Source organism: Salvia splendens, chromosome 5 (genome assembly GCF_004379255.2).
Source record: "Salvia splendens isolate huo1 chromosome 5, SspV2, whole genome shotgun sequence".
Taxonomy (NCBI): Eukaryota; Viridiplantae; Streptophyta; class Magnoliopsida; order Lamiales; family Lamiaceae; genus Salvia; species Salvia splendens.
This window is the reverse complement of record NC_056036.1, coordinates 38,123,774-38,188,864: the sequence shown is the minus strand read 5'-3', so window position 1 is coordinate 38,188,864 and position 65,091 is coordinate 38,123,774. Positions and strand designations below refer to the sequence as shown.

Sequence of the window (65,091 nt, the reverse complement as noted above, 5' to 3'; positions counted from 1 at the left end):
TGCTCGTCAACTCGCTTCAATACACTGACTAGCTAGTCAATAATAATTTATCACATACGTACGTACATACGTACATACACACACCAATTAGAGAAGTTAATCTCTTATTAGCTAAGGACTACTTCCATACGACGAGACTCTTCTACGTTATTTTACTTGGACAAAACTTGGACGAGGGCTCGGAATGATGCCTCGTCACATGGAAGAGTGAGACCACTCGTGTGATCAAATCCATACTCCTCCGCGGCCTTATCAAGAAGCTGTTTAAACCGTGGATTTTTCAAGAAAGAGATGGGAAGAACGAATCTTGACATTTCTTTGCCCACATACACCACAAAATGCCCTTTTGGTGCAATTCTCTTACCTTCAATTTCTACTCTTGCTTGCATTTTATTGAAATTATTGGTTAGATATAGAAATTGGGTAAGAGAATTTTGGAGGGCCTTTTTCAAAGTGAATAAAAATGGATGGATGTTGTTGTTTATATAGGGCTTGAAAAGTGTGCCATATATCTAGGTTCATGCACATTGCATATTGTTATTTGATGCTTGATAATTTCATGGGATTTTTGTAGGCTTGAAATTTATTATATTTTCAATGATGTATTCAGCATAAAGCGTCATGAACTTTTTGATGATTCACTCTATGTTTGTCACAAATATTGTTGGTAATATAGAATGAGTTTATGTAGTAACTATTCCAATTTTGGTCTCATTTCAATAGAAGGAACATGCATAAAAATATTGTACTATAGTCATACTACTTTAATACTCATACATGAGAAATGTATACAAGAACTAACTATTTATGCAGATTGATGATGATAATTAGTTAAAATAATAAGAAAAGATTAATTATTTGAACCACCCTCTATCACAATATATATAGCATTGCAAATTGGGAAAAGGATAATATATAAGAAGGTAAATTTAATGTTATCCTAAATGGAGTTCGCCATTCCCAATACTAAAAAATGAAAATGTACAAATGACCTCCACTAATAAAAAAACATATATAATTGTCTCCCAACTCCAAGAAAGATATTCAATATCTTCATATAATCATATGATAAAAACCCAAAATTTCTAACATGAACTATTTAACCCTTAAATCATAAAAACCCAAATTTCTAACATGGAGTATTTGACCCTTAATTTGATCACCATATATCGTGAAGGAACTCTAAATTATCTGAGGATGGATAATCTCTTCGTTCGTTCAATCACGAAGATCTATAATTGATGCAACACCTCCTCGCTCCATGTGTGAATCATGGATTCAAATCTTATTAAAAAATTATAATTTTTACGATAATCAAGCTCTATATGTCTCGCCCGACTGATCAAGTCATCTTGATCTTGATAATTGTAGAATATATACATGTATGCATGAGGTCATAACATTTATCCAACTGCAAACCATCATGAATGGCACGTTCCACATCCTTCCAAAATCATTCATTAAAGAGAATCAAGTTAGAGGTCAATATATTATACTACACACGATCTCAACAATAACTGAAAAACCCACATTTTGGATTGGTGTGCATGAAATCTTGCAAGTGTTCGTGCAGCCCATGTCAAGGCAAGATAAGAAGATAATGCAAAAATGTAATGATTTGATCATATTGTGGTACATGTACCATGTATACATTGTGGTCGTACCATTGGAATTGGATTTTAGCATTTTAGGTATATAGGGTTTCAGCAGTTGGCACATGGAAATCACTCTGCACAATTGAGTTTGCTTCTTGCCATTCCTCACTCAGACAATCATAACTAACTACACATGGATACAATCATTGTACCATGTCTTGTCTTTTTATATATCACCTGCATGTATCTAGTTGTTCTCAATTTTCTCCTTCATTTTCTTAGGCTAGTGATCGAGGGCAAGGCAGGAGCTATCAAGTTGTATCAGGGGTGAAAAATATAAACATACAAATAAATGAATAAATATAAAATATAACAAAATATAATGTATAATGTATAATGTCGATACATGGAATAAAGTATATTGGACTGGAATTAGACCATTACAACTGTTCGGGACGAGTTCTAGTAACCCGATTCAAAATTCTTTCACCTTCAATCTAACAAAATACTCCATATCTTTCTTAATGTAGGCAACCAAACAACTCATCCAAGACTCTGATCACATCTTATTACGACTACGGCTTCTCACGTTTTCATAGCTGAAAAAAAATCTCTTCCTTGATGCAGTTGCAACTGATAATATACTAACACTAACTTCATGAGCAAATAAACCAATCGGTACATAATATATTTTTCTTGTAGCAACCCACCCTCTTAGAAAGAACTATGATACTTTCTAGATTTGAGCACTGTCCATGTGATCTTATATCACATATGTAAGTCTTGAGTTGTTTGTCAATTAAAATCAATCTCAAGGAACTTGTAAGGATAACAAAAAAATTCTATCAGTTTAGACTTATTAAAAGCAACAAAAGAATCATTTGAGCTTAAGCCAGTCTGACAGAAAAACAAATTTGTGTTAATCTCATCGAAGTGTTAGCTAGTCTGACGGAAAAACAAATTTGTGTTAATCTCATCGAAGTGTCTGATAAGTTCTGTAAGTTGTCAATCGATCACACCGTTAAAAAACTAAAATAAAAAATAACTCAAAATGTCAAAAATTCCCATTTCCTTGAAGGTTGTCCCGAATTTTTTCATTCATATTTATGATATCAATATCATTTTCCCTATAAAATATAGTTACTTCGCTTACCAGAGACTCCATTCCTTTATCATGCATATCTTGTAGATGTTGTTTTGTTACTTTAACAAAGGTTATGACATTAACAATGTTTCACCACTTTCACATACAATAGAACCATATTTCTTAATGGTATGTATAACTTCGATAACCGAAGAGAACATAATCAATCAATTTCTCAATGACCTATAGTAAGACCCTCAGAGCATCCACAACGGCGAGCTGCAGCTCGTCCGTCCGTCTGTGCCAGCGGCACGGAGACGCTGTCCGGCGCTGCTCGATGCATCGAGCACGTCCGTGCTAGCGAGCAGGCGACGTGGCAGGCGGTGATTGGCCAACGGCAATTTGATTTTTTTTTAAAAAAAATCAGTTTTTAATTAAAAAAACTGATTAAAAATAAAAATAAAAATTTCCCACTCCCCAAAAAAGTATATCCGTTTTCTACCCACTTTTAATTTATTTTTCAATTTTTTCCCCCAAAAATACATATTTTCATCTATAAATACTCCAACTTTCACACCCAAAAATTCACACCACACTACACAATTCTCATCTACATTCTCTCATTTCCATTCTCATCTACATTCTCTCATTTCCATTCTCAATCTTTCTTCCACTCCTACAACATAACAATGTCCGGCCACGGCGATCACCCCCCGGGCTCCCACGGTTGGAACCCCGATTGGTTCGGTTCACAACCGTTTCCTAGTCCGGAAACTGAATATTCGGCCCCTCCTCAAACCCAAAGTTCGGGAGTTCGGGGTGGCTACCGGCCTTACCCGATCGACGACCAAGATGCCTCCGAAGGGCAATACAGGTGGACACCCGAGCCTAGAGCGAGGTCGAGCGGCCCCTCCCAAACTCCGACTCCTCCTACTCGTGGTGTCCGCACATCGTACGCTCCGGCGGAGATGGAGCAATTGTTCAAGGCGTTCTTGTCAATCTCCGAAGATCCGGAGGTTAGCACGAACCAATCCGGCGATCATTATTGGTGGCGCATCTGTCGCCGGTACAATGAAAATCGGCCGGCGGGAACAATCGAGCGCAACAAGAGTATGGTGCGCAACGCCATATACAGAGCCAACGAAGAAATCTAAAAGTTCCAGGGGTATTACCTCCAGGAAGAGCGGTCGGCGGGGAGCGGCCGGAGCGAGGTCGACATCATCAGTTCCGCCTTGTCGACCTACCAATCCATGAACTACAAGCCGTTCAACCTCAACATTTGGTAGGAGACGCGGTCACATCTGAAGTATAGGGGAGGCGTAACATCCTCCTCTAGCGGCTCCTCCAAACGGTCAAGGTCAGTATCCCTATCCGACGCCGGTTCCGAAGACGTGGCTAGCCAACTTGCCGGAGCTAACTTGGGTAGCCCCGACGCCGGCCCGAGCTGTTCCCAACGCCGACCGCAAGGAAGGAAAAAGGCGGCGGCCAACCACCGTCGCGCCGCGACTCCATCCGGCGATGTTCCCGAACCAGCTCCCGTTCCCGTTCCCGTTCCCTATGCGCCACCTCCACCCCCACCAACTCGTTGTGGGGGATTTTGGCCGAACTCAATATGACCGATAGGTCCGCGCAACTTTGATCGCATGAGGCCATGATATTGGGCCTCCAAAAATAATTGGGGGCAGTGCCGCCGGATGAATAGTCTTCCACGTGGGTATTTTTAGCCTTTAATAATGTAATTTTTTATTTTTAGGAGTTTAATTATGTAATTTTTAATTTGTAGGAGTTTGATTATGTAATTTTTAATTTTTAGGATTTTAATTATGTAATTTATATTTTTTAAGATTTTAATTATGTAATTTTTAATTTTTAATGTATTTTGTAATATTATTACGGGTATTTTTAATGTATTTTAATATTGCGGAAATATTTTTATTTAAATTGAATAATGGAATGGTGGGACCCTTGTGCTCGTCCTTGCGGAAGAGCACGAATGTGAGTGTTGTGCTCCTGCCTAAGAGCAGGCAGAAAAAGTGGGGCTGGACCCACATCCGTGCTCGTTGGCAAGAGCACGGTTGTGGATGCTCTCAGTGTGTATCACCGGCTCTTTGGAAGCTCTATTGATTGGAACCTTTGCCCATTGAGAGTTCACCACTTTCAAATGCACTTAGAAGTCTGTCTAATTGTTCTCTTAAAATAGATCTATGTATTTACACGAAGCTCCAACAATGTCACAATATTTTGTGCATCCAAAGTAAACATATTTCTAAATAAATGGTAGCGCTCGTATGTTAGATAAAACAATACTAAAATACATTAAAGGATAAGCTAAAATAGATTTTATCTAAAGTAAATTAATCACATGGATGGAGATAGAATGAATCATAATGAGACAATGTAATCTTTGCACTATGAAAATGACCGAAATATATTATTATGGGCTAACTTCAGAAAAAAAAATGTAATCTACTAAAAGATAAAATAAATATGTTATCTAATTATTAGGAATAGTGGAAATTGAACAAGCCTATAGTAAATAGAAAAGACAAAATACAATAATTTGCTAAAATCCAATAACTGGTCGATCTCCACTTTCCACCATGTGGTGTGTTGTATTTGAATTCAATGTTACATATTTTAGAGTTTTTTTAAAAAAAATATCCAAGCTAGTATTCTTTACAAATAAGATTGCTTTTGTCAATGACTTGCTACTGTCATAAAAAATGACTACTAAAATAACATTATTTTATAATTTAGGAGTATATTACATTTATTAAAGGATTTACATAATCAATCGCTAAAAAAATTGAGATCTTAATTTAGGTCGTAATTCATGAGTTATTTGAACAATTCAAAAAATTTAGATTATTGTGATTAGAAATTTCTTATCCAATAAAATTTTAGTTCAGTTAGCATGCACTCGATTATCTCCAAATTAACCTAAGTAGGGTTTAACCGATGAGTTGCTCCTAAGTACAACTATTTACTACTAATATTTTGCACAATATTTGGCAACTTATTCAACACTTGAATGATGATTTTATTAAATTGAATAATTATAAAAATAAAATTAAATTAACTATCTAATTTATTTAATGTATATATATATATATATATATATATATTGATTTTTTTATAAATATAATAAATGATAAATGAATAAAAAATCAAGTCAGCTATAAGAACTATTTTAAATTTTGATGCATGTTTTTTTATCGTAATATATGTATGTTTCATTTCAATTTTTATATATATTTGATTAATTTCTTTAACATGTCAAGATCCGTCATATAATCTTTTCATTTAACAAATCAAAATTTATCAAATACTATAATTCTAAATAAATATAATATTTTTGTTGGAAACATGTGGAAAATGTAGGAGGCCTTTGATGTGTCCAAGGCCTATGGCCTTTCATCTTAGGTAACCCCCAAATATATAAAGAGATAACTTGATTGCATGGCCTTTCAAGTGCTTTCTCTAGCCTATAAATAGGCTTGATCTTAGAGTGGAAGGACACACCAACAAATCATTCTATCTTCTCTCTAGCTCAAGCATTCTAGTGTGCACATTAGGAGCATTGCATTGCTCGGTTCTCGCCTCCAATTCAAGTTCGCCGGTGCCTACGAGTTTGAGGTGCTTCAACTCGGTAGGAGGAAAGTCGTTTCATCTTTGGAGACGTTGCGCCAATCCGTTAGCACTAGCCAGGGCATATCTCGTCTTGCGGAGAGAGGGATACATCGACTCAACTTAAAGAAGACTATAGTTTGCATCTTGTTCCTTTTATTGTATTTACTTTGTTTTATTTACCTTCTAGTTTTTAGTTCTTTTGTAATAGCAAGAGTTTGCCCGTGTAAAAGGCTACAATATTTCCAACAATTTTTATGTACTTAATTGTGCATATGTGTTTGAGTTTATGTTGCCATATAGTTTATACAATATTTTTTTATATATGTTTATATTTTATAAACGTAAAATTCTTAAAATTAAAACATAAATTAATTTAATATTTAGCTTTTAGACGATTAATCCAATAGGCTAATCTGAATCTAATCATTTAGAATTATGATATGAAAATTTATAATATGATAAAATTACTTTAACAAAGGTCATGACATTCAAAATTCATCTACAATAGAACCATAAAGAAGAGAATGATAAAATTAATTAATTCTTCATTAGTACATCTGCTAAAATATTCCCACATATTTATAATACTCTTATGTTGGACACAAAAAGATATACTAAAATTAGGGGTGAGAAATTATATCGAAATATCGAAATACCGGACTTACCGTATCGGAAAAATACCGAAAATACCGATTTTTCGGTATACCGCAGTTTCCGGTACGGTATGATACCGTACCGCAGTGTTTCGGTACGGTAACAGTATCAATTTTTCTATACCGCGGTATACCGAATCCACGGTATACCGAATCTTCGGTATATATCGAAAATTCGGTATACCGATAGATTATATATATATATATATTAAATATGTTATAATATATATTATATTAAAAAAAATTAAAAAATAGAATTCTCTAAAATTTAAAAAAATTTAAATGTAATATTTTGGATATGTATTATATTAAATTTAAAAAAATGTATATTACATTTATATATATATTATATTAAATAAAATTTTAAAAAATTTAAATGTAAAATATATATTACATTTATATATATATATATATATATATATATATATTACATTTATAAATATTTTGGATACAATAGGTTTTTTTCGGTATACCGTTACCATACCGCATACCGTAATTCGGTATACCGTTACCATACCACATACCGTTATTACGGTATGGTAACGGTATCAAAAATTATCATACCGAATTTCCGGTATACCGGAAATTCGGTACGGTATCGGTATGGAATTTTGACATACCGTAATTTCTGGTACGGTATGCGGTATGGCACGGTCGGGTATACTGTACCGACCCACCCCTAGCTAAAACAAAAGAAATAATCAAATTTTAACAAACACCTAAATCAAATCAAATTTAATCTTTATTACTAAGGAAATAAATCATAAAGACACTAGTACTAATATATAAATAATTAACTTAATTTATACTTAAAATATATGAATATATCTGTATCATGATTTTAAAAAAAACCGTACTAAGAACAAGAGAAACTCTAGATAGTATTAGTATAGTAGTATTTCTCTTCTAACAATTTATGCACCTTCGAGTTTTTATGACAATGATGATTGGATGAGATTCAATTATGCACCATTGTTTCATGCATACTCTCTCCGTTCTCAAAAAATATGCACTCTTTCTTTTTTTAGTTTATCCAATAAAAATATATTTTTTAAATTTGAAAATTATTTTCTCTGAAGTGACTTATTTTCATCTAACAATATTTCATTTACCTTTTCATTCTATCTTTCTTACTTTACTAAATGTGCATAAATATTCATGCTCAACCAAGAATGCATACTCTCGTGGAATGGTGGGAGTACTATTCTTATTTTTACTTTATTACTTACTACATCCGTCCCACAATAAGTGTCACATTTTGTCATTTCGGTCCGTCTCACAATAAGAGTCTGAAGAGAGGGTTTTTGCACATGTGTCGTGTGCACGTTGTCCCTCCTTTCAACAAGATTTATAATTTTCCCACTAATGCAACAAATCTTACTAAGTATAAGCGGCAAGAGTGGGGTCGAACCATAGGGACTAGGGACCTACTCGAGATTGTTTCTACGACACAATTGGAAAAGAGGTCGGCTGCTGCCACGCATTCATTGAGTGGGTTAAGACTCTAATCTACTTGACCTGGGGAATTAAACTGGACTCTATCTAATTGACCTAGCGGATGGGAAAAGTACGGACACTTGCATGACTACCAAAATCAAGGCAACTTGTAAACTGGAGTTAAACTAACTAGAACACTTGTAACTGAAGGAACATGCTGAAACATTCACAAAATAGGCAGACAAAGATGGAAAAGCAAGTGGGGACCATTTTTCCTAAACTGGCTGGGGCTAGCAGAAAAGCTGTGAAAAGCAAAAAGTAAAAGCAAAAGCAAAAAACATATATGATTTTCTAACTAACTTCTACTTCATCTTCTCCAAACAACCAAGTAAAAATAGAACATGGAATGGAGCTTCAACACCATTGACAAAATAAAACAGAGCATGCGTCAAAACGAGACTTAAACACGAAATTCAAGCTAGAGTTACCAGATCTACTCTCACGGGTCAAGCAGAAAGCGGAATAAACACAGATTAACCTTACATGCATCACATAAACTAACAGATCTCAGAAATCGAGCACGTGAACAACTAGATTTCAACCTCTAAACTACTGGAAATCATGTAAACAACATGGATCTAAACATCTAAGCCACAAATTGCGAAAAACATCTAAGAAACCTGAGTAAATAACATCATCATTATTATTTTTTATTTTTCATTTTTTCTCCTATAAATATCCCTTATTCCCCTCATTATTTTCACACCACTCCAATCTCCACTCTTCTAAATTTTTCTCTATTCCACTTTCAAAAAATGGATAATGACGATTATCAACACGTGTAGGATGAGGTGTTAGATTCTCTGGTTGAAGAGGTGCAGCGGCAAGCTGATGAGGAAGCGGAGCGAGAGGCGGCACTACAGGCTGATTTGGCTGAAGAGATCTGGGCACATAGGGGAGGGGGCACATCCGGCGTTTGATGCGGTGTTGTCTTTGTGATGTCGATAATTTTCGTTGTATAATTTTCATCTTTTTATAATACTCTCTCCGTCCCCAAAGAGTATGAACTATTTCCTTTTTCGTCCGTCCCTAAAGAGTATGAACTTTCTAATTTTGAAAAATTCAAACAACATACTACCCCTACACATCATTTTATTTACAACTTATATCATCACCATTAACACTTATACCTTTATAATAATGTGGACACCACTCTCCACTAATATTATTTCCATTACACTTTCTCTCTCTCTTTCTTACTTTCCCCCTTAATCTCTTAAAATCCGTGCCGAACCCAAAGTTCATACTCTTTGGGGACGGAGGGAGTACAACGGAGATTTGGTTTTAAATTTTTTAATTAAATTATGTGTTTCTTCTAATTATTATCGTCCGATAATTTTTATTAGATTGAAAAAAATATAATAACAATTAATAAAATAATGTGATTTGTGGCCGTGGACAAGTTCACTATTGGACTGGACAACTTTTTGTGGCTTGCCACCAGCCATGTCCACTCTATTGTGGACATTCTTAAACCCGTGGCGGAAAGAAATGTGACTTCTATTTACGAACGGAGTGAGTAATTGTTTGTACTGATACAGGGGATCCAAACCCAAATGCAGTGTTTTAAAAACCGGACCGGACGGTTCGACCGGTCCAACCGCGAACCGACAAGCAATCCGGTCCGGTTCACCTCTTTAAACCAGTAGTATGTTGAACCGCTGCGAACCGTTTGAACCGGTCCAACCGGAAACTGGTTTTTACTATTAAATGTCAAAAATTTTAAAATTTGTTACTTGGAGGGTTTGAACTCAAGAGTCCCTTTAAGAAGACCAACATTTCTACTACTCCACCACGTGAACTTTGGGTGGTATTGTAAACATTATATATTCTTATAAATTAAACATGTTTTTTTATCTACAAAAATTTATAATTCTCGTAACTTTATATTTCCTTTTAAATATACAATAGTATTTAATTATAGACTAATTCTTGATATTAATAAAGAGTTTATTTTTTTTACCAAAACTAACTAACAATTCATGTTTTAATTATATATACATGATAACTGATACTATAATCTTTATCTATTTTTATATAAAAATATTAACTTTTATCTACACTAATTATATACTCCATTTACTAAAAAAATTTAATTATATTTTATCATTCATTATATTTTATATTTTTATATTTTATAATTTCACATATATAACTAATTTTATAGTTAACATTTAATGTTATTTTTGATATATATGTAATTAGATTTTTGATCAAAACAAGTATCACTTTAAATCAAGAAATGAAGGCCAAATTTAGACTATAGGATTGGATATTTTAATCTTGAGATGGAAAGATCTAACGACTCAATTATTTTCGCAAGTCATATTTATTTATTCCCTTATAATACCAAAAGGTTAATATTGTCATTCAAGTTCATTAGATTGTTATTCCAATCCCTATAATCATGTACGTCTATCTTTTTTCCATTCTCATTTTCCTTGCGTGACTGATTGGGGAGTTAATAATCATTTTCTTCAACTCCTACCATTTTTACATCTTCTTCAACAGATCTCGTGTGTGTTGATAATATTATTCTACAATCTGTCGCCACTTTTTTTCATCGGTAATTTGTGTTTATATCAGTTTTTCATCTTCTAATTAATTTCATCAGTCGGTATTCATTGTTTTATATGTAAATTAAGTTTTGTAACTTTTTTCACGATTTGTTATCAATCTATGGTGGGTTTTTTTGTGCTTTAGGTCAAACGCACCGTTTCTCCACAAATGGAAACCGTAGCAGATCCTTCTTCCCTTGAAGACAATCAGTCAATCTCCGATGACGTGCTTGAAAGCACAGGTTCTGTTGTGAAATTTAAAGAGAAAGAAAAGCGGAGATCTAGAAGATATTCTGAAGTTTGAACTCAATTCAGTTTAATTTTCATTTTGTACGCCATTTACTTGCATTGTCCGTTTGCTTGATATGAACAGTTATTGTTTGCTTTTTTAGCTATGACCGGTTGATCAGAGTTGTATGACATACATTACCCCTGATTGTACTCATTTTGATCAGATTTGTATGATGCATTTTGGCACTCTATAATATTATATAATGACCCGAATATTTGATTATTATGACACAAATTACCCATAAGATGAAATGGTATAGTAATTTTGTTGTTATTGTTAAAATGACTCAATGTTCCATTTAGTATGACGTATCTAAAACCTGGACGTATTCCGTTGTACGAAATTCAATCAGTCCATATGTAGATAACAATATTTTGAAATGACCCAAATATACACTTAGTATGACACAAAGTGTAAACATTATGTCATGGTTTGATATTTCGACCATACAAATCAAGGGGATTGCAATACCCTTAAAGGCCTTAAAACGATTCGATTTTTAGTCAAACGACTGATGTACTATTCAATATTTGCACTACACCCAAAACATTGTTTACGTAATTTCAAAGTAGGATTTGATGTACACAAAACTCGACATGAATACAAAATCATACATAGAGTATGTTTATGTCATTGTAAGTGTAGTTTTCCGTCATGTTAATATTGGATGATCCAAAATGAAAAGGGCTTGTTTAGGTCATAGTTAGTGTATTTTTCGGTCATTTTAAGAATGACCTTCTTGTCGACGGTCATAGATGCATTCTCCCGTTTCATTCGAACTCCTCTCAGTTGCTGGATCTGTTGTTTTAGAAGGAAAACGCCAACAGGAAAGGTGTGTCAAACGAAAATTCAACTGTAATCTCAAACAATATGAACAGATATTTTAAACAAAATACTTTTTATTGCGGTTGGTGCGGTAGCTTCTTCTTCACATCAATCCTTATATATACTACTTAACAGCATACCAAAACAAGATAAATTTGCGTTAGTTTCGATTGCACATTCTGGAAGTCTAATGAATTAGAACACTAACTAACCTTTTCTCCATACTTCGATGTTCCGACCGAACGAGTGTTCACCATTGTCGGTGAGAGGATTGTTGTTGATTTGAGTAGCGATGTAGACTAGATAGGGTTTTTGGACGCCGATTTGTGTTTTGTTGGAATGGTGGATTTGGGGGGATTGGATCGAATTCTGCTTGATTTGGGGAATAAATAACTGAAATTTTATTCTCTCTCACTTAATAAATGTCATTGGAAACAAAACCACATTGTAGAGTGTGTGTAGTTTAGTAATCCTATTAAATCCGCCCATATGAAACAGTTCCACTAATTTGATTTGCCGAAAATACCCTTCACGTGATGCAAATTGATCTTACTATGACACAAATTTCTCAGAATATAAAACAGATCGTGGCCATTCATTTACAGATCTGACAACCGATTTTTGGGCTGTATTTTGGTACTTAAGGCACTTATTTAGATTGATTAAAACCCTATGTAATTATATTTCATCATTGCAAAATAACATATTTTATATATTATATATTTATATTAGTAAAACGGTTCGACCAGTAATTAAACCAGTCCGATCGGTTGAACCATGAACAAGTAGCTTTGCTGGTTCACTCACCGGTCCGATTTTTAAAACATTGCCCAAATGAGGAAATTCTGACGGTCTGACAGTAAGTATTATTCCGCACTCCAGTATCAAAGGGAATTATGCATTGAATTCTGAACTTAATTAGTTTCAATAAGAAATACTAAGCATTAAAGAGAATTATTTCAAAAAAAGCAAAGGAAAGGCAAATTATTTGCCACAACCCACAGGCCACAACCCGTAGTCAACAAATCACAGAAAGATAAAAAATTGCATGCTCCGTTGAAAGTTGAAACCGACGAATCACAGCCATCCCCCTCTCTCTCTCTAAATTAATTTGCATCAAAGAGAGGGAGAGGTGAGGAGAGGAGAGGAGAGGAGAGGAGAGGAGTATGCAACTAAAACCCATAAACACCTTGGCAGTGACACTGATGTTAACCGCTACGGTGATCATCCTCTTCTTCACCGGATTTCTCCAACTCCCATCTGCAGATTCTGCACTTCCATCAGCTAAAGATTCGATCTTCTACTCCCTTTCGAAATCCGATTCGCCAGAGCCCTTCAGAGATTTGTTCAGAGCGTTCATGAAATGGGATTCCTCTGTGGGCTGCGCCCAATTTAGGGGAATGCACCGAGATTTGCTGGCGAATGGGTCAAAGATCTCGTCTTTGCAGAATGCGGCGGGGGGAATTGAGTGTGGTGAGCTGCAGATGAAGCATGTCAGCGTTCTGGTCAAAGGGTGGACTTGGATTCCTGACAATATGGATAATTTGTATAGCTGTAGATGTGGGTTGAGCTGTTTATGGACCAAATCTTCTCTTCTTGCTGATAAACCTGATGCCCTTTTGTTTGAAACAACCACTCCCCCAGTTCTGGTAAATTCCCTTTAAATTGATTGTTTTTTAGATTAATATGTAAATATGAGTGCTTTAGCTAAGAGTTTTGTAATCTTTGCTGAATGGTTTGCTTTGGTGTTGTCTGATTCTGTGAAAGCAAATTGCAACTCTTGTATTAGTAATACTTGCTCTTTTGGTATCCTGGTTTGAGATTGTAGTCTCTGGCATTTAGTTGGGGAGCATTATACTATGATGGATAGGTAAAAGTAATTCAAGATAGAATTTACTTTGATCGATTTGCTATTTTTGAACTTGTTTGACCATCTTGTCTTCGAATACTCAAAGTAAATGCCCCCTTAGTGTCTAGTATGTGGTTCTTGATCTTACAGACCTTAACAACTAGTGAAATTTGATGACCTAAATTGAAGATTATACTCTATATGATGGAGCCACTTGATCCTACAGATGATCTACTACAGCATTTGTAAGCGTTCAGTTAGTGGAAATTTGACGGCTTACTTTCAATATACTATTATACCATGTAGGATTACTCTAGCGAATGATGGAGTCCTGGACTGGGGACTGTGGAGGTTATTGGGATTAGTAGTCTTAGCTAAGCATTTTGAGTTTGATGTTTGTCATTGATCTTACTGCTGGTGAACTATTGCTTTTACCTAAATCAGTTAGTGACTGAGAGCATACATTAAGGACAATACTTTAAGGATGAACTGATTCATTCTATAGATCTTGGTTAAAAACCTGGATTAGAGATGAACGAGATGCTTCCTAGAGCACTGGCAGTATTACAATTAGAATGTAAGCTGTGTGGGGGCAAAAGGAAAAGGATAAAAGGAAATTGGTCTTGTTTCGGTATTGGTACCTAGTGTAAATCATGATCTGTTTTGTCATTGAGCAGAAACCATATTTGTTGTTGACATGACATTAGTACTCCTATATGATACTATCTGGTTATTTTGCTAAGCGACAAAGTGTAAAGTTCCGTATTTTATGTATTGGCAATCAGCATCTTTAGGCAGTGATTTTCCAATTTAATTGTCTTATTTAGTATACTTGACATTTGACAGAGACGGGATGGTGATCCACTTCGGGTGTATATGGATCTTGAAGCTGGTAGGAGGAGGTCAGGCCGCGAGGATATCTTTATTAGCTATCATGCTAAAGATAACGTCCAGTCGACTTATGCTGGGGCAGTTTTTCATAACAACAGAAATTATCAACTATCTTCTGACAAGAACAATGTAAGTTTTTCACTAATTCCATTCCTTTTTCGTCACATGTTGCTCATACCTTTTGCTTAATTTTGACTTTTTTGTCGTATAATCTCAAACTAATTTTGAGTGAACTCTTTATTTATGGATATTAAAGCTGATTGGGATTCTCAATTTTCAAGGACACTCTTGTTTATTGGTCTTCGTCTCGCTGCTTACCTCAAAGGAATCAACTTGCCAAGAAGATACTCAGCTTGTTGCCCTCCCACTCTTTTGGTAAGTGCTTGAACAATGTTGGAGGCCTCGACCAGGCACTCTCCTTCTACCCCGAGTGTGTGAAGGATCCCAACGAGAAACCTAAATGGTGGGATCATCTACATTGTGCCATGTCCCATTACAAGTTTGTCCTTGCAATCGAGAACACCATGACAGAGAGCTATGTGACGGAGAAACTCTTCTATGCTCTCGATTCCGGGGCTGTTCCCATATACTTTGGCGCCCCAAACGTCTGGGACTTCATACCTCCTCACTCCATAATAGACGGGACACAGTTCAGTTCTATTGAGCAGCTGGCCTCCTACGTGAAGTCCTTAGCTAATGATCCCGTTGCTTATGCTGAGTATCACGCATGGAGGAGATGTGGCGTTCTAGGTAACTATGGGAAGACTCGTGCCACTAGCCTCGACTCGTTGCCTTGCAGACTATGTGAAGAAGTGAGCAGGATGAATGGGAGAGATGCAAAGGCTTTGTAGCAGCAAGTGTTCTTGTTGGAATGTGTCGATTTTTGTTGTGATTTTGTTATGTCGGTAAATCTTTCAGAGTATGTATATAACCATAACCATTGGAAATGAGATGTAGAGAAACTTGGATATTGACAAATCAATTTACACACAATTTTTCAATTTCTTATTTTACATTTCACTTCAAATTACACTTGCTTGTGAGTCAATGCTATGATTCTAGTAAGTAATATCATTTCGAGGCGCAACACTAGGTTCTAATAAGGATTATGTCAAATAATTAATTAAATTTATAAGTTCAAAATCTAAGTAATAAGTTTTCGTATTCATTCAATATGTAATTGGGTTCGTGCGCAGACCCGTTTGAAAGGTCCGAATCCGACACGCATTCTCGTTACGCATTCCCTCAATTAGCTGCGTCACGCACAAAGCATTTGCCCTTTTAGGCTATCCACAATGGTGCCTAGCGCACCGCCTAGCCGAGCGCCGGCGCTAGGCGGTTGCTAGGCGAACCATTGCAGCTTCCGAAAACCGTCGAGCGGTTTTTCGGAATTAAAAATCGCCTAGCGCTAGGCGGTCGACGGGCGCTGGGCGATGCGCTGGGCGATCCGCTCGGCGCCATTGCAGCGTCGGGATCGCCCAACGGTTTTTTTGTTTTTTTTTTAAATTTTCGAGACACTATATATACGCGATTTGCACTTCATTTTCATTCGCACCACTTGTATTAACGAGTACTCTCTCTATCTTAATTTCTATACAAGATCAACACCGAGAAGATGAGTAACGCGGGTGATGGTAGTGGAGGTAGTGGGGGGGACGATGAGGAGTACGAACGTCGAATGGCCGAAGCGTTTGAGGCATATACCAACCGCGGGATAGACCAATGGATGCAAAGAGCCTTGCAGCCGGCGGTACCTCGACCTCGGCCAGTTGTCCATCGCCGACAAGCGATTGATCGTGATCACGTAGCTGCACATCAGCGCCTATACAAAGACTACTTCGCAGAGGAGCCGCGATTCAACGCCAACATTTTCAGGCGACGTTTTAGGATGAGCAGAGCCATGTTTATGCGTATTGTTAACGCCTTGGAGCAACGATATCTGTATTTCCGCTTCAGGCACGATGCTGCTGGCAAACCCGGCCACACACCAATTCAAAAGTGCACTGCGGCAATCCGGCAGTTGGCTTACGGAGGCGCGGCAGACATGTGGGACGAGTACCTCCACATCGGTGAGACGACTTCCCTGGAATGTTTGAAGTATTTCTGTCAAGCCGTGATTGAAGTATTCGGTGATCAGTATCTCCGAAAGCCTACCCGCAAAGATTGTCGGGATCTGCTGAGGATGCATGGGGAGCAGCATGGGTTCCCGGGAATGTTAGGCAGCATAGATTGTATGCATTGGGAGTGGAGGAACTGTCCCGCTGCCTGGAAGGGGTTCTACACGACCGGCTACAAGGGAAAGAATCCCACGATGATCCTCGAGGCCGTAGCTGATTACCGGCTGTGGATTTGGCATGCGTATTTTGGGATAGCCGGTTCGAACAACGACCTAAACGTCCTCAACTCGTCCCCCCTATTCAACGAGCAGTGCCAGGGCGTCGGTCCGGCCATCAGTTTTGTCGCCAACGACAACCGGCATGATATGGGCTACTACTTGGCGGATGGGATATACCCTAGGTGGCCCGTCTTTGTGAAGACGATCCGATGCCCAGGAGATGAGAAGAAGGCCTACTTTGCGGCACGGCAGGAGTCCGCGCGCAAGGACGTGGAGCGCGCATTTGGTGTGCTCCAGGCTCGATGGGCGGCGGTTAGGGGTCCAACGCGTTTGTGGCACGTCGACTGCATTGCTGATACAATGTACGCCTGTATTATCATGCACAACATGATTGTCGAAGATGAAGGTGTACAACTGACAGATTGGGCCAACGACGATAATGAAGCCGGTCCAAGCCACGGCGTGGCCGTCCCCAACGCACGGAGTGGGGTACCTCACGATGAAGCCGGCCTCCTCCAAGCACATGCCGACATGCGCCAAACGGAAGCTCATATTCGACTCCAAAAGGATTTAATTGAAGAGTTATGGGCGCGGAGGACTGCTCGAAGTTAGTTTTTTTTATTTATGTAATTTTGTAAAATGTACTTTTTTTTAATGTAATTTTTATTATTAATGTACTTTTTTAAAATTTTAGTACTTTTTAAATTTATTGTACTTTTTTAATTTATTGTACTTTTTTAAAAATTAAAATAGTATTATTAATGTTTCCCGTATATGTCTCGTAAATTAAATTCCGTATATGGCTAGGCTATTGGTGTGGCTGGGCTATTTATGATATGGCTAGGCTATGGCTGAGCTATTTCTGATGTGGCAGGAGGGTTTTTAGTATTGATGATGTGCCATGAGGAGTTTGTGGCTGGGCTATGGCTGAGCTATTGCTGGGCTATCACCACTGTGGATACCCTTACACTCTCTTTCCCATACTTACACTCTCTTTCCCATACAGAGCAGCTCTATTTTGATAGACTAGGTGGGCTTTAGTGGTAAACATGGAGAATTTGGGCATGCTTTCGTCACCCAAAATAGTATTAGGACTCTCCCCAAATCCCAGGAACTCACTGATTTCTGTTTCCAGCAAACAATTCGCAGCTCTTCCAAATTTACTCGGAAAAACTGGGAAAAGTTGCAGAAAGAGCAATCCTGCTCATTCTGTCTCTGTAGTTTCACTCTTCGAGCCGCGCAAACCCACAAAAACTATTGGTAATTCAATACAATTTTTGTTTAGATTATCTGTATCCAATCCCTAATTTAAGAGGTGTTGGTGATTGCTTGAAGAACATTGTGTTGTAGGCAGTTATGGGAAGCTAGAATTTATTGGTAAATTAGATTGTAAAGAAATCTTACACGCTGTTAACTCATGAGTTTAATTCTGTACCCAATTTTAAATCAACGAACTATATAAAAATGTATAGTGTATTCTCTTCATAGTGAGTTAGTTTGTGTTCCATTATGCTTGTTTGTTTTTGGCCTATATATCAACTAACAATGTATGGAATAATAGCCTCTTGAGAATGTTTTTGTGTTGCTTCCTGTGTTTGTTAGTGCATTTCATGATTCTAGTCTCATGTTGTTTTTGTTTTTACTGTTATTTTGATCAGTGGGGGAGAAAGTTCAAAGGGATTGTTTTGCTAGCATTGCCTCTAGTGGCCAACAAACATCGTCTGTTGGTGTGAATCCACAGATTTCAGCTCCACCTACTTCTCAAGTGTAATAATCCATCAATGTTTTTCTTATAACTTTGTTCATAGCTAGAACCTACATAGATAGTATGACCTTGTTAGCACGCACTCTCATCTTGGTGTAACCATTAATATAGGGGCTCACCTCTTTTCTGGATTGGTGTTGGTGTTGGTTTCTCAGCACTTTTTTCATGGGTGAGCTATGGTTTTTCATAGAAGTTCCAGTATTCTCCTTCCAACTTTATTAAGCTCTTATACATTTTATTAACTATATGCTTTACATTACAGGTGGCTGGAAGAGTAAAGGTGAGTCACACCTTTGCTGTCCGATTGCTCTTGTTCATTTTGTTAGTCATTGTCCATTAACGTGACCAGGGATGTATATCTCTGGATGCTTGTAGCATCAGCTGAAATAAAGCTACAATTAGAAAAAGACATATATATTCAGGGTTATGTTGCTTGTTGTCTTTCCTTTTATCTGTGTCTCTTTTTTTTCTCGAGCTAAATGCAATGGATCAGGTCCATCCTTTAGTTACTTTACCTTAAATTTTGTCCCAGAATCCTACATCTGCAACTGCAACACATGCACTATGGGGAAACAGGCAATCTTAAACAGCCACTCGTTACCTAGTCTGACTTTTTCAGAAAAAAATCTCATTGCTGCAGAAATATGCAATGGAACAAGCTCTCAAGACCTTCACACAACAGATGAATACCCAAAATAGTCCATTTGGAAACACTGCCTTTGGACCTGGCTCACCCTTCCCATTTCCACCACCACCGCCACCCCAATCAACGAGTCCAACATCGGATTCATTCAAGAGTGGAGCTCCTGCAGCATCTCAATCAATAACTGATATACCTGCAACAAAAGTGGAGGATCCTCCGTCCACATCTGTCAATAATAAAGTAGAACCACAGGATGCACCAAAGAAATACGGTATTTCTAGTCCTTTTGTGTCTCTGATAATTCAAATATATTGTCTTAGATGAGCATCCATAAACTATGAATCTCAGAATTTTCTTTCACTGCTTTTCTTTCATAATCCTCCATCCTTGTGTTGTGTCAATATTCACTTGATCTGCTTATGCTCCATTTTCAGCTTTCGTAGATGTCTCCCCAGAGGAGACGGTGCAAAAAAGTGCTTTTGAAGGCTACAAGGAATCAGCTCAGACAGATTCACCCAATAGTTACTCACAGCAATCTGAGCAAGTAAGTTGGACCCTCACTGTCAGCACCGGACTTATAATTTGTTATCATATTTTGGTCAATCTAACTATTTGAGCATCTTCCAAAAGGTTCCCCAAAATGGCACGCCTTCAAACCAAGGAACAAGGGCATCAGACGGTCCCTCCACTAGTAAGTTTAAGTTCGGTCTGCATTCCTGTGTACTTTTCATATTTGTAACTACTTACTTGGAGACTTGGAGTTGTTAAATTAAAAAAATATTGTTGTTATTTACATGTAAGTTATAATGAAAATTTATTGCTTCTATCCATAAACCATGAGGTTTGAGCAGCTAATCATGTTTGCAGTTTCAGATTGTTTCTCATTTCATTATCTTGAGTAAAAGATTATCTTTCACACATTGTGATAATACAAATTAACAAAATTGTTTATCTGTAAATGAACAGGTAACCCCCTCTTGTCAGTGGATGCATTGGAGAAAATGATGGAAGATCCAACAGTGCAGAAAATGGTTTTCCCGTGAGATATCCTATGCCCTTACCTTGAATTATTAATTTTACATGCACATAAGATGAGAACAGAGACCCTTCAGAGATTTATCAAATCAAATATTTAACGTTAGATGGCACTGATGTTTGTATCTCATGAGAGTCACTTTTATTTAACCTTCTTTTCTTTTCAAATAAATTGCTTACAAGTTTTACGTAATCTTCTGTCGTGTAAAAGCAAATATTGGCCTATATATATGGTCAAACTAATTATACTTATGGAGACCTATTCTTGATTTGTTATTATTTTCAGATACCTGCCAGAGGAGATGAGGAATCCGACCACCTTTAAATGTAAGTTTGACTCTCCATCCGATTTCAAACCTTAAGCGAGCTTTGATTTTCTGTTCTCTAGTTTCTAATTTATGGAGAAGTTATATTTTTTCCTATCCATTCTGTTGGAAGGTTTTCTTCTCTCACGCGCTATTCCGGTGGCTTATTTGAAAATAATGATAATGAAAGTAAAATAGGGAACCTCAGAAACTTTGTTGATTTATTTGTTACTAGTTTAATGCAAAGCTGAAAATGCTCAGAAAGATTTTGCATGTAATAAATACATCATGATTCGTGTGGCATTTTCGTCACTGCTGTGGCGCCTAAATTATAAAAGTTTTAGATCTTTCATTTTAAAACTTTATTTTTGGAGCAGAACCTTAATTAAGATAAGAAAGAGCCTAGAAGTGGTGACATGTCATCCTTAAGTTTTTTATAACTATATTATGAATTTTTATCATAAACTCTTCAATGAAAATTCTTAATCACCTTTTCCATGTAATGCAACAGGGATGCTACAAAATCCAGTTTACCGTCAACAACTTCAAGATATGTTGTAAGTAGTAGTAGTACATCTTTATTGTTCATTGTTTTAAAATTTATGGAGATATTAGATGCTTTTTCCATGGGCTCAAAACATTTAAATATGCAATTTCGCTCCATTAAGAGTAATTTTGTGTACAATCAGAGCATTTAGAAGTTGGTTGGTTGGTTGAACTACTGATGTGGTATTTAGATAATATTTCCTATACTAATCATGCAGTATCTTATGTAGCAGTGATGTTTTTTTCTACTTTATATTTTCAGAAATAACATGGGTGGAAATCCTGAATGGGACAATCGCATGATGGATACGTTGAAGAACTTTGATCTCAGCAGCCCTGAGATCAAACAACAGTTTGGTGTGTGTTGCCACTTATTTCTATGTTAACATATAATGTTGATTAGGAGATATTGCAAGCATTTACACCTTCTGTTTTACTTCATGCAGATCAAATAGGCCTCACTCCGGATGAAGTCATATCTAAAATCATGGCTAATCCTGACGTTGCTATGGCGTTTCAAAACCCAAGAGTTCAAGCAGCCATCTTAGACGTAAGCAATTTCTTCTTTTCTCATCCCATCAACTTAAATGCATCCCCACAAATTTTACCCCTCTCGTCATACTCTGTTGGGTGTGCGTTGCTGCGCATGTCAAATTCTGATTTTCTATTATAATCTTGCAGTGCTCTCAGAACCCTCTAAGTATTGCCAAGTATCAAAATGACAAAGAGGTAAGATAAAGACATAACACAATCAGTTCAATCAAACTATTATTCCATGTTTAGTTTTCTGCCAGCGCATGTGCATTGTAAATGCACAGCTAATGCCCGAATCTTCATTTTCTCTCTTAGGTTATGGACGTGTTCAATAAAATATCTGAACTCTTCCCTGGAACTTCTCCTTAAATTCTTGATCCTCTTATCTCCGGCCAAATGCCTAGGGTATAGATGCGCTTTAGTTTCCCGTTGAGCTTCAACTGCTTCGATGCATCAGCAAGTCCTGTGCTATGAGTAAGATCACTGACATCTTTGCATCGCCACCGGCTAGGTATATTCATTGTTTTACATTGGGATGGTGCTTCTTCAAGTCTTGGTGTAGTATCTGTTAGTTGTTAAGTCGAAACCCTCTTTTTGCTCTGGTAGTTTCTGATACGAATTTCAGTTGTACCTAGTCTTATTTTTGGTTAATAATGATGTTTGAGATTTTCTGATCTGTTGCGCATATGCAGATGAGTTATTATATCGTTATTTTTTGTGAATTTATTGCTACTGAGGAATAAAATGTGGACACAGTGTTCACTGTCTCCAGATGAAATCGTTACTAGTGATTAAGCACAATAAACTTGGTAAGACATTTTTTTTCAGTGATTAAGATCATTTCTAACTATTTATATTCAACTCAAATATATTTTAGTGTAAATATCAAATAAATAGTGATTTTACTCCAATCATTTATACTAAACTCAAATTATATTTTTTACTCATAAAACTTGAAAAAGTGATTTAGGTTTGTTTTAGCGAAAACTTAAAAATAGGTACTCCATCTTACTCTAAAACCAAAAAATTTGTTGGTTTTGGAATACCATTGGAACTAATTGTCTATGCCTTTTTGATTTTAGCGTATCATTGGAGATAGTCTAATAGATTGGAGATTTAAGTTACTATAGAAGTTAATGGGCAATGGTAAATTACCATTGGATTTCATCTCTTATTCTTTTATTTATTTTTTATATTTTATAACAAAGATATTCACTCTTGTTGAGCATGAATTTTAATACACAATTGGTAAAATAAAAGAGAGATATAAATAAAAAGTAATTAAGTTATTGTTAGTGAAAAATAGGTCTCACCTCATTAGAGATAAAAGAGTTTTCAAAATGGAAAGTACACTCTCTCGTGAGATGGACTAAAAATGAAAGAATATATATCCTTGTGGGACGGAGAGCATAGTATAATTTGTAATTTATACTTTAATTAAATTAAAATGAAAATACGTTAAATTATAATTTTAATTAAATTTAAAATATATCATAGAGAGGAAAAAATATACTGTACTAAAAAGAAACAAAGGACATAAGAACAAAGTAATTGGATGTCTTTTCACATTAAACTCTTGATCTGTTAAATGGAGGTGAAATATTTTACCTATTAAATTGCGCTTCAAAAAAAAATCAAAATAGGGAGTAGTATGTTTTGAGTCATATTGATCTATCAAAATGTTAACAGTCAACTAACTAAATTGGTAAATTAATTACATTTAAAGTAAAAGTTAAATGAATAAAAATGTTCTTTCAAATTTAAGTACTAGTACTCTAGTATTTCTTAATTTTTATACTTATATAATGATATTTGATGTGTATGACCAAAATAATTTTATTTTAAAACAAATAGAACTATGAAGGCTCAATTTTGAACTTTATTAACTTAAGCTGAACTTATCAAACACATGATATACCTACAACTATGAACTGAAAAACTGATTTGAAAATCATAGTCATGTACCGTGTAATTGCATATCCGCTTACAAGAATCTTGAGAGCTTTGGTCATCACAGCTCTAAGAGCATCTCCAATAGGTTAGGACGTCAAATAGCCCTCAAATAGCCTTCACATTGCCACATCATCAGCACTACAATTCTCCTGCCACATCAGCTTGCCATATCAACTGGATATCAAATAGCCCTCACATAGCCTTCACACTACCTATCCACATCACTAATAACAATTATATAATTTAATTTACACTCGTATCAACATACGGAATTTAATTTACGAGACAAATACGGAAAATTCAAATAATAATATTAAAATTTAAAAAGTACATTAATTTTAAAAAAAAAAGTACAATAATTAAAAAAATTACATTTAAAAAATTACATAAATTTGTTAACAATACGCATAAATAAGTCCCGCCTCATCCTAAAACGACGCCTGAAATGGTTGGCGTCAAAACGCGGCTCCTCTGCGAAGTAATCTGTGAACAGGCGCTGATGTGCAGCTTCATGATCACGATGCACCACTTGTCGACGGTGGACAACTGGTCGTGAGCGAGGTGCCGCCGGCTGCATATAACTCTGCATCCATCGATCAACCTCACTGCTCGTATAGGCATCTAGCTCTTCGTTCAACGCGCGTTATATAGTGTTTTCGAAAAACGCGCGTATATATAGTGTTTTCGAAAAAAAAAAATTTAAATTCGACGCCGGTTTGGCGCCGATCCGGGACGCACAATGGCGCCCGTGAGGATCGGCGTCGGAACCGGCGTCAGCGCGGGAATCGGCATGGCGACGCCGATTTCGCCGACGCCGGTTCCAATGGTTCGGCGTCAAACCGGCGTCGGCGAAAAACCGGCGTCGGCGAAAAATCGGCGTCGCGGTGGTGACGCCGGTTATTGGAGATGCTCTAAAAGACACAACATCATCGTACCGCGTCGAAGCTCACTGCAAGCTTCTGTGTTCTTCTTCTCCAGGTGAAATCCATTTCGCAACAATCTTCGTTTTTGCTTGAATAATTATGTCTGTTGCTTTTTCGAGAATTCCTTGCTGTGGAAATAATGTGATGATTAGGCGCTTGTTTTGGTGATTTGGGGTTTTTTTTCTTGCTTCTTTTTCTCTCTGGAAAAAGATCAGTTTTTTCTCTTACCCTTATCTCTATTTTGATTAGATGATATTGTGTTATATACTACAACTGAACTTCAATTGTTGGAAGGAGGATTTAGATAATTTTATATTTGTATATAATAGGAACTCATAATTGGTTTAGGGTTTATATTATATGTGTAATTTGATGTGGGAGTTTTAGTTGCTGCTGCTATTATATTTTGGCACATAACTTTTCTTCCTTCTTTGTTTGCCTTGTGAAAACTGATCAGTTCCTTTTCTCCTTTACTATATGGCATAGTCATATGCTCGAAATGAATGTTGCTAGAGAAACTTGGATTATGTCCTACTTCAAATCTATGGAGAGAGATAGAGAGGGAGAAAGTTGTGTATGTTAATCATCTCTTTAGAGGGTGTTCGGTTGGCAAGATTAAATCTCATGATTAAATATGTATCATGTTTGGTTCATAAGATTGAACCATTCAACTTAATCCTAGATGGATAGTCTCATGATAATTAGTCATAGCCTCCCCCTCCAACTAAAATAATCCCACAACTTAATCCTAGATGGATAGTCTCATGATATTAGTCATGCCAACCGAACGCCACCTTAGCTGTTAATTTGATGCAATTGGTCCCTCAATGCAGGTTTACTGAGACAATTCCAGAGAATGAGTAGTGAGAGTAGCAAGCCGATCACTCGTGTTCTTTTCTGTGGGCCGCATTTTCCTGCTTCCCATAACTATACGATGGAGTATTTACAAAGCTATCCATTCATAAAGGTGCTTCATCTTCTCAAACGCATAGTTAATTGCTTATAATGTCCATGTGCTCGTCAGCGTATCTACAGTTTTATCGATGAGTTATTCTCTTATTTTGATAGGTTGATGCTGTTCCCATTGATGAGATCCGAGATGTTATTGGGAATTATGATATTTGTGTTGTGAAAAATATGATTCTGAACTTGGACATCATTGCTAGAGCTAACAAAATGAAGCTTATTATGCAGTTTGGAGTTGGGCTCGAAGGTATATTATCTTCTTCTTCATTGTTCCTATATCCTAGAGTAACAATTTTCAGTCTTTCACGTGTTTTCTTGCATCATGTAGGTGTCGACATAGATGCTGCTACAAAACATGGAATCGGGGTTGCAAGGATCCCAAGCGATTACACCGGAAATGCCATTTCGTGTGCAGAAATGGCAATTTATTTGATGTTGAGCCTCCTCCGTAAGCAAGTTGGTTATTTCAATCTCAAACTCTCGACTGAATTATTTCTATTCATTATTAAGTTGGCGACAGAGATGTAGTAGACATTGTCCCACCACCTGTATGAAACAAGAAAGTAATAAAGAATCAGTTTTTCCACTCTTCTGTCCAGAAGTTGGTACTTTCGACGTCCTGAACTAGTATTTACTATTGTTTTCGATGTGGCAGCATGAAATGCAAGTTTCCATCAAGGAGAAAAAACTTGGAGATCCGGCTGGAGACACATTGCTAGGGAAAACGGTTGGTTTTGCTGCTGGAACTGTTAAATAGCTACTCCGTATTTGTTACATTACTGGAAAAATCAAGCAATTTTGTCACTAGTATCTTTGTCCTGCTCCTGATTCTCGATTCTTATCTGTGGTTTAAAATATGAGTTTGAATTCTCACGTCCTTGTTTTACTGTCTTCACAAATAAGGTGTATGTATAGAGAATACGGATCTAAATATCTTCATCCTTAATATTTCTTGGCACTTTACGAAATGCTTGTTTATATATATCTATACAAAATTTCATCTCAAAACTTAAGTATTTTTAACACGTGTTTCATTAACTCCATTTAAATCAGTATTTCTTCATGACATTTGAAGTCTTCAACAATTAGATACATTCATATTGGCAGCATTTTAAGTGTTATCATTTGTGCTGCCTAGTGGAACCAATGCTATATCGTCGAGATTGAAGGGTTTGGTAGAAAATTAGCTTCTTTACTTTTACATTCTTGCCACCTGACTGAACTCTCTGATGCATAGGTATTCATTTTGGGATATGGAAACATTGGGGTCCACTTAGCAAAGCGATTGAGACCCTTTGGTGTGAAGATACTTGCAACGAAGAGGAGTTGGCATTCGTTCAAATCCGATAATGGAAATGGTGCCCACGATGAAGTTGTGGACGAGAAGGCCACTCATGAAGACATTCTCAAGTTTGCAAGCCACGCTGATATAGTAGTATGTTGCTTGGTGATGAACAAGGATACGGTAACTCCCCTTCCCCTTGTCTTGTGCACTTTTCTCATCCAAAACGCGCTAATTTGGATCTATGTATCCCATTTTTAGGCCGGCATTGTAGACAACACATTCATATCCTCCATGAAAAAGGTTTGTGATGTTCTTCATTAGAGTTGCTTCCAGATTTTTCGAATTTGTCTGATTATTCTCTACTTTGAATAAACGTTAGGGCGCTCTTATCATAAATATAGCGCGTGGAGGGCTGTTGGATTATGACGCAGTGCTTGATCACCTGAAATCGGGTCACTTGGGTGGGCTAGGGACAGACGTTGCTTGGAAAGAGCCGTTTGATCCTGACAACACCATTCTGAAGTTTCCGAATGTGATTATGACGCCTCATGTTGCTGGAGTCACTGAGTACTCTTATAGATCCATGGCTAAGGTATTGTCATCTCACGAACCTAAACGAGCGTTGTTTTGTGATTCGATCTTTATGTTGAATCCGGTGCAGGTTGTCGGAGACGTTGCCCTTCAACTACACTCAGGAGCATCTATGAATGGTGGGCTGGAATTTGTCAATTGAAGCGCAGCTCAACATTTCTCTACCAACCAGTAGATTGTTGGTTGTTCGAGTCACCCAATATGTTCATCGCACGAGTGGTGGTGTAATTAGTGATAAATTGTTTAGTTTTTTTTTAGATTGCAAAACAATTCTATATGTCTGCATAAAATGGAAATGTTGGTCACTTAGTAAGCCGATCGTTGGAAAACATGACATGTTTAATTTGAATAAATATTAAATTTGAAAGTGGTGATGAATTTGTAGTTTAGTGTAAAAAGTTGCGATTAAACTAACTTTCACGAAATAAGTTTATAGTAGTACTACTAATTTTGTCATGTTTAGCAAAAGTAAAAGTATGTCACAAAATGATATACTATCAATTTTTTTGTAAATATTACTAAAATTCACATTGTAATTTAAAGTATATAATGAAAATATTAAATTTAAAAAACATGTCATGATGAATTCTTGAAAATTTTTACTTTAGATATTACTATTAATTCCATGCATGTTTCTCTTGCACAATCGAATTAATACATATATCGAATAATTTTTATTTTCCTTCGTCTAAATTAGTTTTTGCAAAACTCAACAATTTTATTTAAAAATATAGAATAATATATGTGAAATTGGAAATTTAATAATCCAAAGAAAAGCAAAATAGTAAAAAGGTTTTAGCTTCTCTTGGTGTATGGAATGGGGATTCTGTAAAAAGCCAGAAAACTCTGAATTAACCAAATTTCAAACTTTTGTCCCCATTCTCAAATTTCCGGAGAATTCACGGCCCAATATTGTTTGTTGCCTTTTCGTATCGATTCAATTGTTTCAAATTCAACCAATTCCATCTAAACAGTGGATTTGAGCTGAGATTCAAGGAGTTTGCAGACGGATAAAGGAGTAGATTTGAAGCTACAAAGAGTTGAAAACCGTTAATTTGATCCTCTCCTTCTTCCCAATTGTAAGTTTGGTTGTTCTTTTATTTGTGTGCGAGATAATCGTGTTGAATACTAGAAGTTAAGCTGTTTCTGGTTTCGCCTCTTCGAAGGCTTGTTTTGGGAATTTCTTTCTTTCGTTATCGTTGAAGACTCGAAGCTAAGTTGTTTGTGTTTTTGTTTCTGAGAAAGTTATTTGTGCCCCTGAACTGTTGTCGAAGTTCAAAGTGAGATTTTGAATGCCTTCCTTCATAGATCTTGTCTTGATCTTCATAAATTTGGCAACTTCTGTCGAATATATACATAAATTCGGTAACTTCATTAGTTGGAATTGCAAGATCTCAACTATATCTAGAAAAAAAAGAAACTCATAGTAAAAGATGCTTATTGGTAACAAGTTTATTACATTATCTAGACTTTGCTTTTATACTTTGATCAACTCAAATTCGAGGTTATCACATTGGCTATACTTTCCGCTCAAATATCACGATCAATTTCCAGAGTAAGATCATGCTTTCAGTCAGAATCTAGTTTGGTTAGGTTGTAAATTACCCCTTTTAACTCTAATTTTAATCATGGATCATGATAAGCTTGCTGTGGACTTATTCATCATTACACATGATTACCATAGCCCGACTTTGATGAATTCTTAGCTTTCTTGTTCGTTTTGTTTGTTGCAAACATGTCTACAGATTGGAGGGTCTAGAATGGAAGTCATGAGCAAGTTCTTAATTGCATCGATACTTATGTGGACAGTGCCTATTGCAGTTTTGTATGGGTTCAACAATAATTTATTCCCTGGTAATCTTCCTCTTACAACTCATTCTCATTGATTGTCTTAACATTCTTGATTTATGGTTTCTTTTTAGCCTTGCGCTTTGTAAATGTACCTTCTATTCGACATAGGGTAGCTTTGTTGCTGGTGGTGGTCAGTAATAGATGCATCTGCATGATTACTTGCAATAACATTTTTGTATTGGTTAGCAAAACTCTTGTTTTGAGCGAGAAAATGTTTTGCTGATTATTTAGTGCTCCAAAAGCACATTGTCTCCAGTATATGTACTGTAGTTACATACTAGTGTCAAAAACAGAATTCATTAGGGGTGAGAAGAAAACTGAATAATATTGAAAATCGAAACGAACCAAACCTAACCAACTGAAGGTGTTTAAGTTAAAATGGTAGGTTTCCAGTTCAATTAATCTATTTTTTAGCAGAAAGTGCGAATGTTCAATTTCTCGTTGGTTTGTGTAAATCCGACCGGAAAAAACCAAACTAAAATGTCCTACTATGTGAGTGTTTTAGCTTTCTTTTGACTGAGTGTTATTTGTTACCAAATACTCATTGATTAGTTTTATTAGTAAGATCAGAATCGGATAGAAGGAAAAGCCAAAAAGGGCAGAGAAAACTGGCAAACTAACTGACATTGTTCGGCTAATCCAGTTCGGTTCAGTCAGTTTATTTGGAAATCAGTTAATATGGCTTGGTAGCTTTTTTAGGCAAAAGCAGCTGAAATAATAACCAAACCCTCTTAAAAGCATTTACTTTGAGTGATGCGATGGATAGACAAAAACATTCCAAGCTAATATACCATTTACATTGATGGATCAGGCTATTTTGAGTTTGACCATCTTATCTTACACGTATTCAGTAATATGTATTACTATCATTCTATCCTATCACGCAGAGTAATTTCCCTGTATCATTAATCAGACTTCAAATATGTATACCACTTCAATGGTTTTTCATTCAAGTTTTTGTGGCAGAATTCATACTTATCAATCTCCATTACCTCAGAAATAATTCCTCTTATATGATTTGTTCAAACTTTATCAAATGTTATTCACTAAAAAGGGTCATTTGCAATTATATGTGTGAAAAAACAAGGTTGCTGCCACTCATCTCTGGTGGATTTGTAACAGGTTCAGCTAGCTTGTCCCAGGAATCCCTGACACTGTGGAGTGGAATCCTTGCAGTGATCTCTGTAAACGTGGTTATCATACTCTACATCATCTCAGCCATGAAAGAGCCCTCCTCAGACAAACACGAGCCGGATCCTAGATTCTTAGCAGATGCAAAGGCTAGCATAAAGCAGCAGCCAGGAACAACTGAAGACGATTCATCATCAGACCGTGCAAAACAAGAGTAGCTGGTGTTAGCTGAGTAGGAGGTAATTTCAGCTCTGGTTTTCTGAAAGGCAACGAACGTATAATGAGCAGGATCCCCATATAGTAGAGCACAGAGATTATCGATAGGTTTGAGTTTGACCTGCTTCACTTCCATGATTAGAGTTTGTGTATGAGCCAAGAAGTCTTGAGTTTTTTGTCTTGATTTGCCTTGGCCAATATCTTTTGATTTTTTCTCTCTAAAGCTTTTTCTTTTTTATTAATGGATATGGAATTCAATTACCACTCAGCATTTTTGTAGTTGATATTTATCAAAGTTGATGAGCATATTGGGCTTTCATTCCTTTACAGGACTGTCTAGAGAAAAGTATATCAGATTATGGCAAATGCCAAACCGGTTTAATAGATCATAATCTACTAACTCACATACATATGGGAGTAAAGCCAAAATTATTTGTTATATGTAAAACTAGATGACATGCCTTCCAAGATTAAACAAAAATATGAATAAATTTCTAATTTCAAAGTTTATTGGAAAGATCGTTTATAATACTAGTAACTTTTAAAATATTGCAATTTCAACACTATTCTTTTGATTTTGGGAAGTTGCATTATGTACTATTGTTTCACAAGTGAAACGGCATAGTATAACCTTGAAAAAATTGGAACTGATGTGCATTGAATACTTTTAAACAATTGTGTGAAATATGAAAAAAAAATGGTTTGATTTTCCAAATTTCACTTCTTCAATTAAAGTGGAGTTGGTGTCAAATAATTGTAATTCAGTATCATAGTTTCCTTTAAAAATACATTTAGAGATTTAACTAAATAAATCAAACTAATTTGATAATTCTGTTTCTTACCTAACATAAATATTATTTTAGTTATCTAAATAGAAGTAATTAAATTCACGACATATATATATATATATATATATATTCACGAATGATCGATTACGCATAAATTAATAAAATTCATAAATCATAATGCCTTCTTCTTCTCCAACGATTCACTCCTCCTTCTCCATTATCTCACTCCGATCACTGCTCCTAGTATTCTCCTTTTCTCTCTCTCTATCGATCACCGTAAATGGAAACCAGTTCAAATTGGATGGCAGTGTGTTGGAGCTCGACGATTCCAATTTCGACGCCGCAATTTCCAAATTCGATTATATTTTCGTCGATTTCTACGCTCCATGGTGTGGCCACTGCAATCGCCTCATGCCGGAGGTTGAAATTTTATTCTTTTCTGCTAATTTCTCAATTTTATAAGTGAATTTTGCTTCTTGTTGATTCTCTGTATCTAAATTTTCTACTTATTTCATATTATTGAGTGCATTATTGTGTTCATCGCTTTAACGTAGTTTGAGTGCTATTTAAATTTACAGAGGGCTGATTATTGTGAATTTTGAATTGCAGTTAGAGAGAGCAGCTCCTGTTCTAGCTGGGTTGAGGCAGCCTATTGTTGTGGCAAAATTAGATGCAGACAAACACAAAAAACTTGCCTCTAAGCATAATGTCGAGTACGTAGCAATGGTTTATTGTTTCTTTTGATCATATATGTAGGTGTGTGTGTGTGTTTTATGGGGGTAGTATAGGTATCCTTTGAGGAGAAGTTGATCATTAAAATAAAAATTGATATAGCATGATTGGAAGCTATCCTGATAGGAATCCTTAAAAGAAGTTTATATTCAGTGAAAGTATGAGTGCCAAGAATGATAATGGGAGGAGTGATAGTATTTTGTTCTGTTCAATGCAGTGGATTTCCGACTCTAAAGATGTTTATGCATGGAGTTCCCACAGAATACTATGGACCTAGGAAAGCTGATTTACTTGTTCAATCACTGGCAAAGTTCGTTGCTCCTGATGTTTCTGTACTGAGTTCGGACTCTGATGTCAGAGACTTTGTTAAAGCAGCGGGTTCTGATTTTCCGATATTCATAGGCTTTGGCTTGAACGAGTCGGTGATATTGGATTCAGCCGTCAAGCATAAAAAGAAAGCATGGTTTTCTGTTGCTAATGTTTTCTCTGATGAAATTGTGACACCGTATGGTTTAAATAAGGTCCCTGCTTTGCTAGCAATTTATCCGGCCTATGATGAAAAGAGCGTCTTTTATGGGCCATTTGAAGGTTAGGCCTTATCTGACTGTCAAATCAATGGCTTTCACTTAATATTGTGGTTCCTGTTATAATGACTGACTGTGATGCATCATTACATTTATCTTTTGTTGTTCTGCAAATGTCATAGGACCACATTGATATCATGAACTGCTGTAAGCATCTAATTGTTTAAGTTAAGCTGGGATAGCGAAGGTTAGGCCTTATCTGATTCTAGTGGGAAAGTTGCTCAATTGAATGGTAATGTAACTTGGGTGACAGTTGACTCATTCTATTAAATTGAGCTCTTTTTGTAGAATCTCAGCTATGCTAGTTCAGTAGTTCCTAGTTGTTTGCTCTCCATCTTGCCTTGGTGGATCATTCCAAACAGCCCACTATAGATCCAAGTTAGATATTTATATACAGTTTATAATGATCTGCTGAAATTTCAACCTTTTAACCTGTGTCATTTCACCTTATAAGGATGACCTCAGACATCACAGTTAACATATTTTTTTTGTGCTGAATGCAGAAAATGCCCTTGAAGATTACATAAGCAAGAGTTTGCTCCCACTGATTTTTCCTATAAGTCAAGGTTCATTGAAGTTGCTGCAAGATGATGAAAGGAAAGTTCTACTAACTATTATCAAGGATGAGAAGGAGGAGAAATCTAGGGAACTGTTCCAAGTTCTTAAGGCTGCTGCATCTGCAAATCGTGATTTGTTGTTTGGTTATGTTGGCTTACAACAGTGGGAGGATTTTGCTCAATCATTTGAAGTGGACATGAAAACTGAGTTTCCGAGGATGGTTGTATGGGATGGCAACGAGAATTATTATCTGGTAGGTGATTCTTTATTTTCAGAAGCTACCTTCACTCAAACGACTTTAACAATATGACAAATCTTAATATTCTAGAATCTGAGCAATTCCTTGTGAATAATACAGAGAGAATGATGCATTTAGTATGTAAAAACATGCTACGTTGTATTCCACAAAACTGTTGCTTTTATGCAATGGTTTTGATATTTCTAGTTCAAACTCCAACATTGACAATGTTCTATTCTATGTAACATTATCCTGTTCATGCTATTGATCCCTCACTCAACAGGTTACTGGTTCAGAAAATGGAGACAAAACAGACATGGCCGCCCAAGTCTCAAGATTCCTCGAGGGTTACAGAGAAGGAAGAGTGATACACAAAAGAATCATCGGTCCATCACTAATGAGTCTCATGAATTCTAAAGTGGCAATCATAGTTGCTCTCCTTCTTATCTGTGTTGTGCTGGCTGTGGTGCTGATCGTTGCAATGGTGCAAGACGAACCTCTAACTGTTGGCACTCGGGAGAAGGTTGTCGAGCAAAGGAGCTCCTCCCTTCACCAAGAATCCGAAGAACTGCTTGGCCCTTTCAAGGAGGATTGATGTTTTCCTCTGTCCACAACTTGAAATGGCTATGACAAATAGTTTTTGTTTATTTATTAGTATTTGTTTTTCTAATGTTCATTTCTGAAGAACAGTGGTTATTGATATTCAAACTCGGTAGGATACGTGAAAAAATTGTTTAGAAGTCGTTGTTGTGTGTGTTGATATTGAATATACTAATTCTCAATATAATCCATATTTCATTATATATATATATATATATATATATATATATATATATATATAGGGTAGTGATCAATGTATAACTAATCTTAAGTGTATAACTAGAGAACAAATCTCAACCACACATCTTAATGAAACAAATATTATTTATTTTAATAATAGAAAATATGTTGAGGGTATTTTTGGAAATTACATTATGAAATTCATTAGCTCATACGTGATTCATTTTCTTCCAGATTGAGATTGTCGATGTTCTGCTCCAGAACAGAAAAAACAAGATGCTGAGATCGTTCTTCTTCATCTTCTCCGCGGCACCGAAGTGGAGGTGTTTCACGGCGGTGATCACGCTCTGGAGAGCCAAGAGAGCTGGATTCGTCGGCGGTTTGAAGAAGTCGGCGCGAGCTTTCTGGCGGCGGCGGAATCTGAGGGCCGAAAAAGGTTAATGAAATGGTACCATCCGAGTTGGGATCTAACAGAGAGTCCTTCGACTTTGGACTCTCCAACCGGGAGGATCGGGTGCTTGATCGGAGATGGATTGAATTTTGTTTTCTCGGCGGCCGCGAGAGAGGAGGGTTGGAAAACGGTGAGGGACAATGGAATGGGAATTGAAGGAGTTGTTGAGTTGAATTATGAATTGATTAATGGAGGTTTAATTAAAGTTGAGGAATCATTGTTTCATTCAAATTGGGATGAAATTAGTCGTAGCAATATTGATGTTAGTAGTTTAGAATATATTTTTTTTTTCCCTATAAATCTCTTGGTTAGATTCATTGTAAGATAAAGAAGAATAGATGTATATTAATATGAGCACAGTATGTGTTTGATGAAATGGCACAGTGAGTTCATTATTTGTTGCTCAACATATTAATACTTGAAGTGTTTTGTGAACAAGAGTGAAGTAAAATCAGAATAAGAGTGATGTGTTTTGTGAATAAGAGTGATGTGTTTTGTGAACAAGAGTGAAGTAAAATCAGAATAAGAGTGATGTGTTTTGTGAACAAGAGTAAAGTGTTTTCTGAACAAGAGTGAAGTAAAATCAGAATAAGAGTGATGTGTTTTGTGAACAAGAGTGAAGTAAAATCAGAATAAGAGTGATGTGTTTTGTGAACAAGAGTGAAGTGTTTTCTGAACAAGAGTGAAGTAAAATCAGAATAAGAGTGATGTGTTTTGTGAAGAAGAGTGAAGTAAAATCAGAATAAGAGTGATGTGTTTTGTGAACAATAGTGAAGTGTTTTCTGAACAAGAGTGAAGTGTTTTATGAACAAGAGTGAAGTAAAATCAGAATAAGAGTGATGTGTTTTGTGAACAAGAGTGAAGCGTTTTCTGAACAAGAGTGAAGTAAAATCAGAATAAGAGTGATGTGTTTTGTGAACAAGAGTGAAGTAAAATCAGAATAAGAGTGATGTGTTTTGTGAACAAGAGTGAAGTGTTTTCTGAACAAGAGTGAAGTGTTTTGTGAACAAGAGTGAAGTAAAATCAGAATAAGAGTGATGTGTTTTGTGAACAAGAGTGAAGTGTTTTCTGAACAAGAGTGAAGTGTTTTGTGAACAAGAGTGAAGTAAAATCAGAATAAGAGTGATGTGTTTTGTGAACAAGAGTGAAGTAAAATCAGAATAAGAGTGATGTGTTTTGTGAACAAGAGTGAAGTAAAATCAGAATAAGAGTGATGTGTTTTGTGAACAAGAGTGAAGCGTTTTCTAAACAAGAGTGAAGTAAAATCAGATTGATCAAACACCTTCTAGCATCAGCATTTACAAATTTCTCTCTGATCAAATAAATAATTAAGAATGAAAATTTAGCCGAATTAGAAGAGGATGAACTTCAATTACTATTATTACAAGAATTTCTGTAGCTCAATTCGCCGTATTTATAGCTGAAACCGATCGCCGCCTTTGCTCGGGCAAATTCTAGCTTTGATGAACAGAGCTCCGAATTCTTCAATAATTCTTGAATTCACATACAACATTCAGCAACCTAAGAGTAATTAAACTCAATTTCGAGCCGGAATTCCCATACCGGATGATGATTCCGGCGAGCAGCGACTTGTCGATCACCATCTTCAGCTTCACATTCTTCGACCCGGTCAGCTTCTGCGCGCGCTTCGCGATCTCCGCCAGATGCTGCGGCTCCAGCTCCACCACCGATGCCACTGTCGCCACCTCCGTCTCCGACAGCCGGTTCGCGATCAGCTCGAACTCCGCCGCGATCTCCTTGATCAGATCCACTCGCTTCATGTCCGTGAAGTTAACCTTCAAATGAAGTAAAAATTTACATAATCTAATTTTTTTGTGCAATGACCATTATACCCCACATTATTATTGTAAAGTAAATTTGTGATAGAGGGAACTAATTTCTCCTTAAATTAGAAAATTAACCCTAGCCCTTGATTTTGTTGATCTTGTGGTTGTGATTTGTTCTCTAGTTATTTGGTTAAGGGGTGTTTGCCATAGATCACTACCCTATATATATATATATATATATATATATATATATATATATATATATATATATATATAGGGGAGCGTTATTCTCCTTTTCACATCTTAGATCCTTTTTCCTTCTTAATATTACGCATTAGATCTAAGGCATCAACGGATCAGATTGATTCTATAAAACTGGTTCCGTGTTGCATTATAAAAGGTGGTTGTATGCATTACAGGGTTATTATTGACATTTGACGGAAAAGTAACTGCCACATTTTGGTATCTGCGAATAATGCACCACATGGTCACGAGTAATGCATATAATTGACTATATAATGCACAATATGTGAACTGCAATGCATACGAATAAGATGTAACATGTTATGATGTTTGGACACACGTTTCTTGTTTCGCCTAAGGGTTTAATAAGCTTAGGGGCTAGGGTATAGTACGTAGACACGTATGTAATCTTCACATGGTAACGAGTAATGGATATAATTGACTATATAATGCACAATTTGTGAACTGCAATGCATACGAACAAGATGTACTGTGTTATGATGTTTGACACACGTTTCTTGTTTCCCCTAAGGGTTTAATAAGCTTAGGGGCTAGGGTATAGTACGTACGCATTAATAACAAATTATAAAACGATACGAATAATTCACCAAATTGTCACGAGTAATGGATGTTATTAACTATATAATGTACAATATGTGAACTGCAATGCATACGAATAAGATGTACCATGTTATGATGTTTGACACACGTTTCTTGTTTCCCCTAAGGGTTTAATAAGCTTAGGGGCTAGGGTATAGTACGTAGACATTACTAACAAATTGTTGTTATTGGAATATACGTATGTGCATTATTTGGTTTAGGTAGTGCATTATGTAGCTGTTAATTGTCATTATCTCAGTATATTATTCATTATTAGAGGTATTGTGTATATGGGTTAATCAACGGATTGAAGATTACATACGTGCATTTAGTAATGTCTACGTACTATACCCTAGCCCCTAAGCTTATTAAACCCTTAGGGGAAACAAGAAACGTGTGTCAAACATCATAACATGGTACATCTTATTCGTATGCATTGCAGTTCACATATTGTGCATTATATAGTTAATAACATCCATTACTCGTGACAATTTGGTGAATTATTCGTATCGTTTTATAATTTGTTATTAATGCGTACGTACTATACCCTAGCCCCTAAGCTTATTAAACCCTTAGGGGAAACAAGAAACGTGTGTCAAACATCATAACACAGCACATCTTGTTCGTATGCATTGCAGTTCACAAATTGTGCATTATATAGTCAAATATATCCATTACTCGTTACCATGTGAAGATTACATACATGTCTACGTACTATACCCTAGCCCCTAAGCTTATTAAACCCTTAGGGGAAACAAGAAACGTGTGTCAAACATCATAACACAACACATCTTATTCGTATGCATTGCAGTTCACATATTGTGCATTATATAGGCAATTATATGCATTACTCGTGACCATGTGGTGCATTATTCGTAGCGGTTTCCAGCCATTATTAGATTACTATTGTACCCTCATAATGCACAAAATAGGACAAATAATGCAACACGGGATTAATTACCGAATGTTGATCTTGATCGTCCATTTCTCTAATCTAATGGATGATATTAAGAAGGAAAAATGAGGAAATATAGGAAAAGGAAATGAATACATCCATATATATATATATATATATATATATATATATATATATAGGGTAGTGATCAAAGTATAACTAATATTAAGGGTATAACTAGAGAACAAATCTCAGCCACTCATTATCTTAATCCAATGACCAAAATAAGTAAACATTTTTAGTTAATAAAAACTGCATAGGGGTATTTTAGGAAATCAACTTTATTCTCATATTTTCATATACACACACTATTCACGCTCACACACAAACACACACTCTCTCCTTCTCTCACGAAAGAGGTGACGGAGCAGCTTGCACCTCTTCTCCGGCAACACCCTCCTCCGGTCTGTCTGCCTCTCACGGCTGCCTCCCCAACTGTATCTTGAAGGTGCATCCGGCGACGAAGACCACGGACATAAGCATGATCAGCCACTCCGGGAACACGACATTCAGCACCACCCTGCAGCTCACGCCCAGCAGCAGCCACGGCTAGCACAGCAGCGCCATCTCGTAGTCAATCAGTCGTGTCGCGGTGTCGCCGCTCCTCTGATGTTTTACATTGAAGCCGTTAGAGCTAGGGCCCATCTTGTGTGCTGGCTAATTTCAATAAATTCATTATACGAGTTTCGTTCTTATTTTTCACTTTTTATTTTTTTAATTGCAAATTTGAAGTGTTTACAATATTCTGATCACGAATTTCATGTGACTACCAAAGGGAAAATGCTGACGTGTCAATACTAATGCTTTTATTTATTAAACAATATTAATGTACAGTAATGTTTGTATGACATTTGGAAGAATGTTTGTCGAGCAACGGCTTCAATGTAAAACATAAATGTTTATAATCAAATAAATAATGGACATTTTAATGTTTTTCGAAAAATATTCATAATTGAATTTTATTGAAATACATCACTATAACCATGTTTTTACTTCACTGTTGTTAACAAAACACATCACTATTAGCATGATTTTACTTCACTGTGATTTTACTTTACTGTTGTTAACAAAACACATCACTATTAGTATGATTTTACTTCACTCTTGTTCACAAAACACATCACTCTTATTCTGATTTTACTTCACTCTTGTTCACAAAACACATCACTCTTATTCTGATTTTACTTCACTCTTGTTTACAAAACACATCACTCTTATTCTGATTTTACTTCACTCTTGTTCACAAAACACATCACTCTTATTCTGATTTTACTTCACTCTTGTTCACAAAACACTTCACTCTTACTGTGATTTTATTTCACTCTTGTTCACAAAACACATCACTCTTACTGTGATTTTACTTCACTCTTGTTCACAAAACACATCACTCTTATTCTGATTTTACTTCACTCTTGTTCACAAAACACATCACTCTTATTCTGATTTTACTTCACTCTTATTCACAAAACACATCACTCTTATTGTGATTTTACTTCACTCTTGTTCACAAAACACATCACTCTTACTGTGATTTTACTTCACTCTTGTTCACAAAACACATCACTCTTACTGTGATTTTACTTCACTCTTGTTCACAAAACACATCACTCTTACTGTGATTTTACTTCACTCTTGTTCACAAAACACATCACTCTTATTCTGATTTTACTTCACTCTTGTTCACAAAACACATCACTCTTGTTCTGATTTTACTTCACTCTTGTTCACAAAACACATCACTCTTATTCTGATTTTACTTCACTCTTGTTCACAAAACACATCACTCTTATTCTGATTTTACTTCACTCTTGTTCACAAAACACATCATTCTTACTCTGATTTTACTTCACTCTTGTTCACAAAACACATCACTTTTACTGTGATTTTACTTCACTGTTGTTAACAAAACACATCACTATTAGAATGATTTTACTTCACTGTTGTTAACAAAATACATCATTATAACAGAGAATCAAAGAAACTTCACTCTATCCTGAAACACATCACTATTTGTATGATTTTATTTCACTGTTGTTAATAAAATACATCACTATAGAACTACATAGAACTTCACCGCCATTTTGTGTCTTTACTACCTAATCTCTTCTGCATGTCTAAACTTGCTACCTTCATTCCCATCTCTACTTTTCCCAATACACTTTTCCATCATAGTAATCTCATTTTTCACCCTTTTCCTCTTTCCTCTCTATATCTAAAATCCCTTCCCATTTCTTCCAAAATACCACATGGATTTTGATGCTCAAGATTTCTCCCTTGTTTGGTTTCATGCACCACAACTTCCAGATCTAGATGTTGCTTCATCTTCCCTCTCTTCCGACATCCTCAATCAGAATGCGGAGATGGATCATTTCCTCCACCTGCAGGTCAAAATCTAACTCAATCAAAATCCTTATCTTTTTGAGAGTCAAAATTAAAAAAAAATCTGAAAATGTTTGAAACAAAGAAGCAGGCTGTGAATAGCAATCATGGAAGAGGAGGCGCGGCAGAGAGATAACAATGCAGCGATCGAAAGCAGAGCAAACGCTCTCCTCCTCCACAAAGACCAACAGATCGCCGCCGCAAGAGACAGAAAGATGGAGCTCCAGCTCTGGCGGCGGCGTAAATGGCGGTGGTGGCGGCGAAGGAAGAGCTACAGCAGCAATTCACCGCCATTTTGTGTGATACTAATTGATTTTGAAGAAGAGGAGAGGAGAAGAGAAGAAGAGGAGAAGACACACGGTTTCTTTCAAATGAATTGAATTGAATTGAATTGAATTGAATTGAATTTGAATGACGTAACCTAATTTTGGTTGTCAATGACCATTATACCCCTCTTGGTTATGGTGGAGTAAATTTATGAGAAATGGAACTAATTTCTCCTTTAAATTCTAAAATTACATGTATTAATACTAGTCCTTGATTTCCTTGATCTTGTGGCTGTGATTTGTTCTCTAGTTATGTAGTTAGTGGGCACTTGCCCTAGATCACTACCCTATATATATATATAGGGTTGCGTTAAAGATAGAACCATTCTTAAGTGTAGAACCTAGAACTCTACATATTTTTTTCATTGGATGAGGAAAAAATGACGGTCAAGATTAAAAATCATACATATTAGACTATGTTTTCACGACATTCCGGACTCAACATGTGAAAAAACTCACATGTTGATGGAAGAATGAATGAAACGAAGAAGAGTCCATGCATGCTTTATTTTTTCACTTATCTGCATTCACCCATTAATAATAGTTTTGGTTGTAATGGGAAGTTGTTGTGCAAATCAACACCATTGGATTAAAAGATCTAACGACCTCCGTTTGGCATTTGTTCTACGTTTAAGAATGGTTCTATCTTGATCACAATCCTATATATATATATATATATATATATATATAATAGGGATGTATTCATTTCCTTTTTGTATCTTTTGTTCTTTGTTCTTTTTAATCTCAGCCCCACGATTTTGTCTTCCGACGGTTAGATTGGTGCCACGTGTCATTTAATAATGCAGATTTTCAGTTGAATAATGCACACCGACTAATAATGCACCATTATAGTGTAATAATGCAGATTTTCAATTGAATAATGCAGATTTTCAATTGAATAATGCACACCGACTAATAATGCACCATTATAGTGTAATAATGCAGATCATCTGGACCGTTGATGAATGAGATCTAACGGCCCATATTAAGAAGAATAAAGGATCTAAGGGATGAATAGGAGAATAACGCTCCCCATCTCATTTATGTTATTACAGTATTATATTGTAATTTGATACAATATGTTCAAATGCAATCACGGGTAAATATTTAATTTCATTGAATAGGTTTGTATTCTATAAACTACTTTGAACCAAAAACAATTTAAGTTAAATAACTAAAGACAAAAAACGCTTTAAAAGGAAATAAGCTAAAGACTTGTCCATCTTAAAATATAAGCCCAAAATTAGAGCCCGTTTAATTGGAAAGCTCAATAAATAAAAACAAAGCCCAAAATTCTCAGCCCGAATTGATCAAAGCGCAGAAAATAACAAAGGCTCACGACGTTGAAAGAGTTGAAACAGATTCAATCGCCGCCGCAAACCACCATGCCCACCGTCAGCGTAGGCCGAGATCGCCTGTTCGCAGCTCTAGAACGCACCTACAGTACGGAATTTCACTTTTATCTCTTTATTTACGTCACATACTTGTATAAGCTTGTTGAAGTTAGTCAAATCTTGACTTATTTCTCATTGCAATAAAGCTCAAGAAGAGTTTGAAGATTTGTGCTTTCAGTTCGGAATCGAGCTTGACGATGTGGTGTGTATGAATTTTGACAAATACGAGTCAAATTTGAGAACAACTGGAGTTTTTAAGTTTTTGATGACTTTTTTTTTGTTTGGATAAATGTGAAATCAGACGACGGAAAAGGCAATTATACGAAAAGAGAAGCATTTGGAAGAAGAGGAACCTTCTGAAGACGAGGAAGTGATTTACAAAATTGAAGTTCCAGCTAATAGGTATTTTTTGTAATCATGCTATGGAGATGCTGCAGTGTAGGTCTAATTAGATGATTAAATGAGTTCATTGCTAGTTATTGTGAGGAAATCACATAGTCCATGCTAGTGGAGTAGATTACTTAGTGTGACCGATTTCAATTGATTTGTATTAGCAAAATTCACTGTAATTTGAAAGATTATTGAGACAGTTATCATCTTCTTTATGTATACGACAGGTATGATTTACTTTGCCTTGAGGGGTTATCACAATCACTGCGGATATTTGCGGGGCTTGATTCGATACCTACTTATACTGTGGCAAACATCAGCAAGGAATCTATGCTCAAAATGCATGTAAAACCAGAGGTGCGAACAGCATAGAACTAGTTGGTTTCATGAAATTTTTATCATTTTCTTTGTTGGGTTGCCTTGATTATTTAATTTTATTTCAATACAGACATCTCAAATCCGGCCATATGTTGTGTGTGCTGTTTTAAGAGGTGTTACATTTGATGAAGCTCGATATAATAGCTTCATTGATCTTCAAGACCGCCTTCACCAGAATATTTGCCGGTAAAGCTATCTTATCTGAGACTTAACAGACTACTTATCTCCTTTTTCCAACAAAGAAACTCCATGAATTATATTTTAGGATTGTTATATCGTGATATAAGTTATAACTCTATTAAGATGGGGGTTGGCATGCCTTCAGTAACATTTGCTGGATAAAACTACCATCGTTGCTTTACATCATTTTCTCATATGGTCCTTTTGGATTTTGAACTTCACTTATTTGGTCTCTTGTTTCTTTTTTATTCTTGCATGTATATAGGCGAAGAACATTGGTTGCAATTGGAACGCATGATTTGGATACAATAGAAGGCCCTTTTACATATGAGGTATAAGCTACGTATTTTTGCAATACCCATGGGACCTACTGCTTTTGTAGTTATGACCTTGCTTTACTCATTCTTGATTTTTAGGGTGCTAGTTTGAATGGTTAAATACCCTTTTTGGTTTGTTTCCAATTTGAAACATAAGAACTAGGTAAAGTTTGCAGTCCAAGTATAACCCCAAAAGATGGTCTCATCCTGTCTGAAGTTGGCACTTTTCGCTTCCTATGGAAATGAAATTGACATTTAATCAATTTTTCTGAATGATTTTCAGGCATTAGCACCGAAAGACGTAAACTTCACCCCACTAAAACAGGTATTCTTATTTATTTATTTGGAGTTATCATGAATCCAGCTATTATTTTCATGAATGTTGTGGTGGTAGTAAAGGCCTCAAGTTTCAAACTTCACAAATAGCTTTTCGGTAAAAATGATGATGTTCAATTTGTCATATCTTTTAATGTTACTATCGGCATTAGAAGGTAACCACTTACATAGTAACATTTGTTACAAAGTTAAATATATACAATCAAAGTGTGTTAATGGCATTAGCCCTGACGAAATGGGTACCCACACCCGATTTCGCCGGAAATCTCTGTCCTGATACCCGACCCTCCATGTCCTCGGTTAGTTCCGATATCCGAGCCGGTTACCCATACCTGACGCCTGCGGGTGCACCTGCACCCGGCCCTATTTAATTTTTTTACTGAGTAACTAGCCATTCCAGTCATGCAATTTTCCAAGTTACAAAATCTAAGGTGTTCACTGTTCTTCAAGCTTAGAATTTTCATTTTCAGTTTTCAAGTTTAAATGAAACCATTCCAATTTTCAAGTTCAAATGAAAGCTTTTCATTTACTGTTCCATTGAAAACAGTAGTATACCTCTCGTGACTTGTCGTCAACCGTGTGAGAGGAGAGGACTGGACATTTAGATTTTAGAAGGCTTGAGTTGGTTCAGTGTTCACTATGTCGTCAGCGGCAGAGAAGAAGGCTGGGAGAGACCGAAGGGTGAGAGGAGAGGTTTGGCCGCGCGACTCTGAGAGGACCGTCGTCGTCGTCTTGCTCATGGCGGGTGGCGGCGACGACCATCGAGTGAGGGCTGAGGGCGGGTAGAGGCGTCGACCGACGAGTGTTGGCCGCGGGTGGGTGGTGGCCTGGCGGGTTTGAGAGTGAAGAGGAGATGAAGAGAAATTACGTCTGCTGTGTTAAGGTGATACTGGCGGGTTTGTGGGTATTACCCGATTGACAGCTTCAGATATCAAGCACCCTATCCCGACTTAACACCTGATTTCTTTGAGTAGCAGGGATGCGCTACCCGCTACCCGTCACCCCTAACTGGAATAGTACTTGATATATAAAGATACCTGCCAGTTCCCTGTCCTTCTCATATTAAAATATTACTCAAAACCACTTGTAGACTCGGACTAGAGCCGTTCCATTTTAGCTAATTATCAATAGCTGCATGATAATGTTATAAATATCATTTCATATAGTAAGCTGAATATATTGAATCTCCAATTTCTCAGACGAGGAACTTCTCAGCTGATGAGCTAATGGAATTTTATAAGGTGAGTCTTACAGTTGATTACTACATGTAATATTGTACCTATAGACAACAAGTTCTTGTTGTGAGTTGCTCCTGGGCAACCAATTCTATTTAAATGTATCCACTCGTGAATGATTATGCTTTTGTGATTTGTGACCATATACCCTTAAATTGTTTTACAGAAAGATTTGAAATTGAAGAAGTTCTTGCATATTATTGAGGGTTCACCAGTTTACCCTGTTATCTATGACCAGAAAAGGTAGTCTACTTTTCCACAATACTAGGGTATATTGTTAATAGTCTTTTACTCTTCTTATGTACTTGCTGTGTCCTAGACACGTTAGTTTGGTTTACCTTCGTTTGTTTGCCCAATATTCTTTCTTCCTCAAAATTTCATGTCCAATAGTTGCAAAGCTTAGATTTGTTGTGTTACTGGCTGCTGTTTTGCTTGATTAACATTTGATCTAATAAATGCCACATCACTTTCTGCAGAACTGTTTTGTCCTTGCCTCCCATTATCAATGGTGCACATTCGGCCATTACCTTGAAGACAAAGAATGTTTTTATTGAATGCACTGCCACAGACTTGACAAAGGCCAATATTGTTTTGAACACAATGGTATATGTAGAACAGATCTGCTTCTCTAACTTTTGAATTGTGACATCTCTATTTATCTTAGTAGTTGTATTGTTGCCTTTTATGCAGGTTACCATGTTCTCGATGTATTGTGAAAGGAAGTTTGAGGTTGAGCCAGTTGAAGTGACATACACTGATGGAAGATCCTATGTGTCACCAGATCTGTCTCTTTACCAAATGGAGGTTCCTATATCTTACATCACCAAGCTTATTGGGGTATCCCTTCCAGCCCATGAGGTATTCTATACTGTTGGTGATCAATTTCCCTCCTGATTGTTGTCATTTATGCCTCCCTTTGCTTTCCTTTGTCCCTTCATCAGAATGGCTCCAACTTAACTATAATGTGGATACTGCTAAGTGAGCAAAAAGCACTTAAGACTAACATACAAATATCACATTTCAGTCTGCTCGTTTGTTGAATAAAATGCAATTACATGCCAAACACTCAATATCAGAGAAGAATGAAGCCAGCTTCACAATATCAGTTCCTCCCACTAGAAGTGATATTCTTCATCCTTGTGATGTGGCTGAGGTATCCAGTTTCTTCTTTATCTTATGCGAGATTATATCTCTCCTTGTTGCCTGTGTACTGACCTGACTATTTTTTCCCTTTCCCTTTCCCTTCTGTTTTAGGATGTGGCTATTGCTTATGGCTACAATGAAATTCCAAAGATAACATTTCCATCTGTGAAGCCACAATTATTGAATAAGTTCAGTGATCTTATTCGAGAAGAGGTAGGATGATGCAGATCTTATAATTATGTATTCTATTGCTTATACCTACTTATTAAATGTTTAGTTCTCAAAATTAATAGTACCATATAATCTTCTTACATTTGACGCCTGCTTAGTCCATATGTTTCTTTTTCTTGATTTACAAAATCATATCAGCAGTTTACTGCAGCTCATCATCCTGATTCATGCTTTTCTTGGTATTTTTTTATTCATTCTCTCACATGTCTTTTCTGCTTGTTACTTTGAGCACTTTCAGTTGGCATTTCTTGCTTTGGACCTGATGTTGTGTTTATTCCTCTTAGATTGCAACGGTTGGCTACACGGAGGTTTTGACTTGGATATTATGCTCAAGCAAAGAAATTTCCACCATGCTTAACAGGGAGGAAGACAAAACTGCAGTAATTAATGGGAATCCTCGTTCAGCTGATTTTGAGGTTCAGTTAATTTCCAATGCCTATTTTTTCACTTGTATATATTTTGGTTTGTTAATTTTGTTGATCTACTTGTTTCAGGTTGTTCGCACCACTCTTATGCCCGGCATATTGAAAACAGTTGGGCACAATAAAGATCATCCAAAACCAATCAAAGTAATGATAACTTCTACTCCACATTCTTGCTTCTTTTCTATACATTAGCAAGAATAGTTGCCTTATAATGACAGACACTACTTCTAGAGTAGGCAAAAAATAAGAAATAAACAGATAAAGCAGTTGATTTATATATTGTCTGCAAAAAAAGTGCCAGCTGCTTTTTATATATTTTGTGCAACATTAAATTACTTTTCCCTTCTATGTCGCAGTGTCTAGTTAAAATAGGAGTATAAAATTTAGTTTCATCTGCCAAATGCAATTTTTTGATGATGTGAATAATGAGTATCAGTATGCCTTTAGATGATTACCCGTAAGGAAGTTGTTGTTGCATACTTGCCCTTTGTTGGTGGTCAGTTTATTTTTCAAGTATGATGAAACCTGTATCGTCTATTTTTATGCATGTATGAATTGCAATACTCTTTGTGATCATTTGGTTTAGACACGGTCCATATGCATTCATGTAATGCCATTCTACAAAATTCCCACACTATACGTTGCTAAAGAGCATGACTGTTGTATTGTATTGCTTTAGATCTTTGAAGTGGGTGATGTGGTGCTATTGGATGAGAAAAAAGATGTTGGTGCATCCAATCACCGAAAGCTTGCAGCTTTGCATTGTGGATCTACTTCTGGATTTGAGGTACCCATATCTAACCTTTTAATTACCTCAACCTAGTTGTAACCTCTATTCAGCTTTGTCACTGTCGATGCCTTTTCTTTTTTCTTAATGCAACTCCAAAATCTGATAGTTTGCTTGTCAGATAACAAAAGATTGTCACTTTGTTCGTGCCACATTGTAATTGAATGAGATTCTTTGTGTTTTTTTTCCAGCTGATACACGGCCTTGTAGATAGAATCATGGAAGTGTTGGGAACTCCATTTGTATCACCTGGAGACAAGACAGGCTACTACATAGAAAGTTCAAATGTATATCTTGTTTTAGCTCGACTGTTGTAGATCTTCTTTCGAATGATATCCTCACTATAATATCCTTGGTGCAGGAACCGGAGTTTCTTAAAGGTAGACAAGCACACATCATATTCAAAGGAGATAAAATTGGCACTTTTGGAATTGTGCATCCACAGGTACGCTGATTATTTGGTCCATTTCCTCAGTTATGATTCTTCAACTGTTAAATGTGTTAATTCATGTTCGACTCAGGTGTTGCATAACTTTGACATTCCAGACCCGTGCTCCTTTGTGGAAATCGACATTGAGAAATTCCTCTAAAGCATAACAACAATCTTATACTTGTAGCATCAAAGGAGGACATACGGTTTTCGTTTCCCGTAACATTTTGATTTAAATTAATGCCCATGCAGATATATTTCTCACCTACTTTAGTAGTACTTGGGATAATTCAGGATTTTGCTGGAATTAATTGTATGCTTTTTTGACATGAAAACCCAAATTTGGGAAGATTGTGTTCATCAGATTATTCCATACTATGTTTGATCCATATGTAAAATTATTTATGGTGAAAAATTGTTTCTGCGCTTGGTCTGCATACTGTACAAGTTGTAGAGCAAAAAAAAAGCTATATCATTTGTCTTTTATGGTTTTTGAATTTTTGTGATTGTCACAAATTGTTCTGTCACAACTTTTAGCACAGTGAATTTTAGAAATAGCCATTAAAATGCTAGAAGACAACTGCAAGAACACTCATAGATCCAGCAGTATTCAACTAAAAAATATTTTATATGATTGCATATGGAATATCAAATTATGAAAATGAAATAGGATGGTTAAGAAAAGATTGCATTTTTCTCTAATAGAGGCATAAATTCACGTGATAAAACAATTAGGTTCAGTTTTACCCAAAAAATAAGTAGATACGATCTCTAAAATTACCAAAATCTGCTTTCAGTATGGTACTATAAACATTTTATTTCATCATCCCAGTAAAAAAAGTTACAACAACAAAAATTACAACATAATTACATAAACAAAGAAGAAATGAAAAAAAGGGAAAAAAAAGGAAAAAAAGGAAGAATAAAATTTGACAGATATGAACAAGAACAACCTATATATACATACACTGTCACAACCTTCCATCCACTTCTAGATGCTAAAACATTTCCCTATAATACCACGTACAATTTTCAATAGTCGCTGCAAACGACTCCCTACGACGCGTGACTTGAAGAACCAAAGTAGGTCGATGAAACATTACCTGCAGCCGGAACATAGGGCAGGACGTATATGGAACTGAGAGTCGACAACGATGTGTAGGTGGTTGGGTTAGACGTCACTGCACAAGCACCATCGGGTTGGAGAGGAGGTGTATCACTCTGGGGCGGTTGATGAGACTGCAGGTTATAGATGAGTGAAACTGATGGCCCTATCTGCATTGGCGATGATGACTCCGGTGAAGAAGCAAGAGATGGAGAAAGGGAAGCTGGTAGCAACGGTGTGGACTCTGACGCTGGAGGCTTCGTGGTTTTTGTTTTTGCATCTTGCTTGCAGACGGGGCAGAAGGTTCTCCACGACGTTAACCAGGTGTCGACACAGGCAGCGTGGAATTCTGTCAAAAGCAACGTAAAAATCACTCGGACAGATGGCCTAGCGGGAAAACATTACACTTGGCTTCTTTCTTTTCCGCACGGTTATTTAGGTTAGTGTAATTGATTGCTCAAAAAGGAAACATGCCAAGATCAACGGGACGGAGGGAGTATTTCAGTCGAAGACTTACTGTGCCGACATGGAAGGACTCTGAGCTTTTCTCCGACACTGTAGTCTTCGAGACATATAGCGCACGTTTGAGAGGTACAGTTGTCCTCAAGAACAGCTGTGAAGATCAGGCTGGGCATCGCCTTCACCAGACGACTGCTTATCCCGTGGAACTCTCTCACACGGGGTGCTAGCAGCCTTTCACTTCTGAACCGGTGCCTTCTCACGAAGAAGCAAGTAGCTAACACGGCTGAGACACCGATTAAAGAGATGAATGACAGAGCTATCATAGACCAAGACGGATTCTCATAGCTCGGGACAATCCACAGCTGCAAATCAGCTGTACCAGCATATCTAGCAAGTGTTTCCCCGGAAACTTTCGAGATAAACACTGCATTGATATTTATACCAACAGGATTTCCAGCCACTGCATTTTTAATTGAAGTGCAAATCATATTTTCACATGCTTGAACTTCACAAGCAGTCAAAAACCAAAGAATAAAGCACAAGGAAGACCTGTGGTCATTATCCACCTATATTAGCCCTATTGATGTCGAGATCTAATGGGTTCCGGTGCATTAGTTTTTTCCACATATCAAGATAAAGTAAAGTTAAAGATGGGATTACCACTTAGTAGGAGAAGGGTAGGGATAAAGTTTCAAACTCCCTTAATTAGCTTAATTCATGAACCAAAAAATGTAATGGCAAATCAAGCTAAAATGAGCCTCAATTTTCAACCTCTGAAATCTCATCTAACAACAATTCCACATAAGATATAAGATTACAGGACGAAAACACAACATCAAATCCATGAATTTCTCATTAACAAGTTGCTGGAAAAGAGAAGATTACTTGCAACTAAATCGCTGGTTCCGTTGTCATAGACAATGGCTGCTTCAAATCCAGCAGCTTGTGCTCGTCTAATTTTGTCCTCAAAGCTACATCCACCTCTGATTATCAACACGAATGGATATCTGGTGCCATTCTTACTTGAAACTATCTCGTTGGTCAGCAACGAGCAAGCATCCAAAGGCTCTGCAATGCTCACCGTCCCACATATCCCAGACTCTCTCACCGAGGGTGCTAGAACCACAGAAATCTATCATCAGTCCATTTTGTACACTAAAGAGCAACCATCACAAGCTATGGAGATATATACAGACAAAAATGATGCTCTTGATCATTTTGTTTATAAGGAGCAACATCAGAAGCTATGGATACACAGAGACACAAAAACAACATTCTTAATCACTTTGTTTACTAAAGAGCAACCGTCAGAAGCTATGGATACACGGATACAAAAACGAGGTTCTTGATCATATTGTTTACTAAAGAGCAACCATCTGAAGCTATGTATATACAGGCACAAAAAGGGTGTTCTTGATCATTTTGTTTACTAAAGAGAAACCATCACAAGCTATGGTCATACTGAGACACAAAAAACGGCATTCTTGATCATTTTGTTTACTAAAGAGAAACCATCACAAGCTATGGATATGCAGAGACACAAAAACGACATTCTTGATCATTTTGTTTACTAAAGAGAAACCATTAGAAGCTATGGATATACAGACACGAAAACAACATTCTTGATTATTCAATCAGCAATAAAAAAGTATTGAATCACAGTTGAAATTCTCTCCTCAGATACAGTTCGTAAACTTACGAGAATTCTGTCGTGAAACGAGATACAACACAAGTTTAAAACTACACACAAACAACATCCAAATGAGTGGAATGAACAGAATGAAAGAGGCTCAATCAATTCAAATACCAAATGTACTGCATATAATATGTTCTTTCCCATAGAGATTAAATGTTGCTACCATTATACATTATTCAACCACAAACAATGAAATGTAAGAAGAAACATAATTTGAAACAAATGTTAACTTATAACCTTTGGCATAGGAATAACCAGTTGCAAAGTTTATGAAACTATTATTCAAATACACCCATAAACCAAATTACCAAATTCCACGAAATGAACCATACAATTCCAAAATATGAAAAGAAAAAAGGGGGAAGGAAAAAATTTCATAAAAATAAAATAAAAACTCACCAAAGTTAGCTTCAATGTCGTCGAAAGAAAAAGTTACATTCTTTGCAATCATGACCACATTTCCAGCAGCTGCGAAAGAACCCATGAAATAGGAAATGCAGCACAAAAATACCCACAAATTCAACATCCTCCTTTTAACCTTGGCAAAATTCCAATCTTTTCTTTGGATTTTCACAAAATCCGCAGCCCTAATTCTCTCTTGAAAGAAAAATTGATTCTTTCTTATTATTTTCCCAAAATTCATGCAAGATTCAAACAAATTTATAAAATTAAAACATCAACTTCCATACTGCAGCAATACTTTTGAGGGCTTTTGCAAAAGAATTTCGTGAATTTTGGATCAGTCATATGCTCGTATATGATCAGCGAGTCATTTCTGGGGAATTATCAATTTAGATTACGATTCACTATTTAAAGATATTATCAACCACTTAAAGGTCCATGCTTGAGATTTCGGATTAATTATTTTTAAAAGTTTGCATTCAAAATTGATTTATAAACATTAATTGATTTAACGTCAACCAAGATTTAAAAAAATCCTCTTATTTTGGTTAGTGGATAAATGATAGACTAAAAGCCCAAAATGGTCCATAACATTTGGCATTTTTATGATTTTGGTCCAAAACATTATCTTTTGGATTATTCGGTCCCGCACATTTTAAATCGGGCCACTTTCAGTCCTAATTTGACGGAATTCGTTAAAATTGACAGAATTCAGTGGTCAACGCGATTTGAATTAAATTTGACCAGATTAACAGTTATAACTATGTTTTATTAAGGTTAATACCTAATTAAACTAATACCTAATTAACCTAATTAATCAAAAAAATAAAAATGTAAAATTTAAACATGAAATAAAAAAACAAAACTTTAAGGAAAAGCAGGAAAAGCGACGCACAGCATTTGGGCGATTCAACACTTCTTCAAAAATTGGGTGATTCAAAACCCTTCTTCAAAAGGTTGGGCGATTCAACACTTCTTCAAAAATTGGGCGATTAAACCCAATAGATTAAGCGATTCAATCGAGCCGGCGAATCCAAAGCATTTCGCAATGAGTTGGTACGTGTATGACTCCTATCACCGTTGCTTCGGCGATCCGCGTGATAACAAATACACGTTTGAGAGGAGGAGGAAGGCGTTGCACAGTCAACCAGCGCCGAGTGAAAATCGAGAAGGTAAGCTTTACTGCATGTTTAATCTCGTTTTGAAAGTGGTCCCTAATGTTTGTGTCAATTTGTCCGCTATTTGTCTCGATTTTGGCTTATTAGGAATTGAGTTGGCTCGATTTTGTCTTATTTTGAATTGATTTTGTGTATATTCTTTGATTTGTGTTGGTGGGGACCAAGGTTGGGGATGTGTTTTGCTGCTTGTTTACTGTATATGTTTACTGGGACCACACTTTCGGTCTGGAGTTGGGGAACAATCTTGGTAGTGGGGACCACACTTAACATAAATATGTGATTGTTTACTGTATATAGGACTCATACAATTCTCATTTTGCTTTTTATTGCAGATGGTACCTTCACAACAAAAGTACACTATTCTGGATATATGGATGAAAGTCGTGAAAGCCGTGGAAAACAATATGTGGATGAGATGACTGAGAACATGCACGGATGTGACCCGGACAAATGGTCGAAACTTGAAGTAGATGAGTTTGTTGAGACGAAGCTTGGTCTAGATGTAAGTGTGTTGGAATACTTTTACTTGAAGACTGGGATGAATTTAAAAGAAGGCTTGGTCCGCTTATTTGACAATAAATCCGCCATGGAGATGGCTGAAATTGGAGTAAAAGCCGGGATAGTTGATCTCTATGTTGTGGAAACAACAGGGGTTTTGGTCAGTCAAGTAACACAAGACCATGGAGATGATGGAAAGCCGACTGATGGAAGGCTAAATGCTGCTGATAAGGGGAAGAGAAAGGTTGGTGTTGCTGAGGAGGTGCCTCCATATGTTGATAGTGACTATGGCCTTACACAAGACCATGGTGAGGCTAATGTTGATGATAAGGGGAAGAACAAGGTGGATGTTGTTGCTGAGGAGGTCAATGTGGAGGTGCCTCCATTTGTTGATAGTGACTACGACCTTAGTGATAAGGATGAAGATAATATTATGGCTGCCCATGTGGAAGGGTGGAATAGGGTCGTGGATGAAATGTCAAGGCAGCATACTGATGAAGTTAGTGACAGTGATCAACTTCGTAGTGACTCACCAAGTTCGGCATCTGAAGATGAAGAAGAGCAAGAGCATGATGACGATACAAGGCGTTTGACTAGAAGATATAAGGCTGACACTGATCTAAACGACCCGAGATGGGAAATCGGGTTGCGCTTTAATTCCAAGTCAGACTTCAAAGACTTGATTCGTCACCAAGGAGTATTGTTGGGGAAGAAGTTGAGGTTGAAAAAAAATGACAACATTCGTTGCATAGCTCACTGTCGAGGGGTACTAAGAAGCAAGAAGGATAGTGAATGCCCGTGGCTCGTGGCACTGGCGCATAGGCCTGCCCATGGGTTTTGGCAGGTTTCCCGTCTCCAGAACAAACATAAGTGTGGCGGGGCTTCATATAACCATGGATGTGCCAATGCACGGTATCTCGCTAAGAAATACAAGGAAGATATTCGAGTCATCCCTGGAATGACTATTGGCCAATTTATTGAAAAGGTGCACTGTGACATGAAGATCACCATTTTTTCAGGGAAGGCCAAGAGAGCTATGCAACATGCACGTAGGCTGATAGAAGTCGACTTGGTGAAGCAGTACAAGCGCCTACATGACTACAAGCTGAAGAGGTACAAAAATGCACTTTGTGTCATCAACCCGGTCACAATAGGCTACGCTGCCAAACTGTTGTTGCCGATATGTTTGTGCTTCAGCCCTCAGCGGCCGCGGGTGACACCCATGCTACTTCATCAACTGTGAAGAAGAACTGATACTATGCTATGGTGTTTTTGTAACAACCACAATTGTATTACCCCCTCAAAACTCTAGTGTTACCACATGAAAAAGTTAGATTTTGGCTGATTTGGTGTATTTAGGTTTGGGCAGTGCCCATTGTACAGGTTTAGTGCCTACTTGTTGTAGGTTATGGTGGTTTCACTTTATAAACTTGTGGTTGCTTTTGGTGGTTCTCATTTTGGTTAATGTATGTTGAATATGGACAGCAAGGGAAATGAATTGTATGTTGCTAATTCATTTTGAGTATCTACAGAATATTTTGCTAATGTATATCCCAATCTTATGCAGAATATTTACATAAGATCCTGTTGCCAATTTGGTCCTTAACATTTTGAATAGCTTTTTTCCACTCTTCAATCATACAACTCCTCACTCGAGATTTAGTCCGAAGCCGTTTTTTAGTCCATCTAAAATGCTTAGATTTGGTAACTAACATTTTTTGCACTCTTAGAGCATACAACTCCTCACCCGAGAGGACTAATCCAGCCTATAAGCCCCTAAATGCAACTCCTCACCCGAGAGCACCAAACTATGCCATACTCACATTTTGAAAACAATGTATATGTACTTCATGGCAACTCTAAAATCATGATAAGGAGTAGATCAGTCCATGCCACTGAACTTCCAGTAACAGCCAACAAGAACATATGCATAGAGTTGCATATATTCTTACCCTTCAAACACCAAGAAACGCAATTAAACAACAATTTTGGAGTGCAATTCATACCATTATGGAGTACAACATACACCAAGAAACCAAATTTGGTTAAGATTCCAGATTTGATTCACCATTGAAAACTGAATTTCATTACTTGAACCCTAATATATAAACAAACACAACAACAAAGAAACAAAATCCATACATCACAACACTACGTAATTTCTCTAGTGCCCTATTATTCTCCTCGATTGATGATAAAATCAAACCGAAACTCTCACTTTCGGTCTCCGGCAGCGGCATTGCAGATGTCACGGCGTCGTCTTCGTCGATTGGCTCACACCACTTGAAAAAACGGCAATCTTTTCTCTCACAAACAAAGTATAACTTCCCCCTTGTTGGTTTTCCATTGGTGTTGATGATTCTCAGCGAGGCCCGATTCTGGCAATGGCAAAATTCATACCGGAATCGGAGGTCACGTCCACCGCCACTCTCACCGGTCTTGCTGTGGTTCGAACGGTCCATGGTTGGGGAATTGGGGTTACTTGATGTTCTTCCGAAAACTAGGGCTTCTCGTGTTCCTGCCTCGTCGACGAGGATGAATAGAAATGAGAGAGAGAATGGAAACGAAGAAGTGAAATTAGATAGAAGAGCTTAATATTTATTCTATTAAATCAATTCTATTAAATCAATTTAACCAAATTTCCATTTATTTCAAAAAGAAAAAAAAAATAGAATTTTTTAAAAAGTTAATCTGGTCAAATCTAATTCAAATCGCGTTGACCACTGAATTCTGTCAATTTTAACGAATTCCGTCAAATTAGGACTGAAAGTGGCCCGATTTAAAATGTGCGGGACCGAATAATCCAAAAGATAATGTTTTGGACCAAAATCATAAAAACGCCAAATGTTAGGGACCATTTTGGGCTTTTACTCTAAATGATATGCTAACTGCATTTTAAATGTTAGTACTACTTGACTTCATTTATTTATTTACTTTTTTCTAGTTGACTTCATTTTTTTTGGTTATACACTTAAACGTGCTGGCTAGTTATGCATAAATATGTAAGCCTTATGTTCTAAATTTTTTATAATAAATAGCAATTTGATTGAAAAGATTTAGTATTTTTTAATTAAGTAGAGTTAAGAGTGATAATTTATTTTATATACTCATTTTCCAAAAGGAAAAAAAACACTAATGATCGAAGAAGTGGGTCATATTATCAAAAAATAGTGAGTCACGTACAAAAATTGATTAGTTTTTTGCATGGATAAAAAAACATGAATATTCATTGTGGGATGAGGTCTTAATAAATTAATTCCCCAAAATAACATTATCCTAGAACAAATATATTGTTTAATGACTAAAGGTAAATCGAAGAAGATAATCGGGAAAGGGAGATAAATGGCAGCATTAATATGTTAAATTTGAAAATTGAAATTTATAATTAGTATAATATAATACATCTAATTATTTTTATTATCATTATAAATGCAAGATTACAATGAGTAAATAATTTGGATGCTACTATATTTTAAAATTCAGGAGCCCATATGCGATGGCGCAACATTTCTGAAGGTTGGTTTTTCAACTTCCAATATGTTTAAATTAGTGAAACTAATTCCCAATGAGTATAATGATTTATGCACTTTTAAAAGAATGTACCAAATCTATGCACCGCAAAATCATAATTCTACAATATGCCATCTTATTAAGAGTAACTTGGTAATGGTATGAGATGATAAATCACAATTTAGTTGGTAAAACATTTTACCAATTAGATATCGACTGAATACAAGAAATATATATTCATAATCATACCAATTACCAAGAGAGAAATATGGCATAGGTGATGATCAAGTCCTAAAGGCAAGAACCAAGTCTATTAGAATTAAGACAGAGTCAGCGTTAGATTCATATAATTCCATTACATATAGACCTCCATGCCTATGTACTTGGAGGACTGACACAAGGGACACACACTCAACTTGCTTTCACAATCTTTACACAAACACACATGTTTACAAGGTAACAAAAGCATGCACACTTCGTTTGCTCTGCACACCTTACACATCATCAACTCCTTCATCTCGTTGTTGTCCTTGCGGAGGAGGTGGAAGTCGACCGGTTGGCCATTGCAGCACGATGCTGTGTCATCAACCTCGCTATCGCCACACCCTTCTTTACTGTCCCTGCTCTGTGCGTAAACCTGCTGTAGGTTGTGCTTGAGGGTGTTAACCATGTTCTCGCTATATTTTGCCCGTTGTTGCCAAGCATTTGCCTCCAGAGCGAGCTGCTCCAACCGTAATTCAAGTTCCACATTCTTTTTGTTAATATCTTCCATCTTAGCCTCTTTCTCCCGGAGCTTCTGCAGAACCTTCTCTTCAACATATGACATGGTCTGGACTTGGGTTGCTTGGAATTTTTCCAGAATAGCTTGTCGCAACCGTTCACCCTGTCAAAAAATAAACAAACCATTGTCTAATGACACAGAATTCTTTGTAATGGTAATGTACACAAAAAAAACGTTAAGGAAATGCATCTCTGGCTCAAAATTAGATCGTAGTATGTTACTATGTTTAAGGTTCAACAATCAATCAGTGTTAAGTAAATCAATTGCAAAAGAACAGCACCTCCTTGAATCTGGATCTTACCAGTAGCAATGATGGGAAAACCATACATACTCAAGAATTTCCTTGTGTATACTACATACAGAGGCTAAGAAACTTATAGTAGCACATTTCTTTGTTTGAGATGAAGTTTGCAACTTTTAAGGCTGTGATATCCATATGATATTTCTAGGATTTGCAGAAAATGAACTTTGCAGATTAAGAGAGATGAATAAAAAGGATATCGAGATCTTTGGTCCTTCAAGAGGATTATAATCAAGCAGCCATGTCCATTTTCAAAGGTTTGGACATGTTCACAATGTTTACTAGTATCAAGCATGTGTATGTTTGCTACTACATAAACTTGACTAAGAACTTAAAAGACAAGAGTTTCTTGCATTACCATGCAACATAACCAAAAAATGGCAGTACACAGCTGAGGAGAATGCAGAATATTACAATGGTCCAGCATGATATTTAAACAATGGTAAATGTCTAAAGTTAACTCTATCTCACTTTGCATGCAAAATACAACCTTCACAGCATCAAGGAATGATCAAATGCTAAAAAGGAAGAAATAATATATCACTTTGAAAGGATCTACAATTACCAGATTGCCTTGAAACAAAACCTAACTCGAGTCCAAATGATTGTGATTATGCAAAAGCAAGTCAAAAATTACAGTTCTCATCAAAACAAGAAAAAAATGCCTGCAACAACAATACGACATTAGGCTTAAAAGTTAAATCTAACTCAATTCAATTTACGACCAAAATATGATCTCTTGATTCTAATCATATAGCTAAAAAGATCAGTAATTTTACAAAATTGAAGCATAAATCATCCACACCAGCAATGCCAATCCATCACAGATAAGCAGAACCATCGATATCATGATACACAGTCAACACAACCAAACAATTGAACACTGAAAAGAGGAGGAATTGTTTTTCAAGAAACCAAAATTCTCACCTGAAGTTTAATGTATCTATCAATCTCAGCATCTTGTCTCATCAACTCGCGATCAAGAGAATCTCCAACCAGTCCTAGCAACGCCGAGTCACCAGAAGATGTCAATCGGGGATTCTCCAACGAAAGGCCCAGCCCGGTTGACACTGAGCGGGCCTGCAACAAATCCACAGAGGATATCTGGGAATTGTTGTTGCTGCTATTGTTATTCAGATTATTCTCCAGAAAAACTTGTTCAATTGGGCGCTTTTTCTTGGCCTCGAGCCCTAAATTCCACTGAGATTCCAGCCCGTTCTCATCGTGGGTCGGGCCAAGAGCCAAGCCTGCAACTTGAACTGAAAAATTAGAGAAGAAATTAGGGAAATTGAAATAAAATCGCACTAAAAGAGAAAGCAATCGGCAATAGGAGAGAGATTAGGGTAAATTACAAGGAGGAATGTAAGGAGGGTGCTGATCAAGAAGATTGGGGGTATTGAAGTAGGGAACTTGCTGAGAAATCTGGCCGTCGACGTTGCCGTTATACATATCCCTGAAAGGAAGTAAAGAAGCGAATTGATTAAATGAGGGGTTTTGAATGTGAAAGAGAAAATGAATTGATTTTTGTAAAGGTTGTGTTTTAGTATTTTGAATGATTGAGTAAATTTATGTGAGTTACCTGTATGAATTTGATTGCTGCTGCGGCTGAGAGGATGGCTGCTGAAGAGATTGCTGAAAGTGATTTTGGGGGAGAGATGCCATGGCTGACGCCTAGAGAGAAGAAGAAAGGGGTTTTCTTACAAGTTGTGGGGGATGAGAGAGAATCTATTGTATTTGCAGGCTGATCCTTCTAGTATAGGAGAATTCTAGATATTGATTTTCTAAAATAAATTGGAAATTGGAGTCTCATAGTAAACCTATAAATGAATGATCCAAAGTTTGCAATAACAAGCAGCACACCCTTAGAGCATCTGTAACGCCATGGGCCGGGCTGCAAATCGTGAGTCCCGGCCCGTCCCATGCATTACACGGAAGGGCGGCACGGCTCAGGCCCGTCCCGGGGCCGCGTTCCCGGCCTGGGGAGCGTCCCGCGTCCCGGCCCGGGACGGGGTTGCATGGTGACGGGCCGCATGTCCCGCGTCCCGGCCCAGCGTTACACGCTCTTCGGGCCGGGCCGCAAATCCAATTTTTTTTTAATTCGATGTCTATAAATACGAGCTTGCGTTCCATCCATTTCAATCCCGCGTTCCATTTCAATACTCTATTATACCCTTTGTTTCGGCGCCAATGGATTGGTTCAACGGCGATTAACGTGAGATGGAGGAGTTCGTTTACTCGAACAATTGGTACATACCGTCGTCGCAACCATCGCAGACACTTTGTCGGAGATGAATATTACATGGCGGATGAGCCAGCTGACGGAGTTGACATCGAGGGATACATCGAAGATGTCGGACGAGGAGATCGAGTTGCACCGTGAGATGATCGCCTACCTTCGCGCCCAAATGAAGAAGTAGTAGTCATGGCCCGGGTTTCTTGTATTTCAAATTTGCTTCGTCTAGTAATGTAATGTTAATTTCTAATGAACAATGCATTTTCCCGGTTTCAATTGTTCAACGAATTGCGTTTACGAGTTAAATAGGTTGGGGTTGTGAATAATGTCATTTATTAGTTGCGGCCCGGGCCGCAACCTGCAGGGTTACAGCAGTTGGGGTCTGGGCCGCAACTGTAGAGGAATGATGACGTGGAGGGGACTTGGGGCCGGAAATGGGGACGGGGTTAATGATGCCCTTAGTTCTATATCAAGAGTCTCGATAATCCATTTTAGTTCGTCCCATATTAAGAATTTCGGTTCACTCATTCCATAAAAGGTAATAAACTTAACGACAGATCTAGTTGGAGTCAGACATGGTCGGACTATTCTATAAAAAGTAATAAATCTGACAGATCTAGTTGGGGTTGGGCAGGGTCGACCGACCCTACCACTAGCTATGAGAGCCGGCACTCGGCCTTTAGACCTTTCACCTATTTAATAGTAAGGTGATTCTAACCCCACGATCTTTCTCTGAGAGTGATTAGAAGCCATAGAAAAGATGATGTTGTTTGGAACCAAGAAGATGATACTTCGTGGGAGAGTTTTTGACAGAAATCCATGAATTGCTTCCTAAAATCAATTAGTAATAGGAATAGTGTCTCATAAGACTTATGTAGTACAAATTTTAATTTTCTTTTTACATTGATGTGGAGTGATTATGTGTTAAGTTTTTAGTTTCAGTTAGCAATAGATAGGGGTAGGGATAATGACCTGGTTACTGTTTATTTTCTTTTAGAGGCTCAAATGAGGCAAAATCAAACTAATTCATTATCGATTCATTAAAGTCCATGCTAACAAGTTTCTAATTTTTGTTTCTTTTGTCATTTACTTTAAAAAATTATTTTGTATTATTTGCTAATATATGTGATATTTTATTTTATTTTTTTTAAAGAAAGCAGGCTAAGCCTGAGTTGAAAATAAACTAACGACAATATGAAATGCATAATCTATCATGAAGAAGCCAAATATTAAGACCTGATGGTAGTTGATCCAAAGCATGCACCCCGCGAGCAAAGCTGTAGGCATGGTGTAATAAGAAGTCCGCTGCAAAATTCCCCTCACGATGCACATGGCGCACCACTGCTGAGTCAAACTCTGAGATTAATTTACAAATCCTTCCAACTACACCCTTGCAACTAACAGACACCTTAAACTTTCCCAGTATCATAGCAACCGCTACAAAGTTATCACTCTCCACATCCAACACTCTCAATCCAAATTCTTTACAAGCTCCAACCCATGGAAAATACCCCAAATTTCTTCAATTCTTATTATATATCATCAAATGTCCCCTTCCTAGTATCCCATCAAAATTAATACTACTATTATATAATGATTTAAATATGTACTCTCTCCGTCCCGCACTACTCGCACGTTTCATTTTCGGCACGGAGATTAAGGAATGAGTGTATAGCAAAGTCAAATATTACGGCTGTAGGTAAATTTTTTTACTAAAAATGGAAATCGTGCAAATAACTTGGGACGCCTAGAAAGGAAATAAGTGCAAGTAGTCCGGGACGGAGGGAGTAGTATATGCAAAAACTAGTTTTAAATGTAGAATGCATAATTTATAACACGGAGGTCATTGTTATAAAGTAATATGAAGTTCATTATTAATTTGTATTTAGTTTATTTTAGAAAATTATGTTTTATGGTTCATTCATCTCGTGAGTGTCAAACATATTGCAGTTAATACACTAAAAAAAATATTAATGAACTTCGTGTATATTAAACAATGAGTTTTTGTGTTTAGGTTTACGTTTTGCATTTAAAATTAGTTTTGCATTTTTATCAAACTTCTATATTTGTTGTTATTTTGTCCAATCTCACGATGAATGCTTTCTGGATCCGTCGTTGAATCGCATCTCACTATATAAAAGTTTGACATTCATCTCACCATTTTTTCATCAACTTTTCTTTGTACTTCTTCAAACTCATGTTAGATTCAATCAGAACACCTAATATAAAACAAAGGAAGTATTTTTTTTATTTAGGTCGGATCTTATATAACCTGATAAAACAAATTATTTAATCAAGGCGGAGCCAATCCATTAGCAAGGGCATGCCCTCTCCCCCTCCCCAAAAAAATCATGTATACTTTATTCATCTAATAAAAATAAAAGCATTCATAACTATCATCACTCCACTTTCTCTTAATTATTTATGGGTCGTATACCATTTTTTTTTATCTTCTTACTCCCTCGATTCCGTTCCAAGGTAGTTAAGTCGTATTCATTTTTGGGTTGTCCCATGATAGTTGAACCATTTTCTTTTTTGACAAAAACTTTATCATCACTCATATTTTACTCTATTTTCCTCTCGTACTTTAATCTCTACACTTCAACCTCTAACACAACAATTTTTTAAATCATGTGTAAAAAAAATGGTCCAACTAACTTGGGACTGGGGGAATATTAAAGAGATAACACGTACAATCCACCATCATTCTATCATCTCTTCCGTTAACTATTCTTATTCAAGAGATAATACCTACAACTCGTCATCTCTTTATCATCTCTTCTCTTAACTATTTAGGGTCACACTACTTTATTTTTTAATTCAAGAATACAATTAATTAAAAAACATTTTATTTAAATTACTTACTTAATTAAAAATAAAAAATCATATAATTAAAATTTCTAAAAATTAAAAAATAACATTGTTGAAAATCCTAATAAATACATAATTAAAATCATGGTTGCGGCAGAGAGACAAAACTCAGTTGACTTTGGAGATACGCAACAAGCTCGTCATGTGCCACCAATTCTTTTGGCATCATACGGATAGTGTCGGCATTCACGGCTTACAACGAGTATCCAAGTAAAACATTATGATGGAAGGGGTGCTCTTGGTTTGGTCCATCTCGTCTTTTGCTTATAGTCTTTGTCATCTTCGTCCCAATCAGACGGCGTCGCGAACCGGCTCCCGACCTCTGTACTGGAGCCTGAACATCCCGTATCATTGTGAAAAAAATTATGTGATGAATGGGGCATTATAGATTTTGAAGTCAATTGGAGGCTACAATAATGAAAAAATAAAAAAGGAAAAATGGTAATATAATGTTTATATTGGGAGAAACGAGATGATTTTATAATTATTAATTAATTTTTGTTTTTTGTAATGAATAATCAAATTTCTTGTCCCGCCACTAACAATAATCACATGTTTAAATAATGTGCTGCAAATTTGGATATCCCGGTCATTGATTATTTGACCCAATATATTTAAATAACCTATATTCAACTAGAAGTATAACACTAACAAATCATTCACCTAATTCTAACCTCTTTTCAAAATGTAATCAAATCAAAAGGCCATACACAATAAATTGAAATGGAAGTTAAATGAATAAAGAGAGGAAACACGAAAATTGCATGAGTGTGACCGGCCACACATAAATGCTATATGCAGTATATAGCCACCATAATCAATATATATAGCATTTTAATATTGTTGCTAATTTTATGTAAATAAATATTGTTACCTAAAAGGTCTATCATATTAATTGATCACATAAGTCTACAACCAATATTATTCTAGAACGCAGTAGAAAACCACGATAGTACTGTATTTCAGTTTCTAAGGGCTCCAGATTTTAATTCACTTATTATTTTCAAAAAATATTGAATTGAATTTAAATTGGTTGAAAGTTGAAACTTTAATTCAAAATATCTTGAAGAGTCATATTCTTCATTTCAACAAAAAAACATTTTAATTTAATTCTTTATCTCGCCGTGAACGATTTGACACAAATTTTTTTATTTTGAGTCTCAGAATTACTATGAGTATGATATTATGACTGCAATCATTTAGAACGATATTTGGATGTCAAGAATGCTATTTTCATACACGACATCTACTAAAATTAACCCTTAAATATGTCCTATATTTTTCAATAAGATGTGATTTTGTTGATGAAGTAAATAAGATGTGGTTTGGTCATCTAAGAGCATCTATAGTGGGGCGGACGATAGTCCGCCCGATGCATCGGGCGGGCTATCGTCCGCCACTGTACCCATGCGGACGATGCCGATGCATCGTCCG

At 36.5% G+C, this 65,091-nt stretch overlaps 9 protein-coding genes across 11 annotated transcripts; 7 read left to right on the top strand and 2 right to left on the bottom strand.

The window, feature by feature from the left end:
• Positions 1 to 13,123: 13,123 nt before the first annotated feature.
• Positions 13,124 to 15,904, top strand: LOC121805472 (alpha-(1,4)-fucosyltransferase-like). Its single transcript, XM_042205343.1, has 3 exons — positions 13,124 to 13,783; positions 14,830 to 15,003; positions 15,156 to 15,904. The coding sequence occupies exons 1-3, from the start codon at positions 13,301 to 13,303 to the stop codon at positions 15,723 to 15,725; spliced, it is 1,227 nt and encodes a 408-aa protein (XP_042061277.1). The 5' UTR covers positions 13,124 to 13,300; the 3' UTR covers positions 15,726 to 15,904.
• An 858-nt stretch (positions 15,905 to 16,762) lies between these two features.
• On the top strand, positions 16,763 to 17,608 carry LOC121804425 (the record flags this gene model as incomplete). The annotated part of the gene is made up of 1 exon (XM_042203966.1): positions 16,763 to 17,608. A coding segment is annotated over exon 1 (846 nt), but the record flags the coding sequence as incomplete, so codon positions are not given.
• Positions 17,609 to 18,187: 579 nt separating this feature from the next.
• On the top strand, positions 18,188 to 22,713 carry LOC121805590 (protein TIC 40, chloroplastic-like). The gene is made up of 14 exons (XM_042205506.1): positions 18,188 to 18,469; positions 18,868 to 18,976; positions 19,086 to 19,143; positions 19,237 to 19,254; positions 19,615 to 19,888; positions 20,052 to 20,161; positions 20,248 to 20,308; positions 20,584 to 20,656; positions 20,939 to 20,979; positions 21,469 to 21,514; positions 21,766 to 21,860; positions 21,950 to 22,053; positions 22,185 to 22,232; positions 22,353 to 22,713. Exons 1-14 carry the CDS (start codon positions 18,259 to 18,261, stop codon positions 22,404 to 22,406), a joined length of 1,302 nt encoding a protein of 433 aa, XP_042061440.1. The 5' UTR covers positions 18,188 to 18,258; the 3' UTR covers positions 22,407 to 22,713.
• A 1,248-nt stretch (positions 22,714 to 23,961) lies between these two features.
• LOC121802181 (hydroxypyruvate reductase-like) lies at positions 23,962 to 28,153 on the top strand. Of its 2 annotated transcripts, none has more exons than XM_042201774.1 (10): positions 23,962 to 24,053; positions 24,899 to 24,968; positions 25,747 to 25,880; positions 25,982 to 26,126; positions 26,208 to 26,335; positions 26,535 to 26,606; positions 27,117 to 27,314; positions 27,423 to 27,464; positions 27,544 to 27,756; positions 27,826 to 28,153. In XM_042201774.1, the coding sequence occupies exons 1-10, from the start codon at positions 23,997 to 23,999 to the stop codon at positions 27,895 to 27,897; spliced, it is 1,131 nt and encodes a 376-aa protein (XP_042057708.1). In that variant the 5' UTR covers positions 23,962 to 23,996; the 3' UTR covers positions 27,898 to 28,153. The 2 variants fall into 2 exon arrangements, with proteins under 2 accessions (XP_042057708.1, XP_042057707.1); XM_042201773.1 differs by having other exon boundaries at positions 27,117 to 27,344.
• A 412-nt stretch (positions 28,154 to 28,565) lies between these two features.
• Positions 28,566 to 31,280, top strand: LOC121802300. The gene is made up of 3 exons (XM_042201937.1): positions 28,566 to 28,834; positions 29,501 to 29,609; positions 30,729 to 31,280. Exons 2-3 carry the CDS (start codon positions 29,516 to 29,518, stop codon positions 30,953 to 30,955), a joined length of 321 nt encoding a protein of 106 aa, XP_042057871.1. The 5' UTR covers positions 28,566 to 28,834; positions 29,501 to 29,515; the 3' UTR covers positions 30,956 to 31,280.
• Positions 31,281 to 31,918: 638 nt separating this feature from the next.
• Positions 31,919 to 34,654, top strand: LOC121802121 (protein disulfide isomerase-like 5-2). The gene is made up of 5 exons (XM_042201699.1): positions 31,919 to 32,161; positions 32,351 to 32,454; positions 32,691 to 33,061; positions 33,561 to 33,868; positions 34,137 to 34,654. Exons 1-5 carry the CDS (start codon positions 31,919 to 31,921, stop codon positions 34,446 to 34,448), a joined length of 1,338 nt encoding a protein of 445 aa, XP_042057633.1. The 3' UTR covers positions 34,449 to 34,654.
• Positions 34,655 to 42,675: 8,021 nt separating this feature from the next.
• LOC121802643 (phenylalanine--tRNA ligase beta subunit, cytoplasmic-like) lies at positions 42,676 to 49,117 on the top strand. The gene is made up of 19 exons (XM_042202320.1): positions 42,676 to 42,817; positions 42,915 to 42,970; positions 43,070 to 43,170; positions 43,386 to 43,515; positions 43,607 to 43,722; positions 43,982 to 44,048; positions 44,317 to 44,358; positions 45,569 to 45,610; positions 45,771 to 45,847; positions 46,081 to 46,207; positions 46,295 to 46,462; positions 46,629 to 46,757; positions 46,859 to 46,960; positions 47,263 to 47,394; positions 47,473 to 47,547; positions 48,083 to 48,190; positions 48,382 to 48,477; positions 48,552 to 48,635; positions 48,712 to 49,117. The coding sequence occupies exons 1-19, from the start codon at positions 42,760 to 42,762 to the stop codon at positions 48,778 to 48,780; spliced, it is 1,779 nt and encodes a 592-aa protein (XP_042058254.1). The 5' UTR covers positions 42,676 to 42,759; the 3' UTR covers positions 48,781 to 49,117.
• A 295-nt stretch (positions 49,118 to 49,412) lies between these two features.
• Positions 49,413 to 52,686, bottom strand: LOC121802042 (receptor homology region, transmembrane domain- and RING domain-containing protein 2-like). Its single transcript, XM_042201587.1, has 4 exons — positions 52,283 to 52,686; positions 51,073 to 51,303; positions 50,243 to 50,647; positions 49,413 to 50,074 (listed from the first exon to the last, which is right to left on the bottom strand). The coding sequence occupies exons 1-4, from the start codon at positions 52,524 to 52,526 to the stop codon at positions 49,677 to 49,679; spliced, it is 1,278 nt and encodes a 425-aa protein (XP_042057521.1). The 5' UTR covers positions 52,527 to 52,686; the 3' UTR covers positions 49,413 to 49,676.
• A 5,077-nt stretch (positions 52,687 to 57,763) lies between these two features.
• Positions 57,764 to 60,318, bottom strand: LOC121805053 (probable BOI-related E3 ubiquitin-protein ligase 2). Of its 2 annotated transcripts, none has more exons than XM_042204801.1 (4): positions 60,133 to 60,318; positions 59,906 to 60,006; positions 59,481 to 59,800; positions 57,764 to 58,354 (listed from the first exon to the last, which is right to left on the bottom strand). In XM_042204801.1, the coding sequence occupies exons 1-4, from the start codon at positions 60,213 to 60,215 to the stop codon at positions 57,827 to 57,829; spliced, it is 1,032 nt and encodes a 343-aa protein (XP_042060735.1). In that variant the 5' UTR covers positions 60,216 to 60,318; the 3' UTR covers positions 57,764 to 57,826. The 2 variants fall into 2 exon arrangements, with proteins under 2 accessions (XP_042060735.1, XP_042060734.1); XM_042204800.1 differs by having other exon boundaries at positions 59,481 to 59,812; positions 60,133 to 60,316.
• Between the last annotated feature and the right edge of the window lie 4,773 nt (positions 60,319 to 65,091).

Bases quoted from the DNA above. Each gene is read 5' to 3' on its own strand.
- LOC121805590 (XM_042205506.1), top strand. From the start codon at position 18,259: ATGGAGAATTTGGGCATGCTTTCGTCACCCAAAATAGTATTAGGACTC. The intron at 20,657-20,938 runs GTGAGATATCCT...TATTATTTTCAG, and splicing joins GTGCAGAAAATGGTTTTCCC to ATACCTGCCAGAGGAGATGA. The intron at 22,233-22,352 runs GTAAGATAAAGA...TTTCTCTCTTAG, and splicing joins AGTATCAAAATGACAAAGAG to GTTATGGACGTGTTCAATAA.
- LOC121802643 (XM_042202320.1), top strand. From the start codon at position 42,760: ATGCCCACCGTCAGCGTAGGCCGAGATCGCCTGTTCGCAGCTCTAGAA. The intron at 45,611-45,770 runs GTGAGTCTTACA...ATTGTTTTACAG, and splicing joins AGCTAATGGAATTTTATAAG to AAAGATTTGAAATTGAAGAA. The intron at 46,208-46,294 runs GTATATGTAGAA...CCTTTTATGCAG, and splicing joins ATATTGTTTTGAACACAATG to GTTACCATGTTCTCGATGTA.
- LOC121802042 (XM_042201587.1), bottom strand. From the start codon at position 52,526: ATGAATTTTGGGAAAATAATAAGAAAGAATCAATTTTTCTTTCAAGAG. The intron at 51,304-52,282 runs GTGAGTTTTTAT...CTGTGGTTCTAG, and splicing joins CGACATTGAAGCTAACTTTG to CACCCTCGGTGAGAGAGTCT. The intron at 50,075-50,242 runs GTAAGTCTTCGA...TGCTTTTGACAG, and splicing joins AGTCCTTCCATGTCGGCACA to AATTCCACGCTGCCTGTGTC.
- LOC121802300 (XM_042201937.1), top strand. From the start codon at position 29,516: ATGGAAGTCATGAGCAAGTTCTTAATTGCATCGATACTTATGTGGACA. The intron at 29,610-30,728 runs GTAATCTTCCTC...GATTTGTAACAG, and splicing joins CAACAATAATTTATTCCCTG to GTTCAGCTAGCTTGTCCCAG.
- LOC121802121 (XM_042201699.1), top strand. From the start codon at position 31,919: ATGCCTTCTTCTTCTCCAACGATTCACTCCTCCTTCTCCATTATCTCA. The intron at 32,455-32,690 runs GTACGTAGCAAT...TGTTCAATGCAG, and splicing joins GCCTCTAAGCATAATGTCGA to TGGATTTCCGACTCTAAAGA. The intron at 33,062-33,560 runs GTTAGGCCTTAT...TGCTGAATGCAG, and splicing joins CTTTTATGGGCCATTTGAAG to AAAATGCCCTTGAAGATTAC.
- LOC121802181 (XM_042201773.1), top strand. From the start codon at position 23,997: ATGTACCGTGTAATTGCATATCCGCTTACAAGAATCTTGAGAGCTTTG. The intron at 24,969-25,746 runs GTGAAATCCATT...CCCTCAATGCAG, and splicing joins TCTGTGTTCTTCTTCTCCAG to GTTTACTGAGACAATTCCAG. The intron at 27,465-27,543 runs GTTTGTGATGTT...AATAAACGTTAG, and splicing joins TCATATCCTCCATGAAAAAG to GGCGCTCTTATCATAAATAT.
- LOC121805053 (XM_042204800.1), bottom strand. From the start codon at position 60,215: ATGGCATCTCTCCCCCAAAATCACTTTCAGCAATCTCTTCAGCAGCCA. The intron at 59,813-59,905 runs GTAATTTACCCT...CTAATTTTTCAG, and splicing joins CCCTCCTTACATTCCTCCTT to TTCAAGTTGCAGGCTTGGCT. The intron at 58,355-59,480 runs GTGAGAATTTTG...ATTTTTTGACAG, and splicing joins ATAGATACATTAAACTTCAG to GGTGAACGGTTGCGACAAGC.
- LOC121805472 (XM_042205343.1), top strand. From the start codon at position 13,301: ATGCAACTAAAACCCATAAACACCTTGGCAGTGACACTGATGTTAACC. The intron at 13,784-14,829 runs GTAAATTCCCTT...GACATTTGACAG, and splicing joins CAACCACTCCCCCAGTTCTG to AGACGGGATGGTGATCCACT. The intron at 15,004-15,155 runs GTAAGTTTTTCA...TCAATTTTCAAG, and splicing joins TATCTTCTGACAAGAACAAT to GACACTCTTGTTTATTGGTC.